Source organism: Dermacentor silvarum, chromosome 1, assembly GCF_013339745.2.
Source record: "Dermacentor silvarum isolate Dsil-2018 chromosome 1, BIME_Dsil_1.4, whole genome shotgun sequence".
NCBI lineage: Eukaryota > Metazoa > Arthropoda > Arachnida > Ixodida > Ixodidae > Dermacentor > Dermacentor silvarum.
The window spans coordinates 383138009-383208376 of record NC_051154.1 but is presented as its reverse complement, the minus strand read 5'-3'; the positions used below and the strand labels follow the sequence as shown (position 1 = coordinate 383208376).

The 70368-nt window shown below is 47.1% G+C and overlaps 1 protein-coding gene and 13 non-coding genes across 14 annotated transcripts; all 14 read left to right on the top strand.

Annotated features, from left to right (window-relative positions):
- Positions 1-9338: 9338 nt before the first annotated feature.
- On the top strand, positions 9339-9411 carry Trnaf-gaa (transfer RNA phenylalanine (anticodon GAA)). The gene has a single exon. It is a non-coding gene; the product is annotated as a tRNA-Phe (tRNA).
- Positions 9412-16122: 6711 nt separating this feature from the next.
- Positions 16123-16195, top strand: Trnaf-gaa (transfer RNA phenylalanine (anticodon GAA)). Its single transcript has one exon. It is a non-coding gene; the product is annotated as a tRNA-Phe (tRNA).
- Positions 16196-21588: 5393 nt separating this feature from the next.
- Trnaf-gaa (transfer RNA phenylalanine (anticodon GAA)) lies at positions 21589-21660 on the top strand. The gene has a single exon. It is a non-coding gene; the product is annotated as a tRNA-Phe (tRNA).
- Positions 21661-23467: 1807 nt separating this feature from the next.
- On the top strand, positions 23468-23540 carry Trnaf-gaa (transfer RNA phenylalanine (anticodon GAA)). Its single transcript has one exon. It is a non-coding gene; the product is annotated as a tRNA-Phe (tRNA).
- A 5122-nt stretch (positions 23541-28662) lies between these two features.
- Trnaf-gaa (transfer RNA phenylalanine (anticodon GAA)) lies at positions 28663-28735 on the top strand. The gene has a single exon. It is a non-coding gene; the product is annotated as a tRNA-Phe (tRNA).
- A 3634-nt stretch (positions 28736-32369) lies between these two features.
- Positions 32370-32442, top strand: Trnaf-gaa (transfer RNA phenylalanine (anticodon GAA)). Its single transcript has one exon. It is a non-coding gene; the product is annotated as a tRNA-Phe (tRNA).
- A 2734-nt stretch (positions 32443-35176) lies between these two features.
- Trnaf-gaa (transfer RNA phenylalanine (anticodon GAA)) lies at positions 35177-35249 on the top strand. The gene has a single exon. It is a non-coding gene; the product is annotated as a tRNA-Phe (tRNA).
- A 6383-nt stretch (positions 35250-41632) lies between these two features.
- Trnaf-gaa (transfer RNA phenylalanine (anticodon GAA)) lies at positions 41633-41705 on the top strand. Its single transcript has one exon. It is a non-coding gene; the product is annotated as a tRNA-Phe (tRNA).
- A 1003-nt stretch (positions 41706-42708) lies between these two features.
- Positions 42709-43227, top strand: LOC119446010 (uncharacterized). The gene has a single exon (XM_037710319.1). It carries the CDS (start codon positions 42709-42711, stop codon positions 43225-43227), a length of 519 nt encoding a protein of 172 aa, XP_037566247.1.
- Positions 43228-47292: 4065 nt separating this feature from the next.
- Trnaf-gaa (transfer RNA phenylalanine (anticodon GAA)) lies at positions 47293-47365 on the top strand. Its single transcript has one exon. It is a non-coding gene; the product is annotated as a tRNA-Phe (tRNA).
- Positions 47366-47614: 249 nt separating this feature from the next.
- Trnaf-gaa (transfer RNA phenylalanine (anticodon GAA)) lies at positions 47615-47688 on the top strand. The gene has a single exon. It is a non-coding gene; the product is annotated as a tRNA-Phe (tRNA).
- A 15646-nt stretch (positions 47689-63334) lies between these two features.
- Trnay-gua (transfer RNA tyrosine (anticodon GUA)) lies at positions 63335-63429 on the top strand. Its single transcript has 2 exons — positions 63335-63371; positions 63394-63429. It is a non-coding gene; the product is annotated as a tRNA-Tyr (tRNA).
- Positions 63430-68621: 5192 nt separating this feature from the next.
- Trnay-gua (transfer RNA tyrosine (anticodon GUA)) lies at positions 68622-68716 on the top strand. Its single transcript has 2 exons — positions 68622-68658; positions 68681-68716. It is a non-coding gene; the product is annotated as a tRNA-Tyr (tRNA).
- Positions 68717-68902: 186 nt separating this feature from the next.
- On the top strand, positions 68903-68997 carry Trnay-gua (transfer RNA tyrosine (anticodon GUA)). Its single transcript has 2 exons — positions 68903-68939; positions 68962-68997. It is a non-coding gene; the product is annotated as a tRNA-Tyr (tRNA).
- Positions 68998-70368: the final 1371 nt, after the last annotated feature.

The window sequence follows — 70368 nt, the reverse complement described above, 5'->3', positions numbered from 1 at the left end:
AAGGACAACGGAGACTCCAGCCGTAGACGGTGACCTCTTGCATCTCTGGGAAGCCCGGTGAGGTCTCACAAAAAGGTGGAAAAGGCAGAAGCTTAATCGCAAACTTAGGATTCGCATAGCTCAGCTAGCACAGGAAGCTAACGAATACGCACGAAAGTTGAGCGACAGCAATTGGCGTCAGTTTAGCGACTCTCTTCGTGGCAGGTTGACTACAAAGAAAGCATAGGACATTCTTCGAAGTATGAATGACACGGGAGGAACAAAAACAGCCATGAACCGCACACTCAAGCTTCTGGAAAACGAGTTTGAAGGCAGGGAAGCCGATATGATAGAAAAAATTAAACCGATATATGTAGGAAAGGCCCCGACCGGGAAATCTACCAAGCCCGCTTACGAAGGACAGGACCAAGCAGGACTGGACGCCCACATAACCTTTGAGGAGGTTTACGCGGCGGCACATTCCTTCAGGGAAAACACCGCCCCAGGGGTATATCAGGTCACGAACACAATGGTTCGCAATCTAAGTGACGACACTCTAAGGAGCTTGACCAAATTCTTTAACAACACGTTTTGGACAGAGGACGGCGTCCTTCCCAAAGAATGGAAGGAAGCCAAAGTAATCATGATTCCGAAACCGGGCAAGCCCCGTAACATCAAAAAACTTCGACCCATATCCTTCACGTCATGTCCAGGGAAACTTTTTGAAAAGGTTGTGCAGGTCCGGCTCTCGAACCACCTAGAACTAAACAACATATTACCCTCCAACATGTTCGATTTCCGACGGCGCAGGACGTTTTTCGGCTACTAAAGCACGAGGTCCTGCACCCCAACAGAGGTTCGGGCGATGTATTTGCATTGGCATTGGACATCAAAAAGTCCTTCGACACCATCTCCCACCACACTATTTTGCAGGGGCTGCAAACGGTAAACTGCGGACCACGAATTTTTACCTACGTGCGCTCGTTCCTCAGTGACCGCACGGCTACAATCGGACTAGGCTCCATGAGGTCCGATACCTTCAGCTGCCCCGACAGAGGCTCCCCTCAGGCAGCTATACTCTCTCCACTGCTATTTAATGTGGGGATGAGAAAGCTAGCCCTGGAGCTAGATAAACACCCGAATCTCGGCTGTGCGATATATGCCGATGACATCACGCTTTGGGCTCACCATGGGTCTTACGGGGACAAGCAAGAGAGTCTTCAAAAGGCTATAGATGCAGTCGTAGAATACACGGCGGACATGGCGTGCGCACCCGAGAAATCAGAACTCATTCAGGTGCGTGCGAAATACGTAAGAAAGAAAGACTGGGTGCCAATCACTGTGACTCTCGACGAAGCCTGTTATACTTCGGTGGCACAGGCGAGGCTTTTATTTTTTTTTAATGCCTCACCATAATTTTTGTGACTCTCGACGGGGCGCTGATTCGAGAAGTGGAGACATTCAGAATATTTGGGATGTGGATACAGCTGAACGATGAAACAACACACACCCTTCAAAAACTAAAGGCGGTCACAGGAAACGTTGCCAGGATGATACGGAGAGTGGCAAGAAGCAGAGATGGCCTAACTGAAGGAGAGACCATAAGCCTGTTCCACGCTTTCGTAATCAGCCGGATCAAATACGCCCTTCCGTATCAGGCCTTGACGAACCAAGAGATAACACAGGCAAACACGATAATCAGAAAAGTCTTCAAAGCCGCCCTTGGTCTTCCCGAATGCGCTAGCAAAGAGAGATTCGATGGACTAAGCCTGCACAATACTTTTGACGAGTACGCAGTTGCGATGTTATGTGCTCAGAAAGAACGCCTTTGTTCTTCAACTCAGAGCAGGGAAGTATTGGCGAGGTTAGGCTTTAGACTGAGGCCGCAGTATTGCGCAGAGCAAACGGCACAGATAGACCGCAATGTTCGATCGCACATCGCGATAGCCCCAATTCCCAAGAACATGCACCCCAATTACCATCCCGGACGACGCAGAGCAAGGCCAAAGACTCTTCACAAACGTTTCGGCTTGGGACCGCGAATGTATTACACGGATGCTAGTCGAACCAGCTCCGACACGCTCACCGTAGTGTCTACGTATCAGAACAACGTTACAACGGCGTCCTTCAAAACCTCAGCAGCATGCGTGGCAGAGGCTGCAGCCATCACCTTGGCCATTCAGGACGCCGAGCGCCAAACCAATTCGGCTGTCATGTTATCCGACTCACAAGCAGCTTGCCGCCTGTTTTTAAATGGGACGGCACCCCCGTCAATAATAAAAAATTTGGGCAATCGACTAGAAGGGCACCACACTATCATATGGTGTCCGGCACACGAGGGACTGGCAAGGAACGCGAGGGCAGACCGTATATTGCTGGAGGATTAAACGTCCGAGCAACGGCAGGGCCCAGCGATGACCTTCCAACGAGTTCTCGTGACATCCTTTTACAACAGAGGCATCAGCGGAGACGTTTTGGACATCCTCACCTAAATTTTAACAGCCAACAAAACAGGGACTGGCATCATATTCAGACGAATACATACCCCAACCTGCACCACCTACACAGAATACACCACACGAGGTTCATTGACAAGTGCCCGTGGTGCACAGACATACCCACACTAAAACACATCACATGGAAGTGTCCCAAGAGGCCTCGGCACATAGACAGCCCGATAGTACTGTAACATCAACTCATGAGGAATAGGCAGTGGGAGGCATGGCTTGCGAACGAGGGCCGGGAGAGCCAATTGGATCTTCTGGACCAAGCCCAGCGAGCATCCCTGTGTAGCCCTGGAATAGGGGCCCCAACCAGCGTGCCTTCTTTTATTTATTTATTTTCAATAAAGTTTTACTCACTCACTCACTAAAGCACTTGCATTTGGAAATGCGGCTGTTTGCTTGAAGTTAGGGGTACAATGTGGACGCGATAGCAATGAAAGGTCAGTGGGGCGCCTCGCGTTTGGCGCGCATGGGATGACTACAAATGAAGCTGCGCTGGGTGATATGAGCAAGACAAGTTTTGAAGTGAGGAGAGCTCAGAGTAAACTTGATTATGAAGGACGACTGAGGAATATGTAAGAAATGGAATGGACTGGGACAGCGTTCAGATATTTGTACAGGATGAACAATGATTCACAGGGAAGAAAAAGAACTACGAAGCTTACCAGCTCGGTCGATAGCTCAGTTGGTAGAGCGCTGGACTGTAGAAGTGTTATTGGAGACAATTTTGCATAAGTCGCTGGTTCGGATCCGGCTCGACGTACTTTTAATTTTCAGTCATGGCTTGGTTTTTATCACCTGCACTGTTTATAACTTCCCGCTCTTTTTTTGGGTGGTACTGATAGGGACAGATTTTCTACGTAATGTCAGGCTTTATCTTCCTCATGCGCGCAATTAATCAATGCACGAAATGCGATCGGAAGGTGTCGCCATCAGCTCCGTCGATAGCTTCAAGAAGCCAATGTACACGAGTTTAAAAAAGGTTTTTCTAAGTCGCTTACCGCGATTGAGTAAAGACACGAAAGGCCTAGTAGAAGGGCAAATAAGAGAACATGAAATCCAGAAAGCAATTAATGATTTGAACAATGGTAAATCACCCGGACCTGAAGGTCTCAGCAAGTGTTTGTATAAAGCTTTAAGAAAGAACTGTCGGCCTTGTTAACAGACCTGTTTAATGATGCGCATGAGAACAAAGCTTTGCCGCCTTCTTTTGGTAAAGCACATAACATCTTGATACCTAAGAGTGACAAAGCGGAGACACTTAGGCTCATGGCATCTTAAAGGCCGATAACTTTAGCTAATGTTGATTATAAGATTTTCATGAAGGTTTTGGCAGCCAGACTTCAAAGCTTCATCAAAGAAATAGTCGCAGACTACTAAACTTGTGGAATCAGGGGGAGGTCACTTTTTTCGAATATTCACGCAATGTTGTGCCTGCTCGAGCGCTGTGACATCACTTACGACGGCGTCGCAGTGCTTCAGCTTGACCTCGAGAAAGCGTTTGACTGGGTCTCTCATGATATTTTGTTTGCCATTTTGGATCACGTTAATGTTTGTGGCATTATCACTGAGGGAGTGGCGTTGGCGTATCAGAACTGCACAAGACGCTTAATTGTGAATAAATAATTGGGGTCCACCATTAGCGTCATGCGTTCTGTGCTTCAAGGCTGCCCATTCAGTCCTCTTTTGTTGGCGATTTATATAAAACGATGTGTTTGCAAATCATTTAAAATGATCAAAACACGCAGTTATAGCTTGGCAGCCGCAGCAGCGAAGCTTCTAGCATATGCAGATGAGATCGCCGTGTGTTGTAGAAACAGGGAAAGTGTAACGGAAACAATACGCATTGTGAAACAGTTTTGTGATGTGAAGGGCAGTAAAGTGAACTGGGGTAAGTCCCTCGGTTTGTGGCACGGAAAGTGGTCTTCGGCCCCGGAGAACTTTGATAATGTGAGCTGGGTGAAAATCCCTACCAAGTACCTCGGTGTTCCCCTGGACAGTTACAATATAGCGGGGAATACTGGACGAACCAAACGAAAGAAACAAGAGAAAAAGGGGGAAAGGTGGAAAGGGCATCAACCTGTCCATTTGCGCAAGGGCAACTGTATGTAATATGTTTTTCATTATGAAGTTGTGGTACGTCATGCAGACATTGTTTTGTTCAAGCGTAAACGTGCAAAGGTTGCACAGAGTATTCGCTGTTTTTATCTGGGACTCTAACTGGGAAAGATGTAGCCGAATGAACCTGTTTGGGCAGGTGAAGGAAGGGGGGCTGGGCTTGGCGCATCTTTTTGTACGATAGCTTGTCAACGGATTTTTGTTTTTTCGGGAAGTGCGTGATCCATTTCAGCGGACGGTATGCCAGCTCAGGTTAAGAACTTATTGTTAGTAGCGAGATTATACCGGCAACGCTTCGCGGCTATCTTAGATAAGTTGCCGATAGCGCTTTCGTTCTGTGCGTTTTTTTTTTCATTGTCTGTGTGCGGTGAAAAGGAAAGCATTATATAAATATTTAGGCGACATTGTATTTCCAGTGCCATTGTACAGAGCGGTATACAGTGGAGGACCAGCACATTGTGTCCTTGAACGGGCGAAAAATATGGAGGAACCTACTGGGGTAAAAATATTCTTTTTTAAGCTACACCCAGGAACATTTTCAGTGAAGACATTCATGGAAGTACGTGGCTTACTTGTACCATGGGGCTCAAACTGCTTGATTTGCAAGCAACCTGAAACTTTAGATCATGTGTTCTTGCATTGCTCGGAAGGGGTGCACTTCTGGGATGTCCTAAAACAGACATTCAAGAAGAAGTTTCCGTTGAGTTCGCATGGGATCAGTTACTTAGCGATAAAGAATGAGGACGACGTTCTATACGACTTAATAATGCTCAATGGCCTCCACTGTTTATGGCGGGCTTGGATGGCTGGGCACCATTGCGACCCAGACGCTATGCCTGCGTGTATTATTTTCGAGAAAGTATGTCTCGATCCATGGAAATAAAGAAAGTGCAAGATTGCGTACACGATTGGCTGTCGAGGATAGAACCTCTGACGGCACTGAAAGAATTTTAGTAAGACAACGCCAGTCCATATAGGGCTGATAGCTTTCATGTATTTCAAAATGTTTTGTAGTTGTGTTTTGTGAGTTTGTTTTATATTGTGCGCTCTGTAGAATGTCGAAATCTGGCAACAAATAGCTCTGTTGGGAGGGCGTTAGAATGAAGATCTCCATGTCCCTGGTTCGATCCCGGGTTTCGGCATATCCGCCGTACTTTTTTTATTGACAGTTGTAAATAAAAAAAGACAAAGGGAGTCATTTACTGCATTGTAAGCTTTTGGGCTATTTCCTCATTAACACCACTGTTAAAAGAAGAGTGATTTGCGGAAAGCAAGTGCCGGAGAAAATCTGTTTAAAAAAAGGGTTGCGCATACTGCGAATACGTTAAAGGGAACTCTCATGGTAATAAGACAATCGCATTGCGCAGCACGGCTTCGATATTCGTTCTACCGAAATGGCTGAGTTGCCACGCGGTAGGGACGTCCGCTGGATGTGTCCTGTTGGTTAAGAAGTTACGAGACCTGGTTGTTAAAAGTGTGTTTTCATGTCAGTCAGGAAGGATTGTTATGTGCGATTTTGTTTATTGTGAAGTTGAATTCCGAGTCATATGCATATATGCGCTGAATGGTGTAGAAGAACGTGCATTATGTTTTTCCAAAATTTTTCAGTATATTAGCATAGAAAAGTGCATGCTTTTGTTGGGGGATTTCAACTGTGTTTTGAGTGCTCGGGATAGATCGAATAATGCTGGTATCCGCGATAAAAGCAGTCATATATTGTCTAGGCTGATTAGTGAAAGTGAACTAGACGATGTATGTGAGTGTCTGGAGGGGGAGAGGGAAGTGATGTATACGCGATTTCAAGGCAGTAGCCATGCGCGGTTAGACCGCTTGTACATGTCACAGGACATGATTCCAAAGTGCCACAGTTATTCCGTTGCACCTGTGTCGTTCTCCGATCACTGCTTGGTGATGTGTACCATAGGAATGAAGAAGAAGAGTCAATTTTTCAACTGGGACCAATGGAAAATGAATGCCTTACTACTAAAAGACGCGCCATTTGTAGACGCAATTCATGATGCCGTCATGAAATTAAGCGATGAATGTGTTGAAATAATAGCAGAGAAATGGGAATGGTTCAAACAGAAGGTAAAAATGAAAGCAATAGAAAGATCGAGCTGCTTAAAGTGTGAGAGGGAAATGAAAGAACGACACTTACGAAAGATACTTAATCAGCTGACAGCGCTGGAATGCGAAGAGCCAGGGGCGTATAAGGAAGGTATGCGAACCATTAAAGAACAAATTGAACAGTTGGACAAAGCACGCTATCAAGGTGCGATTGTGCGCGCAAGAGCAAACGCATTAGTAGTGCGGGAGACGCCCACCAAAAGGGCGCTTGGACTTGAAAAGGCTCATGGTCGACGTAATCATGTCGATAAGATCTCGTGGAACGGCACGCTTGTCGACGATAATAAGAGCATAGGCCGAGCGTTTTTAGACTATTACCAGTCACTGTTTGCATATCAAGTACCAATGTAGATGAGTTCAATAAGGTTTTTCTCAGTCGCATGCCGCGATTGAGTGACGACACGAAGGACCTATTAGAAGGGAATATCAGAGAGCACGAAGTCGAAAAAGCAATAAATGATTTGAACAATGGCAAATCACCCGGACCTGACGGTCTCAGCGCATGTTTTTATAAAGCCTTCAAGAAAGAACTGTCGCATCTGCTAACAGACCTGTTTAACGCTGCGTATGTGAACAAAGCTTTGCCGCCTTCTTTTGGTAAAGCACATACCATCTTGATACCTAAGAGTGACAAAGCGGAGAAACTTAGGCTCGTTACATCTTATAGGCCGATATCGTTAACCAATGTTGACTATAAGATTTTCATGAAGGTTTTGGCAGCCAGACTTCAAAGCGTCATCAAAGAAATAGTTGCAGACCACCAAACGTGTGGGATCAAAGGGAGGTCAATTTTTTCGAATATTCACACGATGCGGTGCGTGCTCGAGTGTTGTGACATCACTTACGACGGCGTCGCAGTGCTCCAGCTTGACCTCGAGAAAGCGTTTGACTGTGTGTCTCATGATATTTTGTTTGCCAATCTGGATCACGTTAATGTAGGTGCCATCATCACTGAGGGAGTGGCGTTGGCGTATCAGAACTGCACAACACGCTTAATTGTGAATAAATCATTGGGGGCCCCCATTAACGTCATGCGTTCTGTGCGTCAAGGCTGCCCCCTCAGTCCTCTTTTGTTTGCAATTTACATAGAAACGATGTGTTTGGCAAGAATTGAGAACGAGCAAATACGAGGTTATAGCTTGGCAGCCACAGAAGTCAAGCTCCTGGCATATGCATATGATATAGCCGTGTGTTGTAGAAACAGAGAAAGTGTAACAGAAACGATACGCGTTGTGAAGCAGTATTGTGATGTGACGGGCAGTAAAGTGAACTCGGGTAAGTCCCTCGGTTTGTGGCACGGAGAGTGGTCTTCGGCCCCAGACAACTTTGCGAATGTGTGCTGGGTGAAAATCCCTACCAAGTATCTCGGTGTTCCCATGGACAGTTACAAACATAGCGAGGGATACTAGACGAACCAAATAAAAGAAACAAGGGAAAAAGCAGACAGGTGGAAAGGCATCAACCTGTCCATTTTCGCAAGGGCAACTGTATGTAATGTTTTTCATTACGAAGTTGTGGTACGTCATGCAGACGTTGTTTTGTTCAAGGGTAAACGTGCAAAGGTTGCACAGAGTGTTCGCCGTTTTTATCTGGGACTCCAACTGGGAAAGATGTAGCCGAACAAACCTGTTCAGGCGGCTGAAGGAAGGGGGGCTGGGCTTGGCGCATCTTTTTGTACGACAGCTTGTCAATAGATTTTTGTTTTTTCGAGATGTGCGCGATCCATTTCTGCGTACGGTATTACAGCTCAGGTTAAGAGCCGCTTTGCCGGCACTCATTGTTAGTACCAACAGTATGCCAGGAACGATTCGCGGATATCTAAAAGAAGTTGTTGATAGTGTGCGCTTTCTTTCTGTGCGTTTTTCTGTCGATTATTTATCTGGCGTGAAAAGAAAGACGTTATATAGAGATGTATGCGATATTGTATTCCCAGTGCCATTGTACAGAGCGGTATCCAGTGGAGGACCAGGACAGGATGTCCTTAAACGGGTGAAAAGAATGGAGGTGCCTACTGGGGTAAAAACATTCTTTTTTAGGCTACACTCAGGAACACTGTCAGTGAAAACGTTCATGGAAGAACGTGGCTTCCTTGTACCATGGGGCTCATATTGCTTGATCTGCAAGCAACCTGAAACCATAGATCATGTGTTCTTGCATTGCTGGGAAGGTCCAGCAATGCAAGACAGCTTCTTCATTGTCCTAAAACGGACAATGAAGAAGGACTTTCCATTGAGTCCGCATGGGATAAGGTACCTAGCGATAAACAATGAGGACGGAGTTCCATACGATTTAATAATGCTCCAGGGTCTCCACTGTTTATGGCGGGCGAGGATGGCTGGGTACCATTGCGACCCAGACGCTAGGCCTGCACGCATTTATTTTCGAGAGAGTATGTCTCGCTTTATTGCAATAAAGAAAACACAAGATTGTGTACCCGATTGGCTGTCGAGGCTAGAACCTTTGACAGCTTTAAAAGAATTTTAATTAGACAACGCCAGTCCATGTAGGACAGGTGGCTTTTCTGTTTTTCAATATGTTTTGTAGTTATTTCTGTGCTATTGTTCTCTAGTGTGTGCTCTGTAAATTGTCAAAGACCGGCAATAAAAAAAAAACGAAATGGCTCAGTTGGGAGAGCGTTAGACTGAAGATCTAAAGGTCCTTGGTTCGATCCCGGGTTTCGGCATATCCGTCGTGGTTTCATTCTTTATCGACAGTTGTAAATAATAGAAGAGAAACGGAGTCATATACTGCAATGTAAGCTTTTCGGCTATTTCATCATTAACGCCACTGATAAACTTAAAAGAAGAGTGATATGCGGGAAGGGAGTGGCGGAGCGAATCTGTTTAAGAAAAGGGTTGCGCATTCTGCGAATACGTCAAAGGGAACTCTCCTGGGAATGAAACAATCGCATTGCCCAGCACTGCTTCGAAATTCGTTCTGCCGAAATAGCTCAGGAGTTCACTTCTGGCCGCGATAGCAAACAGACGTGTTTTTTCATGTGCTCTGATTGAGCGGCGATAGCGGTCAAGCTCGGCCGCGGTAATAGGTTATCTGCAATGGAAAGCGAATACCAGGTTGTTCTGCCCAGTTTGCCTACAGGTCGGTTTGTTTTAAATACCGTGTTTTTGCACGCGGACGTCACGGCTCGCCCCTACAGGGTAGAAGACTTTCGCGACGCTCTGGCTCAGTATTCGGTACTCCCTGAGGTAGTCGCCTTGGGGGCGTACCGTATGAGCCATGTGTGGGTGGTCACCTTCAAGGACGCTGAAGCGGTCAGGAAGTTGGTCAGCATCGGTGAACTGCAAGTTAAAAGCAAGCGCTGTATCGTCATCGACCCGGCCAACAGGGACGTCCGAATGAAGGTGCACTGGTTGCTCCACAGTGTGCCTGACGAGGACGTGCGCCTTGCCTTCACGCCTTTCGGTAAATTCGCCGACATTGTCAGGGAGCGTTGGCAGGCCGAGGGATTGACTGACAAAGGGTCTATAACGAGGCTTGTGACTCTGAAGCTGAACGCTGGAGTCAAAATTGACGACTTGCCACACCAGCTAAGTGTGTCCTGTGATCTCGCCCTCGTTGTTGCACCGGGCAGGGCTCCGCTCTGCCTTCGCTGGCGGGGAACGGGCCATATCCGTCGCGAGTGCCGCATGCCGCGATGTGGTGTTTGTCGGCGCTTCGGTCACGTCCTCAGGACGGCCCGTGTGAGCGAACGTATTGAAGATTGGCGCGTGAAGGAAAAAAGTGAGTGTAAGAGGGATAATTATTAAACTTTTTATTCAAGAAAATTGCACTTTTGCAATTCAAGTTAAACAAGACCATGAGAACAAATATAAAAACATGAGCAAATCTAATAGCGAGTCATGTGACCACTTACAGCAACGACTACAGCTATTCTGGACGGTAACGAGTCGTAAAGTGATCGAACATATTCCCGATCGGCTTTCAGCCTTTCCCACTCGTTGCTGACTTGCGCCCACAACTGGTCCGAAGTCGCGGAATAAAGGGGCTTCCTTGCCAAAGAAGCTTTCAGACGGCCCCACACGTTTTCTATCACATTCAGGTCCGCTCCTTTCGGAGGCCATTCCAGTAGCTGCATGTGCTGCTCCGCCTGGAACTCCTTGACAGCCCGCGCCGTGTGTATCGGTGACCGGTCCTGTTGGAACAGGTAATCACCGTCTGGGAATAAACTGCTCGCATATGGCAACAGCACATTGTTCAAAATGTTGCAGTATTGTTCCGACGATAAGTGTCCACGTATACGTTTCAGGGGCCCTAAACCATATCTTGAAACAGCACCCCACACGTTCACACTCGATCTCCCACTGGCAGAAACACCTTGCACGTTGTCCGGGTCGTTCCTGCGTGGCATTGTGACGTTAACTAAAACAATTGCTTTTCAAAGCAGGAAGTTTGCCTCACCGTGTGCCTGGTAGTCTCCAAACACGCAATCTTTGGTCTTGTCGCGTCGAAAACGTCGACTCATCCGAAAAGATGACGCGACCCCACTCTTCTGATGTCCATGCTTCGTGCAGCTCAGCGAACTGCCGTCGTGCGTCCTTGTTTGCCGCCGTTAGTAGTGGCTTCTGCGCTGCGACGCGACTGCGAAGGCCCGCAGTACGCAGGCGACGTCGAACAGTGGTGTCCGAAACGTCCAAATCCAAGTCCTCGCGTATTGCTGGGGCTGGCAAGAAAGGGTTACGAACAGCAGCTGCAACTATGAGGGCGTCTTCATCGTCTGTGGTAGCTTTAGGGCGGGGCGCGCGGGGTGCATCCTGAATGCGACCTTCATACTTGTAGGCTTGAATTATCCTGTTCACAGTCTTCAGGGGCCTATTAACTAAAGCGCCAATATACCGCTGGGAATAACCTTTCAGGGAAAGATCGACAATTGAGCGCCGTTCATCATCGGGAACCCTAGCCATAATACGATCTGGCGACAGAATGAACGGCTGCGAAAGATGTTTGGTTGTTTTATATACGGCGTTGCATGCACAACAACTTTGAAGGGAACGAATAGACACGCCCCCATAGATATACAAGTTTTTTTGTCTTGTTCTGTTCAAGCACAGATGTTTAAATAAATCTTAAAATGCAGGATGCATGGGCTTAGAAAACAAAAATGCGGCTAGCAGACGACGAACAAGTGCATTCATGACGTCATGCGCGCGGTGGAACAATTATTTCGCGGAAGGCGTGATGCGCATGCGCAATGTTTCCAGTGATGACCGTAACCAGCGTGACCGGGCCTGGGGGCAGCGAGGACACCGCCGACCTGCTCATGGACGAGGCTGATTTGGAAGTGGCGACACCTCAGGCAAACTCCCATGAAGCACAGCCGTCTACATTGGCCTCCATTCCGGAGGGCTAGCGTAACAAGCAGCAAGTCGCCGTAACTTCCAAGGAGCAGCACGAGCCCGCCAAAGGCGTTGACTGTGCACCGACTGGACGGGATACGCCACCAGATGTGCAGCTTCCGGTGAGCGTGACTGAATCCGTGGAGGAGTGCATGGATGTTTCGCGCGACGGAGCTAGCTCGATGGCCGGGAAGCGGGCGCATGAGAGTTCGGTGGACAGTGAGCAACAGCGGGACGACAGCGGAGGCGGCGAGCCACCGACGAAAACGCCAGGTGTGAGGTGCTCCCCTTATAGACCGCGACCTAACATTCCGGTCGAACCACGGCGGGCGGTGAATCCGCCTCCGTAAGAGATGTTCCCTATGGCGAGTAAATGGGGGTCGGTCGAAAATTGTCAAAAAGTGCAATGCGCATCACTTTGCTTGCGCTTCTCTCCAGACGCGACAGCTTTACGGCCGCTGGCCGGGTTTCGTTTTCGCGGTGTCATCCTGCGAGAAAAATAAAGCAATAAGTTTCATCTCTGGTTTGCTCTTCGCAACGGACACCATTCGGAAGGGCAACCTAATTTGCAGTCATGGCCTTGTTAACTGAAGCGACCTTGCGCGTAGCAACCCTGAATGTACGAGGGCTAAGCGCTAGAAGGCGACAGTGCCAATTAAGTCGCTTACTGCTCGAAAACGATTTCGGTTTGGTCGCAGTTCAGGAGACTAAAATAGAGAACCAGGAAGTAGTCGACCGAATGGTGTCCGTTTTTCATCCTCATTTCAATGTACATTTTTGTCATGCTGTTGGCAGTTCTGGCGGTTGTGCTGTTTTCGTACGTAACGACTTTTGTAGTTGCGTACCAACGGTTGAGTCGTGCCGATCTGGCCGCCTTTTAGTGGTGGATTTTAGTGTTTCGGGTTTGAGTTACCGCGTTGTGTGCGCTTATGCACCGAATGTTGAAAGAGATCGCACATTTTTTAGAGGTTTCAAACGTACCTAAACTGTGAAAAAGTGCTATTACTCCTAGGCGACTTCAACTGTGTTTGTGCAGCTGAAGATCGATCCCAAAAGAGCCGTATCCGTGGTAAGAGCGCCGAGTTGTTATCGGGGATATTGCATGATCATGGTTTAGATGACGTGGGCAACGTTCTTTTCAATGGTACTCGCCCGATTTATACTCACTTTCAGCGGGATAGCCATGCAAGGCTGGATAGAATCTACGTCTCAGCTGAACTAGTTGCGTTGTGGGCCGCGTACGATGTGAAACCGATTTATTTTAGTGACCACTGTTTGATTATTGCCGGGTTTGGCAGAGGGCAGGCGAAAACACGTTTAAATTGGAACCTCTGGAAATTTAATGGGAAGCTCCTGGAGGACGAAAAGTTCGTTATAGTAGTGACGGATGAACTAGACAAGCTACGTGCTGCGCAGTCAACAAATCTGGCTGCCGAATGGGAGGAATTTGAGCAAAGAGTTAAAATAGCTGCCATCGAAAGAGGTAGCGCCCTCAAGTATAAGCAGAACCAAAGTGAACGAGAGCTTCGTGAGCAGCTTGAATATTTTACTTGCATGGAAAACATCCAGCCTGGTGTTTATAAGAAGGAAATGAGAGACGTGAAGAGCCAACTGGAGCAAATTGATGCCGAGAAGTATAAAGCCGCGATAATACGGACAAGAGCGGAAAAATTATGGGTAAGCGAAAGACCAACGAAGCGGGCGTTGTCCGATGAAAAGAGATATGCGTGCCAGAAAGAAATCAGTGAAAATGCTAGTGGCAACGATATGACGTCGGATAGGAAGGTGATCATGCGCATGATAGCTGATCATTTTACTGAGCGGTTTGGACAACAAAGGAACATTATGGAAGGGTTCCGGGAGAGATTTTTACTGTTTATGCCGAAGCTGGACGACGACGTTAAAGCACGTTTGGAAGAGCAGATTACTCTACGGGAAGTCGAGGATGCAATCGACGACTTGACGCTGGGCAAAGCGCCCGGGCCCGATGGCCTTGAGGCCGCCTTCTACAAAACTTTTAAATGTAGGGTCGCTCCCTTGTTGCTTAATGTTTTCGCTGAAGCTTATGAATGCAAGCGAGTTCCGCTGTCTTTCAGAAGACCACACGTTGTGCTGATACCCAAAAGTGATGACCCGGAGAAACGTCTCTCTGTGGGTTCTTATCGTCCGATCAGCTTTACTAACGTTGACTATAAAATGCTTATGAAGGTATTAGCCAAAAGACTCCAAGGGGTTATTACAAAGCTGGTAGGGCCACATCAGACTTGTGGTATTAAAGGCCGCAGCATAGCGACAAACACACGTAGCACGAAGTGTGCTTGAATGTTGTGACGTTTTAGGCGAACGCGTGGCAATGATGCAGCTCGACCCGGCAAAAGCTTTTGACCGTGTCTCGCACGAGGTTTTATTCGGCATTATAGAACACTCAAATGTTGGCCATGTAATACTAGAAGGCGTAAGAATGGCGCACACGGACTGCACCACGCGTATTATAGTCAACGGGGAACTTACGGAGAGCGTGAACGTTCGCTCTTTAGTGAGGCAAGGATGCCCTTTGTCACCTTTGCTGTTCGCACTTTATCTCGAACCGCTCTGTTTGTCCATTGATCACAGTGAAGCTATTACAGGCTTCAGGCTGCAGACATCACACGTCAAGATTTCGGCTTACGCAGATGATGTTGCCGTATTCTGCTCGGACAGTGAGAGCATGAAACAAGCCACTAATATCGTTTGTAACTTTTGTGACTGCACCGGTGCCCAAATAAACTGGCATAAGAGGTGCGGGTTTTGGCATGGCGACTGGAATGCCACGCCAGAGCATTTCTCTCGGTTACGTTGGTCGACAATTCCAACGCGTTACCTATAGGCGTGCCACTTGAATTTTTTCGTGAGCCAGAGGCGTACTGGTCTGGCCAGGCGCAATGCGCGAAAGAAAAGTCTACCGCGTGGCAAGGCAGGCAATTGTCTATTTTTTCACGGGCAACATTTTTCTAATTTCGAAAATATGGTATGTGATGAATGTGTTATGTGCATTCCGAATTATCATACAAAAACTTCACCGTGGTTTTGTTGTTTTTGTTTGGGCGTCCACTTGGGAGCGGACTAGCCGAACGAATTTGTTTCGCCCTGTTAAGAAAGGAGGGATTGGTCTTGTTCATTTGTTTTTGAGACAGGTTGTGTCACCATTTGTGTATTTACGGGATCAAAATCACCAGTTCCTCCGCACTGTCACGCAAATAAGGCTGCGGCGACTACTCCCGGAACTTATAGTGTCGTCGCGTGAAATGATTAATGGTTCTGTAACCGGGTACCTACGCGAGGTGGTTCTCTCGTTCAGGTTGCTGAACGCACGATTTTCTTTAGATTATTTATGTAATGTTAGGAAGAAAAAAACTATATAAGAACCTAGTGGAAAACATGCTCCCAGAGCTTTTGTACCGTATCCCACATCGCGGAGGCCCAGGACAGGACGTGCTCAAACGAGCAAAGAAAATGCCTATACAACCATCAGTTGAAACCTTCTTCTTTCAGTTGCACCGAACACACTCGCTGTTAAAACCTGGCTTAAAGATAAAGGCATCTTTGTACCCTGGGCTACTGACTGCTCCTTATGCAAGAAACTAGAAACGATTGAGCACGCATTTCTAGATTGTTGAGACCCAATCTTTCACTGGGATGTGCCTCAGCGCACATTAAAGAAACTGTTGCCCCTTGACCCATATGGCATTCGTTTCTCGCCGGTAGTCGTATCCGAGGATATTCCGTACGATTTAATCATGGTCATGGGACTCCATGCCTTGTGGAAAACGAGAATGGAATATCGGCATGCTGATAAAAATGTACGCCCTGTTCGCGAACATTTTATTGAAAGTGTTGTGCGTGTGCGAGATGTGTATCGCGCTCTAGCCGATCCACCAGACTGGATCTCTGTATTTGATCTGTTGGCAGGTATGAAAAGATTTTAATCCCGCGGTAGCCATAGCCTGGCTGCCACGTTTTATTCTCTGTAACGTGTTATTTCGGCAACAAAGAAAAAAAAAGCCGAAATAGCTCTGTTGGGAGAGCGTTAGACTGAAGATCTAAAGGTCCCTGGTTCGATCCCGGGTTTCGGCATATGCGTCGTGGTTTCTTTTTTGCGACATCTGTAAATAACAAAAACAAAGGGAGTTATTACTGAATTGCAAGCTTTTCGGATATTTCCACATTAACGCCATTGTTAAACTACTAATAAGAGTGATTTGCGGAAAGGGAGTGGCGGAGCGAATCTGTTAAAAAAAGGGTTGCGCAATTTGCGAATATGTCAAAGGGAACTTTCATGGGAATGAACAATCGCATTGCGCAGCACTGCTTCGAAATTCGTTCTGCCGAAATAGCTCAGATTCCACTTCCGGACACCGTAGCGAACGGTCACGGAATGTCTCGCTCCCAAGGGGCGGTTTCAGCGGCCCAGCAGGGCCGCGGTATCAGGCTTACGGAAACGTCTTCACAGGATTACCAACTTGTTTTGCCTCAGCTGCCATCAGGTACGACCGTGTGTAACACCGTGTTTTTGCATGGTGATTTGAAGGCCCGGCCTTATCGTGTTGAACATTTTCGCGATGCGCTTGACCGCTATAAGCTTATGACGGAGGTGGTAGCCCTCGGGGCCTATCAGATGAACCATGTTTGGGCCATAACATTCAAGGACGATGTCGGGAAAAGAAAGCTTTTGTCGGCGAAGGCGTTTAGCGTGAAGGAGCATCGCTGTGTCGCGATTGATCCCTGCAACCAGGACATCAGAATGAAGCTTTACTGGCTGCTTCACACGACCCCCGACGAAGACGTCAGAGCAGCCCTGGCTCCATTCGGCACTGTGACCGAAATATCCAGGGAGAGGTGGCGAGTGCCCGGTTGCGGAGACAAAGGCTCTCACACGCGACTTGTATCCCTACGCTTAAAGGCTGGTATGACCATGGAAGACATCCCGCATCAGCTACGAGTATCAGAAGACCATGCACTCGTGATCGTGCCAGGCAGACCTCCGCTCTGCCTCCGGTGCCGCGGCACCGGCCATATACGGCGCGAGTGCCGTGTGCCACGTTGTGGGCTCTGTCGTCGTTTTGGCCACGACGAGACCCAATGCGTGCGAAGCTACGCTAACGTGACTGGGCCGGGCCGGAGTGACGCCATCGACGAGCACCTGATGGACCAGGCAGACGCGGAAGAGACTGCTGGAGGGGGTGGTGACCCACAAGGCAAGCAAGAGAAGCCAGTGGTCTCGGCTAGCGACAAGTGCCAACCTACCAAGGGCAGCAGTGAGGGTAGGGACAGCGAAGCGCAAGGTGAACCGGCTGCGGAAAATGCGATGGTGTATGAAAGCGCAGACAATGCGGTGGATACCGAGGGCGTTCTACGACAGGGCAACCCTGGCGCGGCCGGACTCAATGAGTCTTGCGAGAAAAACGACCAAGCCATCGCAGGTTCAAAGAGGCCTCGGGAAGTCACCGACGTGGATGGCACGCTTGAGCAAGACGACGGTGGTAGCAACGAAGGGCCGCCCTCGAAGGCCACCGTTTTCCGCCGGTCTACGCTTAAGCCTAGACCAAACGTTCCGACAGACAGGAGGCAGACGCCGGCAGTTCCCCCAGACAAGCAGACGACGCCGACAGTACCCCCAGACGGACGGCAAACGCCGGCGGTTCCCTCGGACTGGCGGCAGACGCCGGCAGTTCCCTCGGACGGGCGGCAGACGCCGGCCGTTCCCCCAGATAAGCAGACAACGCCGACAGTTCCTACGCAGTAGCGGGGTGCTGTTCTCGTAGAACGCTAAGTTGTGACTCGGGTTTTTGGAACGATCGAGGTCAATGATGTGTGCCGAAGAGCGAGACGTCGTGGCTTCGTCGCATGCGACGGAGCTTATAAGAGCGCAGAGAATATCTGTAAGTTACACTACCTTTGATTCCATAAAGTTTTTGTGTTATCGCTTGCTCTTTTCTTTCCATGGCAAATAATCTTGGGCTAGCATTACGTATTGGCACGCTTAACGTACGCGGGTTAACGGCCAGAAGGCGACCAGCCCAATTAAGTCGCCTGATGCTAGAAAATGACACAGACGTTCTTGCGGTTCAAGAAACTAAAATTGAAAGTGAAGAGCAAACGGACAAAATGGTCGATATTTTTAAATTGCGTTATAGCATTTGTGTTTGCCATGCGGTAGGCAAGGCCGGTGGCTGTCTTTTATTTTTGCGTAATTCAATAGGCATTGTTGAACAAAGTGTAATGACGGCCAAAGATGGGCGATTGGTACTCTGCGACTTCTCTTTAAATGATGTTGGTTGGCGAATGATCTGTGTGTACGCTCCGAACAACGTTTGTGATAGGAAAATATTTTTTGACTATGTTGAGACATTTCTGGAATGTGAAAGAAATGTCGTCGTCCTCGGAGACTTTAATTGTGTATGCATGTCCGAAGATAGGGTGCCGAATACTGTAGTACGCGATAAAAGTGCACATCAACTCAACGCAATCATGGCAGGCTATGATTTAGTAGACGTGGGAAACGTTTTAAGCGGAAACAGTGTTCTTTTTACTCACTTTCAAGGTGAGAGTCACGCTCGACTAGACCGTCTATACGTATCAGCAAGCCTCGCGCGCACGGTCACTAGCTACACAGTAAAGCATGTGAGCTTCAGTGACCACAGCCTGGTAACCTGTACAGTGGGCGAGAAGCTTAAAGGGTCTAACTTTAACTGGGAACTGTGGAAAATGAATGACACAATCTTAAGTGATGAATGTTTCGTAAAAACTGTAAAGGAAAAAATTGATGGGATGCAAATGGATGTCACATCAAACTATGCTGAGCTATGGGAGCAGTTCAAAATTGATGTGAAAATGAGTGCAATCGAGAGGGCTTGCGTGATACGTCATAAAGCAAAACAAAGAGAGAAAGAACTACAAAACATGCTGGATTACTTTCTAAATGCGGAGTGCACAGTGCCGGGATTTTTTTCTAAGCAGATACGAGAAATTAAATGCGAACTTGAAACGTTGGACGCCGAAACTTATCAAGGGGCTGCGATAAGAGCACGAGCCGATCGACTGTGGCTCGGAGAAACGCCAACTAAGCGGGCGCTCAGTGACGAAAAGAGTTACGCTTCTAAGAACATAATTAAAGAAATCTGGTTTAACGACGCAATGTCTAAAGACCAAGAAGTCATTGAGAAAGCTTTCGTTAAACACTACCGAGCTTTGCTGGGTAGGCAGGTGCCCGTTACGGTAGAGTTTGTTAACACTTTTCTAACGCTTCTGCCGAAACTAGAAGATGAAATTAAAGAGGGACTCGAGAGCCCTATCACGGCTAAAGAAATTAAAGAAGCCATTGAAGACTTGGGTAAAGGAAAAGCGCCTGGAGCTGACGGCCTAGGAGCTTCATTCTATAAAACTTTCAAGGTGGAACTAGCTGAGTTACTTTACCGTGTTGTTGCGGAAGCTCATGAAACTAAGCACTTGCCGCCATCATTCAGGAAAAGTCACGTCGTACTTATACCGAAATCTAATGAAGCAGTAAAGCTGCAATTCGTTATTGGATACAGGCCTATAAGCCTCACGAACGTGGATTACAAGATCTACATGAAAGTGCTTGGAAAAAGACTGCAGACAGTTATCAAGTTAATAGTAGGTCCTCACCAAACATGTGGTATCAGAAAAAGGACAATAATGTCGAATATTCAAGTCGCTAGGAGTATATTGGAGTGTTGCGACGCAAACCTGGAACGTGTAGCAATGGTTCAATTAGACCTAGAAAAAGCTTTCGACAGGGTCGCTCACAGCATACTCCTTGCAGTGTTAGAACACATCAATGTAGGAAAAGTGATTCAGGACGGAGTAGCCATGGCCTATGAGAAGTGTTCAGCTCACCTGGTAATCAACAAAAGAATTAGTGAAAATATACCAGTGTTACCCAGTGTGCGCCAGGGGTGCCCTTTGTCCCCTTTACTTTTTGCCATTTTTCTTGAACCTTTCTGTCTGAAAGTACGGGAAAACAAAAATATTCGCGGCTACCGTCTCTTAACGCAAGAGGTAAAAATATTAGCTTACGCAGATGACATCGCGCTTTTTTGCATTGATCAAGAGAGCATTCGGGAAGCACTCAAGGATGCAAGAAGGTTTTGCGCTCTCACCGGGAGTGCCATAAGTTGGCAAAAAAGCTTAGGCTTTTGGCACGGTGAATGGGATAGCCGGCCTGCAATGGTCGAAACGATACCGTTCACTGATACGCCAGCCAGTTATCTTGGTGTTCCTTTAGAATACTATCGCGATACTACCACGCAATGGACCGAGCAAACCGAGCGGCTTAAAGCACAAACAACGAAGTGGGGTGGCAAGAATCTGTCAATATTCGCGAGAGCCACGGTGTGCAATGTGTTTCTTGTAGCCAAAGTGTATTACATGTTACAAGTTTTATGTATGTCGCGAGTGTGTGTACAGAAGTTGCACAGGGTGTTTGCTTCGTTCGTGTGGGGGTCCGGATGGGAGCGCATGAGTCGTTTGAATCTGTTTTATTCAGTGCAGAAAGGAGGTTTGGGGTTATCGCATTTGTTTTTGAAACAGATAGTGTCGCGATTCATATTCTTGCGAGATGAAAGCAATTGTTTTTTGTGGTGCGTTATCCAGACGCGATTAGGTGACGCACTGCCAGAGTATGTAGTGACGTCATGTGCTAGAAGGAAAGTAGTTGTCCGAGGTTTTTTGTTCGAAGTGATAAGTGCTTTCCGTTTTTTAAAAGCACACTTTTCTATGGAGTACCTTAGTACTGTCGCAAGAAAGCGATTATATAAGGATTTAATAAATATAATGTGTCCCGTGCCAATATACCGTGCAATATATGCACTGGGGCGAGAGCAGAACGTGTTGAAGCGTGTTAAAGGAATGCCAGTAAGACCAACGACAAAAACCTTTTTCTTTATGCTACACACTGGCACGCTTCCTTTCAAGCCATGGCTGCAGGAGAAAGGGATCTTTGTACCCTGGAGTGTTAATTGCCACATCTGCAAGAAACCGGAAACAATTGAGCACATTTTTCTGGAGTGCTGGGATTCAGTCTTCCTTTGGGATATTCTACAAAGGACCATTAAGAAAGAATTCCCATTAACACCCTTGGAATCCGGTTTTTACCTTTTGATGAGACAGAAGGCGTGCCATGTGACATGGTGATGGTACTCTGCATGCACAGCGTGTGGAAAACACGAATGGCGGTGCGAAATGAAGATGTACGCGCGAAACGGGCAAGAGAATACTTTATAGAAAACATCTTGTTTATTCGCGAAGTCTACAAAGTACTCAGGGAACCACCTGAGTGGTTACCAACCTTTGAACAGCTTGCAGCCATTAAGCTGTTTTAAACATTTACTGACAAGGTACACTTGCACCTAGAACTGTACTGTCTTTTTCTGTTTTGAATTCGAGGCGGTGAATTCCTGTTGGTTGTATATATGTTGTTATGTAACAGGTAATAAAGAAAAAAAAAAGCCGAAATAGCTCAGTTGGGAGAGCGTTAGACTGAAGATCTAAAGGTCCCTGGTTCGATCCCGGGTTCGGCATATGCGTCGTGGTTTCTTTTTTTGCGACATCTGTAAATAACAAAAACAAAGGGAGTTATTACTGATTGTAAGCTTTTCGGATATTTCCACATTAACGCCATTGTTAAACTACTAATAGGAGTGATTTGCGGAAAGGGAGTGGCGGAGCGAATCTGTTTAAAAAAAGGGTTGCGCAATTTGCGAATATGTCAAAGGGAACTTTCATGGGAATGAAACAATCGCATTACGCAGCACTGCTTCGAAATTCGTTCTGCCGAAATAGCTCAGTTGGGAGAGCGTTGGACTGAAGATCTAAAGGTCCCTCCCGGGTTTCGGCATATCCGTTATTTTTTGTTTTATTGACAGCTGTAAATAAGATGACAAAGGGATTCATATACTGCATTGTAAGCTTTTCGGCTATTTCCTCATTAACGCCATTGTTAAACTTAAAAGAAGTGTGATTTGCGTAAAGGAAGTGGCGGAGCAAATCTGTTTAAAAACTGTCGCGCATACTGCGAATAGGTTAAAGGGCACGCTCATGGGAATAAAACAATCGCTTTGCGCTGCACGGCTTAGACTTCCGTTCTGCCGAAATAGCTCAGTTGGGAGAGCGTTAGACTGAAGATCTAAAGGTCCCGGGTTTCGGCATATCCGCTATTTTTTGTTTTATTGACAGCTGTAAATAAGATGACAAAGGGATTCATATACTGCATTGTAAGCTTTTGGGCTATTTCCTCATTACGCCACTGTTAAACTTAAAAGAAGTGTGATTTGCGTAAAGGAAGTGGCGGAGCAAATCTGTTTAAAAAACTGTCGCGCATACTGCGAATAGGTTAAAGGGCACGCTCATGGGAATAAAACAATCGCTTTGCGCTGCACGGCTTAGATTTCCGTTCTGCCGAAATAGCTCAGTTGGGAGAGCGTTAGACTGAAGATCTAAAGGTCCCGGGTTTCGGCATATCCGCTATTTTTTGTTTTATTGACAGCTGTAAATAAGATGACAAAGGGATTCATATACTGCATTGTAAGCTTTTCGGCTATTTCCTCATTAACGCCATTCTTAAACCTTAAAGAAGAGTGATTTGCGTAAAGGAAGTGGCGGAGCAAATCTGTTTAAAAAACTGTCGCGCATACTGCGAATAGGTTAAAGGGCACGCTCATGGGAATAAAACAATCGCTTTGCGCTGCACGGCTTAGATTTCCGTTCTGCCGAAATAGCTCAGTTGGGAGAGCGTTAGACTGAAGATCTAAAGGTCCCGGGTTTCGGCATATCGGTTATTTTTTGTTTTATTGACAGCTGTAAATAAGATGACAAAGGGATTCATATACTGCATTGCAAGCTTTTCAGCTATTTCCTCATTAACGCCATTCTTAAACCTTAAAGAAGAGTGATTTGCGTAAAGGAAGTGGCGGAGCAAATCTGTTTAAAAAACTGTCGCGCATACTGCGAATAGGTTAAAGGGCACGCTCATGGGAATAAAACAATCGCTTTGCGCTGCACGGCTTAGACTTCCGTTCTGCCGAAATAGCTCAGTTGGGAGAGCGTTAGACTGAAGATCTAAAGGTCTCGGGTTTCGGCATATCCGCTATTTTTTGTTTTATTGACAGCTGTAAATAAGATGACAAAGGGATTCATATACTGCATTGTAAGCTTTTCGGCTATTTCCTCATTAACGCCATGCTTAACCTTAAAGAAGAGTGATTTGCGTAAAGGAAGTGGCGGAGCAAATCTGTTTAAAAAACTGTCGCGCATACTGCGAATATGTCAAGGGAACTTTCATGGGAATGAAACGATCGCATTGCGCAGCACTGCTTCGAAATTCGTTCTGCCGAAATAGCTCAGTTGGGAGAGCGTTAGACTGAAGATCTAAAGGTCCCTGGTTCGATCCCGGGTTTCGGCATATGCGTCGTGGTTTCTTTTTTTGCGACATCTGTAAATAAGAAAAACAAAGGGAGTTGTTACTGAATTGTAAGCTTTTCGGATATTTCCACATTAACGCCATTGTTAAACTACTCTAAGAGTGATTTGCGGAAAGGGAGTGGCGGAGCGAATCTGTTTAAAAAAAGGTTTGCGCAATTTGCGAATATGTCAAAGGGAACTTTCATGGAATGAAACGATCGCATTGCGCAGCACTGCTTCGAAATTCGTTCTGCCGAAATAGCTCAGTTAGGCCGCGGTAACAGGAGTGTCGTTGCGGACAACGAGTACCAAATTGTTTTGCCGAGTTTGCCAACAGGGCGTTTTGTTGTGAACACAGTTTTTTTACATTGTGATATCAGGGCCCGCCCATACCGGTGGAAGATTTCCGCGATGCGCTCGCCCCGTTATCGCTCCTGCCGGAAGTGGTGGCTCTCGGGGCCTACCGTATGAGCCATGTTTGGGCCGTGACCTTCAAAGACAACGAAGCTGTGAAGAAGATCGTCAGTGTTGGTGAGCTACAGGTCAAGAAGGGCCGATGCCTCGTCATTGACCCCGCCAACCAGGATGTACGCTTAAAAGTGCATTGGCTGCTGCACACCGTTCCTGACGAGGACGTGCGTCTTGCCTTCGCGCCGTTTGGAAAGGTCACGGACGTCGCCCGCGACCGGTGGCGGGTGCATGGCGTGGCTGACAAGAACTCTACCACAAGACTGGTTACGCTGAAGTTGAAGCCGGGCGTAATGCTTGACGACCTGCCACACCAGGTGAGCGTCTCCGGAGAGCTGGCTCTTGTGGTTGGTGCCGGGCAGGGCCCTCTCTGCCTACGCTGCCGCGGGACGGGCCATATTCGTCGCGACTGCCGCATTCCGCGGTGTGGTGCCTGCCGACGCTTCGGTCACGAAGAGAGTCAGTGCGAGCGGACGTACGCTAGCGTGACCGGACCCGTGAGCAACGACGACAACTCCGCCCTACTCATGGACGAGGCGGATATGGAAGACACATCGACCACGGACTAAGGAAGCAGCTGGCGAGAAGGCAGAGTCGGAGGCACGACCTCAGAAACAGGGGCAACTGTCGATGAAGCCGTCGACACTGAACAGCAAGAGCAAGTGGAGGGCACTGTAGCCATGCCGAACCGTGAGGAAGAGAGCCCACCTGACCCGGGAACGGCCTCCACCCCCCCTGAACATGAAGACATGGACACCCATACCGGGCTGCCTAACTTGCAGGCGGGGAAACGTCCGCGCGACCAGACCAATAGCCTGGCTACGACTGCAGGACAGCAGCGGCGGAGACGAGCCACCGCCCAAAGCGCCAGGTATGAGGAGACCAACCTTGAGCTGCGGCCGAACATTACGGCCGATCCACGGCAGGCGGGTAAACCGCCTCCGTAGTTCTGTACTGTGTTTTGCTTGAGGCGGGTTGGGGGGTTCGTGAGTGCAATGGCCGTCACCCTGAGCGCTATTCTCTTGGATATGTGGTCAGGAACGAGGGCCCGAGTTGCATGTCAGTGTTGTTTTCGAGAGGTCGGTTTGTGTTCCCATTTGTGGCACTCAACGCGGTTATCGGCGCGTCATTATCAACACTCGTCCCTGCGTAACTGTGACGGGCACCATTCTACCGTGTAGCCATGGCAGCTAATGTCGAAGGAGCGCTACGTGTAGCCACGTTAAATGTACGAGGGCTCGGTGCAAGAAGGCGGCAATGTCAGCTAAGTCGCCTACTCTTAGATAATGACTTGCATCTTGTGGGAATCCAAGAAACCAAAATAGAGAGCCAAGAGCTAACCGACAGAATGGTGTCCAATTTTCGTGCGCACTTCGACGTGTGTGTTTCTCACGCTGTTGGTGGATCAGGTGGTTGCGCTATATTCATTCGAAGAAACTTTGGCATTTGTGTGAAGTCAATGTTTTCGTGTGAAACAGGTCGCCTTTAGTGGCTGATTTTTGTTATTGCGATATGGATTTCCGAGTCATTTGTATCTACGCACCGAATATTGAAACCGACCGGCGAATCTTCTTTGAGCGACTTGAAGCGTACGTAAACTGCCACAAGGTGGTAATACTGCTGGGGGATTTTAACTGTGTGTGCACTGCTGACGATCGCGCAAAAGTTTTCACGCGTTCGCGATAAGAGTGCTGTATTGCTAAATGCGCTGGTGCACGATTACGACTTGGAAGATATCGGTAGTGTCTTCGCCAGCGGTACCCACCCGCAGTTTACGCACTTCCAGCGTGATAGCCACGCTCGGCTAGATAGATTATATGTGTCCAGCCGAATTGGTGCCCTTGTGTAGTGAATATGATGTGCAACCCATTGCATATAGCGATCACTGCTTGGTAACTGCCACTTTCCGGGAAAAGACAGATCAAACACACCTTTAAGTGGGACCTCTGGAAATTGAACGCGCAGTTGCTGGATGACGATGCTTTCGTTGATGCCGTTGCGAAGGAACTACAAACCTGATTTCAGTCGAATTAGCAAGCTTCGCCATTAAATGGGAAGAATTTAAACAGAAAGTAAAAACAATGGCTATTGAAAGAAGCAGTGTCCTTCGGCATAACCTGAAACAGGCAGAAACGAACCTTCGCCAGCAACTGCAATTTTTCATCTGCATGAAAGTGTCCAGCCTGGTGTGTATGTTAACGAAATAAAGGAAGTGAAAGCCGAACTCGAAAGGATAGACTCTGAGAAATACAAAGCCGCCGTTGTGCGATCAAGGTCTGAGAAGCTGTGGGCGGGAGAAGCGCCAACAAAACGAGGCTCTCTCAGACGAGAAAAGGTACGCACGTCGGAAGGAAAATCCGCCAGCTAGCTAAAGGCAATGACATCACTTCCGACAAAAACGACATCAAACAAGGGATCGTCGATCACTTCAAAGCCTTCTTAGGTCACCACGTGAACCTAAAGATGGCTACCAGACGGAATTCCTTCATTGATGCCAAAGCTCGATGAAGAAGTTAAGGCACGGCTAGAACATCCCATTACCCTGAGTGAGATAGAGTGCGCAATAGACGAGTTGGCGCCCGGTAAAGCACCTGGGCCTGATGGCTTAGGGGCCACTATCTATAAAACTTTAAGTCTGCGCTGGCTCATGTCCTCCAACTAGTTATTAGCGAAGCGTATGACCGAAAAAGATTGCCCTTGTCCTTCACAACCTCGCATATTGTGCTAATCCCGAAGAGTGATGATGAAAAGAAACGCTTGTTGCCTGGCTCATATCGCCCGATAACTCTAGCCAACGTTGACTATAAAATATTCACGAAAGTTTTAGCAAAACGACTGCAAAGTGTCATCAAAGCAGTGGTAGGCCGCACCAGATTGGTGGCATTAAGGGGCCGCAGTATTACAACAAATGTACACGTGGCTCGAAGTGTGCTAGAGTGTTGCGATGCGATTGGCGATTACGTCGCGATGATGCAGATCGATTTGGCCAAAGCCTTCGACCTCGTCTCGCACAGGGCTCTACTATACATACTTGAACACACGAATGTTGGCAGTGTGATAACGGAAGGTGTCACGATGGCGTACAAGAACTGCTCAACGCGAATTATTGTTAATGGGGAGCTCACCGATAGCCTTTCGTGTGCTCTCGTCGGTGCGTCAAGGATGCCCGCTTTCGCCCCTTCTGTTTGCTGCTTATCTCGAGCCATTCTGCTTGCCATTAAAACAACGAACGCATAACAGGCTATCGACTACAGGCAGCACACGTTAAAATATTGGCGTATGCAGACGACATCGCGATTTTCTGCACTGATAAAGCGAGCATTATAGAGGCAACTGCTGTTGTCGAAAAGTTTTGCAATTCAACTGGAGCCCAGATAAACTGGGATAAAAGTTATGGCTTCTGGCATGGGAGTTGGGAAGACAAGCCCGAGACCTTTTCTCGATTGAATTGGTCAAAGGTTACCTACACAGTACCTGGGGGTGCCTCTCGGAAGTTACCGTGAGCCCGAGCAGTACTGGCTCGACCAAGTTTCGACGAGCAAAGGAAAAGGCTGACGGTTGGAGAGGCAAGCAATTGTCAATGGTTTCTAGAGCCACTGTTTGCAACCTTTTTTAGTTTCAAGATATGGTATGTTATGAATGTGTTGTGTGCTGCGCGGGTAAGCGTACAAAAAATTCACCGCATTTTCGCCACTTCATTTGGGCCTCTACCTGGGAGAGGACGAGTCGAACAAATTGTTTTTCCCGGTCAAGAAAGGTGGGCTGGGTCTGGTTCACTTGTTTTTGCGACAAATTGTGTCACGCTTTGTGTTTCTGCGGGATCAAAGTGATCCTTTCTTCGAACACTAAGTACAAGTACGGCTGGGTAGACTTCTTCCAGGATTTGTTGTTTCGTCGGCTCAGACATGCCGGGAACCGTGACTGGGTACCTGCGTGAAGTGGTGCTGGCATATAGGATGTTGAATGTGCGTTTTCGCTGCAGTATCTGTCCATCGTTACAAAAAAAAAATTCGTACAGAGATCTTGTGGACACGATGCTACCAGTGCCTTTGTACCGTCGCCACACCGTGGAGCCCCGACAGGACGTTCTAAAAAGAGTCAAGAAAAATGCCAGTAAGGCCATCACTAAGTCCTTTCTTTTTCAATTACATACAAACACACTTCCCGTTAAGACCTGGCTTCATAGCAAGGGTATTTTCATCCCCTGGACAACGGACTGCTTTTTATGTAAAAAAACCAGAAACAATAGAACATGTTTCCTAGATTGCTGGGACCCGATCTTTCACTGGACGTTCTGCAGAGAACGCTGAAGAAGCAGTTACCCCTGGACCCGTATGGAATACGCTTCTTGCCAATAGATACCTCAGAGGACAGTACCGTATGACCTCATTATGGTCCTGGGCCTCCACGCGAATGTGGAAAACTCGCATGCATGTGAACATGCAGACATCGTTGTGAAACCGGTCGAGAACAATTCATTGAGATGTTTTTACGTGATAACGCATACAAAGTCTGCCTGATCCACCACATGGATGTCCCTGTATGGATAACTGGTGTCCCACTGAAAAGATTTTAGTGCTGTGTTGGCCAAAGTGGGCTGGCACGTTTTATCAGTTTGTAAACATTGATTTTGTACGTCGAGACGCAAAAAGAAAAAAAGAAATAGCTCAGTTGGGAGAGCGTTAGACTGAAGATCTAAAGGTCCCGTGGTTCGATCCCGGGTTTTCGGCATATCCGCTATTTTATTGTTTTATTGACAGCTGTAATAAGATGACAAAGGGATTCATATACTGCATTGTAAGCTTTTCGGGCTATTTTCCTCATTAACGCCATGTTAAACCTTAAAGAAGAGTGATTTGCGTAAAGGAAGTGGCGGAGCAAATCTGTTTAAAAAACTTGTCGCGCATACTGCGAATAGGTTAAAGGGCACGCTCATGGGAATAAAACAATCGCTTTGCGCTGCACGGCTTAGATTTCCGTTCTGCCGAAATAGCTCAGTTGGGAGAGCGTTAGACTGAAGATCTAAAGGTCCCGGGTTTCGGCATATCCGCTATTTTTTGTTTTATTGACAGCTGTAAATAAGATGACAAAGGGATTCATATACTGCATTGTAAGCTTTTCGGCTATTTCCTCATTAACGCCATTGTTAAACCTTAAAGAAGAGTGATTTGCGTAAAGGAAGTGGCGGAGCAAATCTGTTTAAAAAACTGTCGCGCATACTGCGAATAGGTTAAAGGGCACGCTCATGGGAATAAAACAATCGCTTTGCGCTGCACGGCTTAGACTTTCCGTTCTGCCGAAATAGCTCAGTTGGGAGAGCGTTAGACTGAAGATCTAAAGGTCCCGGGTTTCGGCATATCCGCTATTTTTTGTTTTTTATTGACAGCTGTAAATAAGATGACAAAGGGATTCATATACTGCATTGTAAGCTTTTCGGCTATTTCCTCATTAACGCCATTGTTAAACCTTAAAGAAGAGTGATTTGCGTAAAGGAAGTGGCGGAGCAAATCTGTTTAAAAAACTGTCGCGCATACTGCGAATAGGTTAAAGGGCACGCTCATGGGAATAAAACAATCGCTTTGCGCTGCACGGCTTAGATTTCCGTTCTGCCGAAATAGCTCAGTTGGGAGAGCGTTAGACTGAAGATCTAAAGGTCCCGGGTTTCGGCATATCCGCTATTTTTTGTTTTATTGACAGCTGTAAATAAGATGACAAAGGGATTCATATACTGCATTGTAAGCTTTTCGGCTATTTCCTCATTAACGCCATTGTTAAACCTTAAAGAAGAGTGATTTGCGTAAAGGAAGTGGCGGAGCAAATCTGTTTAAAAAACTGTCGCGCATACTGCGAATAGGTTAAAGGGCACGCTCATGGGAATAAAACAATCGCTTTGCGCTGCACGGCTTAGATTTCCGTTCTGCCGAAATAGCTCAGTTGGGAGAGCGTTAGACTGAAGATCTAAAGGTCCCGGGTTTCGGCATATCCGCTATTTTTTGTTTTATTGACAGCTGTAAATAAGATGACAAAGGGATTCATATACTGCATTGTAAGCTTTTCGGCTATTTCCTCATTAACGCCATTGTTAAACCTTAAAGAAGAGTGATTTGCGTAAAGGAAGTGGCGGAGCAAATCTGTTTAAAAAACTGTCGCGCATACTGCGAATAGGTTAAAGGGCACGCTCATGGGAATAAAACAATCGCTTTGCGCTGCACGGCTTAGATTTCCGTTCTGCCGAAATAGCTCAGTTGGGAGAGCGTTAGACTGAAGATCTAAAGGTCCCGGGTTTCGGCATATCCGCTATTTTTTGTTTTATTGACAGCTGTAAATAAGATGACAAAGGGATTCATATACTGCATTGTAAGCTTTTCGGCTATTTCCTCATTAACGCCATTCTTAAACCTTAAAGAAGAGTGATTTGCGTAAAGGAAGTGGCGGAGCAAATCTGTTTAAAAAACTGTCGCGCATACTGCGAATAGGTTAAAGGGCACGCTCATGGGAATAAAACAATCGCTTTGCGCTGCACGGCTTAGATTTCCGTTCTGCCGAAATAGCTCAGTTGGGAGAGCGTTAGACTGAAGATCTAAAGGTCCCGGGTTTCGGCATATCCGCTATTTTTTGTTTTATTGACAGCTGTAAATAAGATGACAAAGGGATTCATATACTGCATTGTAAGCTTTTCGGCTATTTCCTCATTAACGCCATTGTTAAACCTTAAAGAAGAGTGATTTGCGTAAAGGAAGTGGCGGAGCAAATCTGTTTAAAAAACTGTCGCGCATACTGCGAATAGGTTAAAGGGCACGCTCATGGGAATAAAACAATCGCTTTGCGCTGCCGGGCTTAGATTTCCGTTCTGCCGAAATAGCTCAGTTGGGAGAGCGTTAGACTGAAGATCTAAAGGTCTCGGGTTTCGGCATATCCGCTATTTTTTGTTTTATTGACAGCTGTAAATAAGATGACAAAGGGATTCATATACTGCATTGTAAGCTTTTCGGCTATTTCCTCATTAACGCCATTGTTAAACCTTAAAGAAGAGTGATTTGCGTAAAGGAAGTGGCGGAGCAAATCTGTTTAAAAAACTGTCGCGCATACTGCGAATAGGTTAAAGGGCACGCTCATGGGAATAAAACAATCGCTTTGCGCTGCACGGCTTAGATTTCCGTTCTGCCGAAATAGCTCAGTTGGGAGAGCGTTAGACTGAAGATCTAAAGGTCCCGGGTTTCGGCATATCCGCTATTTTTTGTTTTATTGACAGCTGTAAATAAGATGACAAAGGGATTCATATACTGCATTGTAAGCTTTTCGGCTATTTCCTCATTAACGCCATTCTTAAACCTTAAAGAAGAGTGATTTGCGTAAAGGAAGTGGCGGAGCAAATCTGTTTAAAAAACTGTCGCGCATACTGCGAATAGGTTAAAGGGCACGCTCATGGGAATAAAACAATCGCTTTGCGCTGCACGGCTTAGATTTCCGTTCTGCCGAAATAGCTCAGTTGGGAGAGCGTTAGACTGAAGATCTAAAGGTCCCGGGTTTCGGCATATCCGCTATTTTTTGTTTTATTGACAGCTGTAAATAAGATGACAAAGGGATTCATATACTGCATTGTAAGCTTTTCGGCTATTTCCTCATTAACGCCATTGTTAAACCTTAAAGAAGAGTGATTTGCGTAAAGGAAGTGGCGGAGCAAATCTGTTTAAAAAACTGTCGCGCATACTGCGAATAGGTTAAAGGGCACGCTCATGGGAATAAAACAATCGCTTTGCGCTGCACGGCTTAGATTTCCGTTCTGCCGAAATAGCTCAGTTGGGAGAGCGTTAGACTGAAGATCTAAAGGTCCGGGTTTCGGCATATCCGCTATTTTGTTTTATTGACAGCTGTAAATAAGATGACAAAGGGATTTCTACTGCATTGTAAGCTTTTCGGCTATTTCTCATTACGCCATTGTTAAACCTTAAAGAAGAGTGATTTGCGTAAGAGGAAGTGGCGGACAATCTGTTTAAAAAATGTCGCGCATATGCGAATAGGTTAAAGGGACGCTCATGGGAATAAACAATCGCTTTGCGCTGCACGCTGTAGACTTCCGTTCTGCCAAATAGCTCAGTTGGGAGAGCGTTAGACTGAAGATCTAAGCCCGGGTATATCCGGTTTCGGCATACCAGCTGGTTTCTATTGCATTGAACAGCTGTAAATACAGATGCATTTCCTCATTAACGCCATTCTTAAACTTAAAGAAGATTGATTGCGTAAAGGAAGGGCGGAGCAAATCTGTTTAAAAAACTGTTCGCGCATACTGCGAATAGGTTAAAGGGCACGCTCATGGGAATAAAACAATCGCTTTGCGCAGCCGGGCTTAGATTTCCGTTCTGCCGAAATAGCTCAGTTGGGAGAGCGTTAGACTGAAGATCTAAAGGTCCGTGGTTCGATCCCGGGTTTCGGCAATCCGCTATTTTATTGTTTTATTGACAGCTGTAAATCAGATGACCAAAGGGATCATTACTGAATTGTAAGCTTTTGGCTATTTCCTCATTAACGCCATCTTAAACCTTAAAGAAGAGTGATTTGCGTAAAGGAAGTGGCGGCGCAAATCTGTTAACAACTGTCGCGCATACTGCGCATAGGTTTAAAGGGGGCACGCTCATGGGAATAAAACAATCGCTTTGCGCTGCAGGGCTTAGTTTTCCGTTCTGCCGAAATAGCTCAGTTGGGAGAGCGTTAGACTGAAGATCTAAAGGTCCCGGGTTTCGGCATATCCGCTATTTTTTGTTTTATTGACAGCTGTAAATAAGATGACAAAGGGATTCATATACTGCATTGTAAGCTTTTCGGCTATTTCCTCATTAACGCCATGTTAAACTTTAAAGAAGAGTGATTTGCGTAAAGGAAGTGGCGGAGCAAATCTGTTTAAAAAACTGTCGCGCATACTGCGAATAGGTTAAAGGGCACGCTCATGGGAATAAAACAATCGCTTTGCGCTGCACGGCTTAGATTTCCGTTCTGCCGAAATAGCTCAGTTGGGAGAGCGTTAGACTGAAGATCTAAAGGTCCCGGGTTTCGGCATATCCGCTATTTTTTGTTTTATTGACAGCTGTAAATAAGATGACAAAGGGATTCATATACTGCATTGTAAGCTTTTCGGCTATTTCCTCATTAACGCCATTGTTAAACCTTAAAGAAGAGTGATTTGCGTAAAGGAAGTGGCGGAGCAAATCTGTTTAAAAAACTGTCGCGCATACTGCGAATAGGTTAAAGGGCACGCTCATGGGAATAAAACAATCGCTTTGCGCTGCACGGCTTAGATTTCCGTTCTGCCGAAATAGCTCAGTTGGGAGAGCGTTAGACTGAAGATCTAAAGGTCCCGGGTTTCGGCATATCCGCTATTTTTTGTTTTATTGACAGCTGTAAATAAGATGACAAAGGGATTCATATACTGCATTGTAAGCTTTTCGGCTATTTCCTCATTAACGCCATTCTTAAACCTTAAAGAAGAGTGATTTGCGTAAAGGAAGTGGCGGAGCAAATCTGTTTAAAAAACTGTCGCGCATACTGCGAATAGGTTAAAGGGCACGCTCATGGGAATAAAACAATCGCTTTGCGCTGCACGGCTTAGATTTCCGTTCTGCCGAAATAGCTCAGTTGGGAGAGCGTTAGACTGAAGATCTAAAGGTCCCGGGTTTCGGCATATCCGCTATTTTTTGTTTTATTGACAGCTGTAAATAAGATGACAAAGGGATTCATATACTGCATTGTAAGCTTTTCGGCTATTTCCTCATTAACGCCATTGTTAAACCTTAAAGAAGAGTGATTTGCGTAAAGGAAGTGGCGGAGCAAATCTGTTTAAAAAACTGTCGCGCATACTGCGAATAGGTTAAAGGGCACGCTCATGGGAATAAAACAATCGCTTTGCGCTGCACGGCTTAGATTTCCGTTCTGCCGAAATAGCTCAGTTGGGAGAGCGTTAGACTGAAGATCTAAAGGTCCCGGGTTTCGGCATATCCGCTATTTTTTGTTTTATTGACAGCTGTAAATAAGATGACAAAGGGATTCATATACTGCATTGTAAGCTTTTCGGCTATTTCCTCATTAACGCCATTCTTAAACCTTAAAGAAGAGTGATTTGCGTAAAGGAAGTGGCGGAGCAAATCTGTTTAAAAAACTGTCGCGCATACTGCGAATAGGTTAAAGGGCACGCTCATGGGAATAAAACAATCGCTTTGCGCTGCACGGCTTAGATTTCCGTTCTGCCGAAATAGCTCAGTTGGGAGAGCGTTAGACTGAAGATCTAAAGGTCCCGGGTTTCGGCATATCCGCTATTTTTTGTTTTATTGACAGCTGTAAATAAGATGACAAAGGGATTCATATACTGCATTGTAAGCTTTTGGGCTATTTCCTCATTAACGCCACTGTTAAACTTAAAAGAAGTGTGATTTGCGTAAAGGAAGTGGCGGAGCAAATCTGTTTAAAAAACTGTCGCGCATACTGCGAATAGGTTAAAGGGCACGCTCATGGGAATAAAACAATCGCTTTGCGCTGCACGGCTTAGATTTCCGTTCTGCCGAAATAGCTCAGTTGGGAGAGCGTTAGACTGAAGATCTAAAGGTCCCGGGTTTCGGCATATCCGCTATTTTTTGTTTTATTGACAGCTGTAAATAAGATGACAAAGGGATTCATATACTGCATTGTAAGCTTTTCGGCTATTTCCTCATTAACGCCATTCTTAAACCTTAAAGAAGAGTGATTTGCGTAAAGGAAGTGGCGGAGCAAATCTGTTTAAAAAACTGTCGCGCATACTGCGAATAGGTTAAAGGGCACGCTCATGGGAATAAAACAATCGCTTTGCGCTGCACGGCTTAGACTTCCGTTCTGCCGAAATAGCTCAGTTGGGAGAGCGTTAGACTGAAGATCTAAAGGTCCCGGGTTTCGGCATATCCGCTATTTTTTGTTTTATTGACAGCTGTAAATAAGATGACAAAGGGATTCATATACTGCATTGTAAGCTTTTCGGCTATTTCCTCATTAACGCCTTTGTTAAACTACTAATAAGAGTGATTTGCGGAAAGGGAGTGGCGGAGCGAATCTGTTTAAAAAAGTTTTGCGCAATTTGCGAATATGTCAAAGGGAACTTTCAGGGAATGAAACGATCGCATTGCGCAGCACTGCTTCGAAATTCGTTCTGCCGAAATAGCTCAGTTGGGAGAGCGTTAGACTGAAGATCTAAAGGTCCCTGGTTCGATCCCGGGTTTCGGCATATGCGTCGTGGTTTCTTTTTTTGCGACATCTGTAAATAACAAAAAAAAGGGAGTTATTACTGAATTGTAAGCTTTTCGGATATTTCCACATTAACGCCATTGTTAAACTACTAATAAGAGTGATTTGCGGAAAGGGAGTGGCGGAGCGAATCTGTTTAAAAGAAGGGTTGCGCAATTTGCGAATATGTCAAAGGGAACTTTCACGGGAATGAAACAATCGCATTGCGCAGCACTGCTTCGAAATTCGTTCTGCCGAAATAGCTCAGTTGGGAGAGCGATTCGACTTCCGACACCGTCGGGTACGGACGTGGTTGACATGAGCTCCGTCAGCACGGAGCGACTTCAGCGGGCGGAACAGGGCCGCGTTACCAGGACAAATATGAACGAGGATTCGGAGTATCAGGGCTGCTGCCACAATTACCAACTGGGCGAGTTGTTTTGAACAATTTGTTTTTACACTCAGACATGCGTGCTAGACCGTATCGCGTGGAACATTTCCGGGACATGCTGGCAAGTTTGAAGTTGCTGCCCGACGTAGTTGCGCTAGAGGCGTATCAAATGAATCACGTATGGGCAGTAACATTCAAGAACGGTGAAAGCTGTGAGCAAATGCTATGTGCAAGAGATGTCAAGGTCAAAGAGCGGCGTTGCATGGTTATCGATCCTGGGAAACCAAGCGATGCGTCTAAAGGTGCATTGGATGTTTCACAACCTTCCGGATGAGGATGTGTGCGAAGCCTTGGCACCCTTCGGCACTGTCAAGGACATTACTCGAGAACGGTGGCGTGTTCAGAACTTGCGAGAGAAAGGTTTCGTCAACACGGCTTGTCACTTGTGTTGTGGAAGGGACTGACCAGTGGAAGACTGCTACATTTGTTGCGTGTCGCGGGGAACAGGTCTTGGTAGTAGCACCAGTCAGAGCACCGCTTTGCCTTCGGTGCAGGAACACCGGACACATCCTTCGGGGAATGCCGCGTTCCTTGTTGCGCACTCTGACGTTCGCTATGGGCATGACGAGTCGCAGTGCGTGAAAACATACGCGAGCGTGACAGGCTAAGCACAAAAGAGGAAATGGTTGATCTTCTAATGGATGAAGCCAAAGTTGCTGAAGTGTCTCCTGGTGATGCGGATCAGACGAAGGTACCGGTGACGCCCCCTGAGCAAGAGCCACGGGGACCAGAGGAGGAAAATCGCTCGAGACAAGTGAGCCTGGAGATGAAGTGAAACAGAGCGCAAAAAACGACCCAAACATGGTTGACAACGTAGACATAGAACCATAAAGTACCGATACGACTTGCAGCGACGAAGCGTATGCTGAGGAAATGGAAGTAGCTGGCGTAAGCGGTCCGTCGTGAATAGAACTCGCGACCAAACCGACCGCGTGGACGGCGATTTAGGAGACCCTACAAGTGAAAAACCACCTGCAAATCAGTGGTTACGCATCGGCCGACCTTTCGACCGAAACCAATTATCCCGCCGGAAAGACAACCGGCGGCTAAAAAGTCAAGTAGGACGTGAACACGTGCCTGCGAAGGCGCACGGGGGAGAACCACGCACCATGGCTACAAACTCGAGAAAGGTCGTGTGCTACGCATCCAAGGTACGCGTGAAGACGGTTTTTGGAAATTGTGGGAATCTGTGTATACTGACATGCATGCATGCATCTGTTGGACGTTATGCACGTTGGGTGTAGGCGCGGAATGCGCAATATGCGGTCAGTTTGTTTTTAATCGACAATGGCAGTGAATCTGGTGAGGACTGCGAGTGGCCAGGCTTAATGTACGTGGCCTTGCCGCAAGACGTCGGCAATATTAGGTCAGTCGCCTCCTTGCTGAAAATGAACTGGATCTTGTTGCAGTACAAGAAACAAGGTTGAAAGCGAAGAACAAACTGATCGCGGTAGCCACTTTTAGGATGTATGAACGCTTGTGTGTGCCATGCTGGGGACGTCCGGGGGCTGTTTACTTTTGATACGAAAGAGTTCGGTATCACTGAGAAGCGCTCACTGTAAGTGAAAACTGGTCGTCTTATCGCTTTTGATTTTTCTTTCAGTGGTTTTCAGTGGAGACTTATTTGTGTGTATGCGCCCAATGATATGCATGAAAGAAATGTGTTTTTCGCCGAAGTTGAACAGTATCTAAGTTGGGACAGCGATAGGTATATAAATATTTTGGGGGGACTTCAATTGCGTCTGTTATGCTCAAGATCGCGCTAAGCGAACCGCAGTGCGGGGCAAGAGTGCTCTGTATTTGAACACCCTAGTTCAGGAATACAACTTAGAAGATGTTGGCCGTCTCTTAACCGGTACAACACAACTGCAATATACGCATTGTCAGCGCGGCAGTCAGGCGAGATTGGATAGAGCGTATGTTTCGCTTGACCTTGTACCAACATGTAACGGCTATGTTGCACAGCCGGTCTTTCAGCGATCATAGTATGGGTTTTTTACCATTGGCGCCCGACCAAACAGTCACGTTTCAACTGGCAGCTTTGGAAATTTAATCAGACCTTCTGAAGATGATGCTTTGTTAGGAGAGTAAAAGAAGAAATAGCAAAAGTTAAACGACCAGCCAAGGGACTATGCATGGGAAGAGCTAAAATTAAAGTTAAAATGATCGCGATTGAAAGGGGATGTGTTAGGAGCACAATGAAAAAATTAAGGAAAAGGAGCTCCAACGACAGCTCGAGTTCTTGCTTAACATGGTGAGTGCCGAACCTGAAAGCTTACAGGTGATATTAGCACCGTTAAAAACGAATTGGTAGCTATTGACATTAGAAAATATAAGGCTGCTGTGATTCGGGCGCGAGAAGAGGCTATGGGTTGATGAGAGGCCAACAAACGCGCCCTGGCCAATGAAAAGAGGTATGCTATGAAGAATGAAATTCAACAAATCAGGTATGATGATAAGATCACATCGGATCAAAAAATGATAGAAAACGTCTTTGCAGAGAACTATCGAAACTTTTGGTGAAAGGGAACTGGTGGATTTAGGGTTTGAAACAGATTTCTTGAATTGCATGCCACAACTTGATGATGACGTAAGAGAGAGATTAGAAGAACAGATCAGCAAACGTGACATCGAGCATGCGATAGCAGAGCTGGCTGACGGAAAGGCGCCGGGACCGGATGGGCTGGGATCTGCTTTTAAGTGCGAATGCACTTCTTAAGCGACCCGAAAACTCCGCCGGCATCCGCGCTCTCCTCCTCTCCCTAGCAACGGCGTGAGGAGCGGAGAGGAGCGTCTGTAGCAACGGCGCAGCGACGTCACGCCCCACGTGACTGCGCGCGCTCCGCCCTCCGCTCCTTGGCTGCGCGCGCCCCGCGCCGGCTCCGCACCGCTCTCCGCGCCGTGACGTCACGGCGCGTTGTGCAGCTGGCGCCTCCGCGCCGTGGCTGCGCGCGCCGCGCCGGCTCCTCGCACCCTCTCCGCGCCGTGACGTCACGGCGCCATGCAGCTGGTGTGCCTCTCCCCCCGTTAGGTTTGCACACCCTCGCGCCGCCGCCTCTCCCTCGCGCTGACAGCTCCCTCCTCGCCCGGTAACAACCCCTCGTGTGCGTACTCTCCCACCACTCACCCCCTCTCCAACCGCCTGGTGTGTTTCGCTCCGCCGTCACGTGTTTTGTGTGTGTGGCGCCGGCGCGTCAGTCGTGCTCTCTCGCTGCCGTCTCCTTCGCTCGGCTCTGCAGTTTAGTCGCGCGCGCCCCCTCATAGCATCACCCCGTGCTTCGCACTTCCTCATACTCCCCTTCGGAGAAATGCGGGTTTTTTATAAGCTTTCGCACTGAAGTGTCATATATATTATTACAACTGTTCGCTGAGGCATCCGAGAAAAAGCACGTACCTTCGTCATTTCGTAGTGGCCATATGGTCCTAATCCCAAAAACAGACGATCACGAGAAGTTTCTATCAGTAAGCTCATATAGACCAATTAGTCTTACAAATACATACTACAAGGTATTCATGAAAATCCTGGTGAAGAGGCTACAAACTGTGATCAAAGACATTGTCGGGCCACACCAAACATGTGGCATCAAAGGGCGCACCATTTCCACCAACACTCATGTGGCACGCAGTGTACTCGAATGCTGTGACGCCTTTTCAGGTCGAGTTGCCATGCTGCAGCTCGACCTAGCGAAGGCATTTGATCGAGTGTCACATGAAGTGCTGTTTCTTATTCTTAATTACGTAAACGTTGGCAATGTTATTATGGAAGGAGTAAAAATGGCATATTGGGGCTGTACTATACAGATTACCATTAATAAAAACCTGAGTGAAAGGACTTCAGTCAAATCCAGAGTCCGGCAAGGATGTCCGCTCAGCCCCCTGCTTTTTGCGGTCTACCTTGATCCATTCTGTTTAGCCGTGATCCGCAGCGAGAATATTAGAGGATTTAGACTGCAAAGGACCGAAGTAAAAATGTTGGCGTACGCGGATGGCATTGCTGTTTCTGCGATGATCGAGAAAGTATCCGAGAAGTCGTTCGCGTGGCAAAAGAGTACTGCAAGCAAACAGGATGCGAAATAAATTGGGAAAAAACCTGTGGCATATGGCATGGTCATTGGGACGTAACGCCAGATTGTTTTGCATCGGCACGCTGGACGACTACACTAGCAAAATATCTGGGAGTGCCACTCCAGCATTACAAAGATAGCAAGGATTACTGGTTGGACGAAACTGATAAGATGAAGGAAAAAGCAGGTGGCTGGATGGGACGAGGCTTGTCAATGTTCAGCCGCGCTAGTGCTTGTAACTTGTTTTTAGTAGCCAAAGTGTGGTATGTAATGCAAATTCTGTTCATGGCTAGAGTGAATGTGCAAGAGATACATAGGGTATTCGCTGTGTTTATGGGGTTCCAGTTGGGAAAGGGTCAGCCCGCAGTAATTTGTTTCGGTCAGTTCGCAGTGGTGGACTGGGTCTCGCTCACTTGTATATCCAGCAGCTTGTGCCGCGCTGTTTCTTTTACGAGACCAAAGTGATGGTTTCTTGCGACAGTAATTCAGGTACGGCTGGCAAAAACTCTGCCACAGTTCATTATAGCGTCCTTGTGAAGACAGAGGACAAGTGTGACTGGATATATGCGTGAAGTGGTTATGTTTTTTCGTATCTTGCATGCGAGGTTTTCCTTGGAATATTTATGTACCATCACAACGAAAAAAGCTCTATAAGAATTAGTGGATTTAGATGCCAATACCTATATACCGAACTGTAAACGTGGCAGGACCAGGAAAAGACGTTTTGAAGAGAGTAAGAAGGATGCCCGTAAGATCTACAGTTAAAAGTTTCTTTTTAAATTGCATACAAATACATTGCCAGTAAGACATGGCTAGAACAGAAGGGAATTTACGTGCCACGGACAGCTACTGCTTGCTCTGCAAAAAAACCGGACCCGCCGTGGTTGCTCAGTGGCTATGGTGTTGTGCTGCTGAGCACGAGGCGCGGGATTGAATCCCGGCCACGGCGGCCGCATTTCAATGGGGGCGAAATGCGAAAACACCCGTGTACTTAGATTTAGTGCACGTTGAAGAACCCCATGTGGTCCAAATTTCCGGAGTCCCCCACTACGGCGTGCCTCATAATCAGAACTGGTTTTGGGCACGTAAAACTCCATAATTTTGCAAAAAACCGGAGACCATTGATCATGCTTTCATTGACTGTTGGGATGCAATATTTCATTGGGACATCCTACAGCGAAGGCTCAAAAAAGATCTTCCATCACACCGATAGGTATACGTTTCTTGGCCAGTGATAATGAAGGTGAAATACCGTACGATACGTTCATGCTCCTGAGCCTCCACAGCTTGTGGAAGACAAGAATGTCGGTCCGCCGTGCTGATAAATGTTCGCACGACACGTGAAAATTTCATTCTCAGTATTGCAGAAGTTAGAGAACATTATCAAGCGCAAACCGAGCCTCCTGAATGGGTGGCTATTCTTGATGACCTTGTAAATTTGAAAAGGTTTTAATATGACCACGTCAGTCAAGTGTGACTGATGTATTTTATACGTGTACTCATGTTTCGTTTGATTTCGTGTATTTCTGTCAAAGCAGGCAATAAGAAAAAAGAAAGCTCAGTTGGGAGAGCGTTAGACTGAAGATCTAAAGGTCCCTGGTTCAATCCCGGGTTTCGGCATATGCGTCGTGGTTTCTTTTTTGCGACAGCTGTAAATAACAAAAACAAAGGGAGTTATTACTGAAATGCAAGCTTTCGGCTATTTACACATTAACGCCACTGTTAAGTACTAATAAGAGTGATTTGCGGAAAGGGAGTGGCGGACGACTCTGTAAAACAAAAGGGTTGCGCATTCTGCGAATGCGTCAAAGGGAACTCTCATGGGATTGAAACAATCGCATTGCGCAGCACTGCTTCGAAATTCGTTCTGCCGAAATAGCTCAGTTGGGAGAGCGTTAGACTGAAGATCTAAAGGTCCCTGGTTCGATCCCGGGTTTCGGCATATGCGTCGTGGTTTCTTTTTTTGCGACAGCTGTAAATAACAAAAACAAAGGGAGTTATTACTGAAATGCAAGCTTTTCGGCTATTTACACATTAACGCCACTGTTAAAGTACTAATAAGAGTGATTTGCGGAAAGGGAGTGGCGGACGACTCTGTAAAACAAAAGGGTTGCGCATTCTGCGAATGCGTCAAAGGGAACTCTCATGGGATTGAAACAATCGCATTGCGCAGCACTGCTTCGAAATTCGTTCTGCCGAAATAGCTCGGTGGATTCTGCTCCTGCGGGCCTGCCATCCTGCGTCCGCTGAGACCGAGCTCAGCGGACGCAGGATGGCAGGCCCTTGAGGGGTGGCTACAGCGGCACGTTTCGGCCGTGGTAACAGCTCTTTTGACGTTGAAAACGATTATGAAGTTGTACTGCCAACCTGCCGACAGGACGAGTTGTTTGAATACGGTTTTTTAGATGCGGACGTCCGTTGCCGGCCATATCAAGTGAAGACTTTCGCGACACACTGGCCCGCCTGACGCTGCTCCCCGAGGTTGTTGCTTTGGGGGCGTATCGTAGGAGCCATGAGTGGGCGGTGACGTTCAAGAAATTGGATGCAGTGAAAACGATCCTGGCTCTCGGAGACATCAAGGTAAAAAACGGCCGCTGCCTCGTAATCGACCCGGCAAACCAAGACGTGCGGATGAAGGCACATTGGCTGCTTCACAATGTACTTGACGAAAATTTGCGACGTGCGTTTGCAGCGTACGGGCAAGTGAGTGAAATCGGCAGAGAGCGTTGGCGGGTACACGGCGTGACCGACAAAGGCTCGACGACCCGTCTGGTGACCCTCAGGTTGAAGGTGGGCCTTAAATTGATGACCTGCCTCATCAAGTGAACGTAAGCGGCGAGGAAGCCCTTGTTGTAGTGCCGGGAAGAGCGCCCATTTGTCTACGCTGCCGAGGAAAGGGGTACCTTCGTCGTGACTGCCGTGTGCCGCGTTCCGGGGGCTGCCGGATGTTCGGTCATGAGGAGCACGACTGCACGCTCTCCTATGCCAGCGTCACCGGGCCCGTGGGTGGTGATGACTCGTCCGAGCTGCTCATGGACGAGCGTGACGCTGAAGACGCAGCAAGTTCGGGCGACGGAGCGCTAGCGACGACAGACCTGGCCAAAGCAAGTGGGCCGAACGCGACAACGGGCAACAGCCCGCTGACCAGCCGTTGGAGCCACAACCCAGGGATTGCAACAGCCTCAGAGAGGCCAGAATCGTCTGAACCTCCCGCCAAGGAACCGGACGCTACCACCGGACAGGACAATATGGACCAGAGCGAGAGCGCAGCCGGCGGCCTGGCCGGCAAGCGCCCTTGGGACGAAGGTAGAGACGAGACAAGTACTCCCGATAGCGGCAGTGGTGGGGAACCACCGACGAAGGCAGCAGGGAATAGGCGTCCATCTTTCAAACCACGGCCGACAATTCCGGCCGGCCCTCGGGCAGAGGCCAAGCCGCCTCTGCAGTCTACACCACCTGGGTAGGTGAGGCTGTTGTGATTTCCCGGAAGGACATTAATGCGTAAGAGGCAAATGTTAGTGGTGTATGTGAGCCGCGATGAAAAACACGAGACTGGCTGAGACCCCCACATTCACCGATTAAGTCGTGCGGTTTTCGTTTTTTCTGGCGAGTATTTACGTGAGGTAGAAGCCGTATGGTAGCCTTGCCCATACGATAACATGCCCTATAAATTAGAAACAACCTTACGCGTAGCAACGCTTAACATTCGAGGGCTGGGGTGTAGGAGGTGGGAGTACAATTGCGCCGCTTGTTCCTCGAGAATGACGTTGATATTGCCGCCGTGCAGGAAACGAAAGTTGAGTCCCAGAGCAGACAGACCGCATGGTTTCGCCTTTCCGCGACCGCTACAATGTATGTGTCAGCCATTCTCATGGTACATACGGTGGTTGTTTACTTCTTTTGAAGAATTCAATTGGTATTCCTGTAGACTGTTTATATAATACCTTAGGACGATTGTATGCGACTTTTCTTTTTCTGGCGCGAGTTGGCGGGTTGTTTGTGTTTATGCACCAAATAGAGAGCAAGAGCGCAGAACGTTTTTCGAAAACCTTGAAGTGCACCTTTCGTGTGATAGGACAATTATTTTTCTTGGAGATTTCAACTGTGTTTGCACTCCCGAAGATAGGGCAAGCAAAGTGCCGGTGCGCGATTGTAGTTCCTTGTTTTTGAATGTTCACGAGCGAGAGTTGGATGACGTAGGATGTGTGTTGTCTGAGAGTACTCAGTACACACATTACCAGCATAACAGTCAGGCGAAGCTTGACAGAGCCTACGTATCTACAGCATTACTTCCTTGTGCCGAGACTATAGTGTTATGCATGTTTTCTTTCAGCGACCATAGCCTAGTTATGTTTACCATCAATAAAAAAAAGCAGAGATTCAATTGGGACCTATGGAGTTGAACGACAAGCTACTTGATGACACGTTTGTAGAGAACGGTAACATTGAATAGACAATTATTCAAGTGTAGCACGGGAAGTTTAATTTATACATGGGGAGTGTTTTAAAGAAAAGGTAAAATTGACGGGAATTGAAAGGGCATCTTGTATAAAACATAGCCAAAGAAAGAAGAAAAAGCAGTTGCAGTGTCAGTTCGATTTCTTACTCTGTCAAGAATGCGTGCCACCGGGCATGCGTAGTAAGGAAATTAAAGACGTTAAACGAAAGTTGGAGACTATAGACGTAGAGAGATATAAGGGAGCTTGTGGTGCGCGCACGCGCCGAGAAGCTTTGGTGTGGCGAGATGCCCACGAAACGTGCACTGGCAGACGAAAGGAGCTACTCAACTAAAACGAAATCAAGGCGATAGAATATCAAAACGTCGTCACAAACGATAAATCGATGATTGAACATGCGTTTGTGGATCATTATCGCGAATTGGTTAGGAAGCATGAAAGAGGGCAGTGGCACATTCAGAGATGAATTCTTAACACTTATGCCGCAACTCGATGACGCTTTAAAAGCAAGTTTAGAGGCAACTATCATTGCCAAAGAAATTGAAACATCGATTGAAAAAATGACACCTGGTCCAGATGGCCTAAGCGCAGCATTCTATAAGAAACATAAAAGCGCTGTGGCAAAAGCCTTATGTGCTGTTTTACATGAGGCGTAACGAAAAGAAAGAATTACCAGCATCCTTCAGAAGGTCGCACATTGTGGTTGATTCCGAAAACTGACGATCCCACTAGACAACTGTTTATTGCATCATATCGACCGATAACCTTAGCGAGTGTTGATTACAAACTTTTCATGGGTGTGTTGGCCAGGCGACTTCAAACTGTTATTAAAGAAATAGTAGGACCCCATCAAACCTGCGGCATCAAAGGAAGATTTATAACGGCGAATATTCACATTCCAAGGAATATTTTGGAATGCTGTGAGGATTTTGAGAGTAGGGTAGCGATGCTACAAATAGATCTCGAGAAGGCATTTGACCGCGTGACTCACGAGATACTTCTGTGCATTCTCGACTACCTAAAAGTGGGATCTGTGGTTTTTGAGGGGGTGCGAATGGCGTACACAGGATGCACTACGAGGATTGTAGTCAATAAGCAACTTAGCGAAAGCATTCCGGTCTTATCAAGTGTCAAACAAGGATGTCCCGCGTCAGCATTACTCTTCGCTATCTATTTAGAACCACTTTGTCAAAAAATGCTTCACAATGAACGAGTCCGTGGTTTCCGCTTGACCGCGGAAGTCAAAGTGCTTGGTTACGCAGATGATATCGCGGTTATTTGTAATGATCAAGAAGTGTCACAGTGGCAATAAGTGATGTCAAGTCATTCTGCGAGTGTACCGGTAGTAGAATTAATTGGAATAAATGTCTAGGTATCTGGCATGGGAAACTGGCATGAAACAAAAAAACGCCCTCATTGTACGAAAACGTCACTTGGACGGTAACACTTGACAAGTACTAAGGCGTACCGCTCCAACACTACCGGGACTAGAGCACTGCACGGGCTCGGGCTTACCCGAAAGCCCGGGCCGGGTAGAACAGTTTTTTCACGGGCTCGGGCACGTCGTGTGCTTTTTGACCCGGGCCCGGGCCGGGCTCGGGTTTTTTGACGCGGGCCCGGGCGGGCACGGGCTTTCTGGTGGTGTGCATGTAACGTGCAGCGAGTTATTCTCGGGCGTCTCAACTCTGAAAACATTATTTTGCTCTCGGGTCGGGTTCGGGCCGGTTTTGAGTCGGGCTCGGGTCGGGCTCGGGCCTAAGGTAAAGGGTTGGCGGGCCGGCCGGGCGGGTAACGTAGATTATTTCCGGGCCCGGGCCGGGCCCGGGTCTCGCCATAAATGTTTGATCGGGCTCGGGCCGGGCCCGGGCTCAAAAATCGGCCCGTGCAGTGCTCTAACCGGGACACAACAGAATATTGGAACGATGAAACAGAGCACCTACGCGTTAAGTCGCAAAAATGGGGAGGTCGAGATTTTTCAATGTTTACGCGCGCAACGGTGTGCACACATTTCTTGTTTCGCGAGTGTGGTATGTTCTTCAAGTGTTATCTATACACGTAATGCTGTTCAGAAGCTACACAGAGTGATGGCAGTATTTGTGTGGGCTTCTAAATGAGAAAGAACGAGTCGCACAAATTTGTTCCGCTCTGTGCGCAGTGCTTGGCCTGGTCCATCTGTTCTTGCGGCAGATCGTGGGTAGGTTTATTTTTTACGCCATCAGCTTCTTGAGAACAGTGTTACATGTGCGGGTTGTCAAATTATTTGCCAGAATTTATTGTTTCAACGGTCCATGTCGAACAAAGACGACCAAGGGGTTATATGCGCGAGATCGTTGGGGCTTCGAAATCCTAAAAGTACGCTTTTCGATGGAATATCTCTCTGGAGTTACACGAAAGAAATTATACAGGGATCTACAGAAGCCATGTTACCATTGCCGTTTACCGATCACTGTACCCAAGAGGTCCCGGAGACGATGTTTTAGGCAGAGTCAAAAAGATGCCTGTGTGACCATCAGTCAAAACTTTCTTTTCAAGCTACACAGTGGCACACTCCCTACCAAACCTTGGCTGCTAGAAAAAGGCATATTTGTTGTCTAGTCTGTATACTGCATCATCTGCAAAAAGCCGGAGATAGTTGAACACATATTTCTGGATTGTAGTGATGCAGTCTTTCTCTGCGACATCCTTCAGAGGACCTTGAAGAAAGACTTGCCCGTAACACCGTACGGCATCCGTTTCTGCCTGTCAAAAACGTAGGGGGTGTGCCCTACGATATGTTCATGGCACTCGTACTCCACAGCGTGTGGAGGACGCGGATGGCCGTGCGCAACGAGGACCTGCATCCTCGATCGGCACGAGAGAATTTCATCGAAAGTGTAGAATACTTGAGAGAAGTGTACAAAGTTCAAAATGAAAAGCCGGAGTGGTACCCCCTTTTGGGGGAACTGTCGTTGATGAAGCGATGGCGTTTTAACCCCTCACGTGCTGAAAGTTATGTGACAGCGCTTTTATATGGGACAATGCACTGTACATGATTGTTTTATATGCAAAGTAGGTAATAAAGAAAAAAAAAAAGCCGAAATAGCTCAGTTGGGAGAGCGTTAGACTGAAGATCTAAAGGTCCCTGGTTTGATCCCGGGTTTTGGCATATGCGTCGCGGTTTCTTTTTTTTGTGACAGCTGTAAATAACAAAACCAAGGGAGTTATTACTGAAATGCAAGCTTTTCGGCTATTTCCACATTAACGCCATTGTTAAAGTACTATAAGAGTGATTTGCGGAAAGGGAGTGGCGGAGCTAATCTGGTTAAAAAAAGGGTTTGCGCGATCTGCGAATATGTCAAAGGGAACTATCATGGGAATGAAACAATCGCATTGCGCAGCACTGATAATTCGTTCTGCCGAAATGGCTCAGTTGGGAGAGGCGTTAGACTGAAGATCTAAAGGTCCCTGGTTCGATCCCGGGTTTCGGCATATGCGTCGTGGTTTCTTTTTTGTGACAGCTGTAAATAACAAAAACAAATGAAGTTATTACTGAATTGCAAGCTTTTCGGTTATTTCCACATTAACGCCACTGTTAAAGCACTAATAGAGTGATTTGCGGAAAGGGAGTGACAGAGCGATTCTGTTTAAAAAAAGGGTTGCGCATACAGCGAATACGTCAAGGGAACTCTCATGGGATTGAAACAATCGCATTGCGCAGCACTGCCAGGGCTAGGTCAGCTGTTATACCCCCCGGGTAAACGATGTTTGCGTCACTAGCGCCAATTTGTCCCCTGGTGTTTGGTAGGCCAAGCTGTGAAACCAATAAACAATAAAAAAATTGCTGATGCTGCTATGGCAATGCTTTTGTTGATGAGAGAGGAGGAAACGCCGAGCTGCTTGTCGTCTGCTATGCGCTCGACGAGCGCGCGACCGCTTTGTGAGCCGCAAGCGGAAAAGAGCACCGCTTGCATCTTTTTTAGATTGTGTTGCTGCTGCATATACTGTTTTCTACAGCTTTCGGTCGCTAATTTTCTCGGACGTTGAGCACGTCCACGAAACATTTGTTCGGAAATATTTCTCAGTTTAAAATGCACGCGAGCTAGCAAGCTCGAAGCGTGACAATTTTGTTTGAGCAAGAAATTGAGTAGTCGGAAATGTGGTGTATTCACTGATTTATTAGCAACGTATTGCAAACGATACAACTCAATACATACCACAATAGCACAGCGCTGTGTAATTCGTACAGTAAATACAAATGTTGGCATCTGTATTGGTTACACAAACATAAGAGAAGTCTTCACACAATTCATCGTATTTAGATTATCGCTGCAGGGGTCACCACGTTCATTGGCTGTACACAGTACAATTCACCACAACGAAGGTTCATAGTAACACGTTCGTGAATAATAAACTGATCATGCAGAGCAGGTGACGAGGACGTTGAGCCCAACATTGCCAGCTCCTTTTTCTTTTTCCATCTTCTGGAAATAAGGGGGAAATGAGCAGCATTTTAGGTCACATGTTTTAAACAAGTCTCAGCACTTTTTTCGCAAAATGGCGCTTCCAACTTATGCGGGTCAGCTTCGATTGTGTATCTTTGCATGACTTCACTAAAAATATTTCTCTAAGAGACATTAAGCTTGCTCAAAGTTGCATTGCTATTGTACAATTACGTAACATGTTTAGCATTGGTGTAGTCTCATTAGCTGGCTAGGAACATTGTAGTATTGCAGTTTCTTTTTTTTAATTTACTTTCGCTTTAACCATTGCCTACACAGCCCACAAGAGGTAATTAAGTCAAAATAATTTAAAAGCTGCTCTGCGCCGGCACGCGCACACCTGCTCCTGTAAATTTCTACTATACAACGAAAATTATGGAGATCGTTGCAGCGTGTACCCAAGACTAAGCTTCGTCGTATTGATTGTGCGATTTTACGTACCACGATGCGTGCGTGAGACACGCCGTAATAACCGACTGCGAAATATTTCGACCATCGGCGCGTGCGTTAACTTCGGCCCTATCGAAACTCAATTTATTTCTGCGACCTCGTGTTTCAAAGTGTAACGCCATGTCCTATAAGCGACAACGGCGGGCGACAGATATGCCGCTTACAGCAAGGCCAAGTGGGCTGCGTCTTCTTACGAGCGTGAATTCTGTCGTTGTGAAAAGAAGATATTCGCATCTTTCGCTGCGTCAGGAAGCTGGAAAATATTCGCAGCGTTAGCTACACCAGCAGTTTGGAACACCCTTTACCACGCATGATCATCGAATATTAAGTAAAAACGAAAAGAACGCAATTCCCTGGAGCACGCGCAACAAATTCGCGGCGTAACGTTTACACGAAGCCGTAGCAGACGACATGAAAAAGAAAGAAGAAGCGCTCCGGGCTGTTCACTTTTGCGCCGTATCTTGCATACTAGTTCTACACAAAGCAAGAATGCACGCCGCCTGCCTTAATGCCCAAAATCAACAAGTCGGCCTTTGCATACCTACAACCTGGACGACGCTCTTTTGGCTGGCAGGGTGGTCTTGAGCCGAACCAGCCGTGGCTTCTGTGGCTTCTGCCCGGGAGGGGTCCTGGAAGATAGGGTAGAAATCGGTCTCGGTTAAGGAGGTAGCGAAGGAAGGCAGTTGTACATTAAGCTGGTTGCATGAAATCCAATGTAAAGGACACACCTTGAACTCATGCTTAAATATGGAACGTGAATTATGTATCAAGGCGATAAGGCGCGTGAAAACGAACTACAAATGCGCACACATTCGCAACCGCTAATAAATTGTTTTCTTACCCTCGTCGATCGGGGACCCCACTTCCACTGCAGCAGTGGGAACAGCCGTCCACAGGAGTCGTGTTTTGGCAGGGTCGGCGTAGGCATTTTCAGCGAAGTGGTCCAAGCAGAGGCGGTAGCCGTTGTACATTTGCTCCCGTGCTAGTCCCTCAAGATCTGCTCTTTGGGCGTAATTCCGCCATACGTCACACCTAGAAAATGAAACAGGTACCACCATGAATATCAATAAACAACACATAAAAGCGACACTAATATATAGAGTGCTAAAAAGCGAGAAAATATGTCACGAGTTCAAAAGTGAAGCGAAGCTCGCCCTTAGCGCAGGTAACATGAACTTCTCGTGACACGGAATGTAAGCAGTCGCTCGTACGTAATTATTTTGGGGGCTTCTTTCTTAAACCATTCAAATGTGGTAATGTCACCCAAGGAACTGCTCGTCGGAATGCTCTGAGCCGAGCCAGTTCGTCGAATAAGCGCGTTCGGCGATCATATATATACTTTGCAAGATTTCTTCGCGAAGAAAAAAAATGCAGGTCCACCGCTAAAAAAAACCAATATCGAAAGCGAAATTTCCGTTTGAGCGTCAGCTGGCATCAACCGGCTCACCAGAAACTGTCCACAAGTAGCTTTACATGCTTACAACGTTACTGAAAATGCGCAGTGCCAGGAAAAAGAATGACTGTAAAGTAAGGGCAGAAATGTTTCGGTTCGCTCTGTGGCCGTTTTGATAAGCACAGCACATGATTCTTCGTACCGAAAAAAAGTGTGCTTACCTTTCGTCCGCTGGGAAGCGGAAAAATTTGGCTGCGCTGTTCCTTCCCGAGTTGCGGCACCAAAGAGCAGCACAACACGCCTTGTGTCCTGTGCCTAGTTTCGCCGACATTTTCAGATGTTCGCACTCACAAACACCAAAATTGTCGCTTTCCTGCAATTCTAAAAAGTTTCACACGTGGACAGCGAAAAGGGCTGGAGCAGACGAACGGAATGGCAGCAGACGAGATAAGAGCGAGAGCGCCGCCCTTCGGCGCAACGAAGGCCGAGTCTGGATAAATATATAGGGTGTTAAAAAAAACGAAAATGGCCAAGGACATATTTTTTTCAACACATAATTGCATAACTTAACTTTATTCATGCGTAGGTTGGAAAGGTAGGGCCACACATGCAAAAGTTGCTGAATTTTCGCTTCCTACCAAAACAATGGCGGACGCTTTATTTCAGATACCGAAACTAGTCGAACGGTCCGGCCCCTGGCACTGCTTCGAAATTAGTTCTGCTGAAATAGCTCATTCCACTTCCGGCCACTGAAGTGAACGGTCGTGTTTTCATGGGCTCCAACGGAGCGGCTTTTGCGGCAATGACTCGCCGCGGAAACAGGTTTTTGCAACGGAAGAACAGGAAAAGGACTACAGATGGTTCTGCCAAACTTGCCAACAGGAAAATTGTCGAAAACACCGTGTTTCTGCACGCCGACATTCGGGCCCGCCCCTACCGTGTGGAAGATTTCCGCGATGCGTTGGCCAGTCTGATGTTGCTCCCCGATGTTGTTGCCTTGGGGCGTATCGGATGAGCCACGTGTGGGATGTTGCTTTCAAGAACGTGAAGGCTGTCAAAAAAGTAAGCGACGTGGGCGAGCTGAAGGTCAAAGACTGCAGGTGCGTCGTGATTGACCCCGCCAACCAAGACGCGCGAATGAAAGTCCACTGGCTCCTTCATAACGTACCGGACGAAGACGTCAGGCGTGGTTTTGCACCGTACGGACAAGTAACGGACGTCAGCAGGGAACGTTGCCGGGTGCATGGCGTGACTGATAAAGGTTCGACAACGCGGCTTGTAACCCTCAGGCTGAAAGCGGAAGTCAAGAGAGACGAATTGCCTCATGAAGTGAGTGTAGCCGGTGAGCAGGCGCTAGTCGTTGTGGCCGGGAGACCGCCACAGTGCCTTCGCTGCCTTGGCAAGGGCCATATTCGGCGAGAATGTCGAGTTCCTCGGTTCAATGTCTGCCGCAAGTTCGGTCTTGACGAGAAGGAGTGCACGCCGACATATGCCAACGTCACCAGTATTGATGCCTGCGAAGATCCAGCTGAGCATCTAATGGACGAGGCGGACGCAGAGGATGCAACTAAAGCCGCAGCTGACCCACTTGTGGCAGCTCCAGGGTCTTCTGTGGTCAGTAAACAGGACGCAGAAGCGAAAGTCGTCTCCGCCTCCCAGGTAGCGGTGCAAGAAGAAACAAGCGACAAGGAAACCACTTCGGGGGACATACACCACACGCCCAACGAAGATGCGACACCTGGGTTCGAGCCAGAGGAAAGCATAGCAGATGCTGATAGCGCCACTAGCACCCAGGCAGAAAAGCGACCGCGAGACCAGACCAACGACGATGAAAAATCCATAGACGGTAAAGTCGGTGGTGAAGAGCCACCTTCCAAATTATCGGGGACCCGCAGACCCTCTTTCAAGCCGCGGCCGTCCATACTCGACGATCCGCGCTCGGCGGCGAAGCCGCCCTAGAAGTGCAGTGATTCACGTGCGCGGTCATGGTGACATTGTGGCAACGGAGAATGGAAATGCGCGGTTGAATTCCATGGACGGTAGAGAGTGTCAGCATGCGAGTGGATCCTCTAACGACAATTGTAAGTGATGGGTCGCTCTTGTTATGTGTACTTGACTCGCTAGTAGTTTTCGTGCCATGCGGTTCATCGGCTCCTTTTAACAAAAAGTAAAATAATGGCTAACAAACTGCAGAACCCTATACGTGTTGCAACACTTAACGTGAGAGGATTAGCATCCAGAAGGCGGCAATGTCAGCTGAGTCGCCTGCTTCTTGAAAGCGATGTTGATATTGCCGCTATACAGGAGACCAAAGTTGAGACAGAAGAGCAGACGGATCGCATGGTTTCAGTTTTCCGCCCTCGTTACAATGTCTGCGTATCCCACGCCGTGGGTAGGTCCGGTGGATGCCTACTTCTTTTGAGGAAGTCTGTAGGCATACAAGAACAAAGCGTGCATGTTTATGACACGGGGAGGCTCATCGTCTGCGATTATTTATTTTGTAACGCAAGCTGGCGAGTGATTTGTGTTTATGCTCCCAATATTAGAAAGACCGGAAAATATTTTTGAAAGTGTTGCTACGTATCTTTCCTGTGACAAAATAATTATTTTCCTTGGGGATTTTAATTGCGTATGTGCTCCTGAAGATAGGGCGAGACAGCAGCCTTTACGTGATTACAGTGCTATGGTTTTAAACTATGCAGTTAATGAACACGAATTAGAAGATATCGGTAACATCTTGTCCAATTTCACGACGTATACGCATTACCAACGTAGCAGTCACGCCAGGCTGGACAGAGCTTACGTAACAGCCGAGCTAGTTCCACTGTGCCGTGACTACGCTGTGAAACAAGTCTCATTCAGTCATCACAGCTTGGTCACGTCTACAATAGGAACAAAGGTGAAGGAAAAATTTTACTGGGAATTGTGGAAGTTCAACGACAAACTTCTAGATGATAAACTGTTCGTTGAAGCGGCAAAAAGGAATTTAGATGAAGTCCTTGAAAATACATCTGATAGCATCATTCATCTTTGGGAGCGTTTTAAGGAAAAGATAAAAATCATTGGGGCAATAGAAAAAGCATCTGAGAAGCGGTATGATGAAAAGAAGAAAGAAAAAGAACTGCAAAGACAGTTAGACTTTTTATTGTGTCAAGAGTGTGTACAGCGTGGTTTCCGCAGCAAAGATATTAAAGATGTGAAAGGAAAGTTAGAGCGCTTAGACGCCGAGAAGTATCGAGGTGCTATAATAAGGGCACGCGCTGAAAGACTCTGGTGCGGCGAAATGCCTACCAAGCGCGCGCTGGCCGACGAGAAAAGATATGCTATGCAAAATGAAATTAAATCGATACGGTGTCAAAATGTTGTGACCAGCGACAAGACAGAAATTGAACGAGCACTCGTTGAGCATTTCCGCAAGCTGATAGGATGCACTAAACGAGTTGTAAAAGGATTTGAAAATTGCTTTTTACCTGTCATGGCTAAAGTAGACGATGACAGAAAACCATCATTAGAAACACCGATCTCTGCAGGAGAAATAGAACACGCAATAGATGAGACGAGTCTTGGGAAGTCACCTGGACCTGATGGATTAAGTGCGACATTCTACAAAGCTTTCAAGAGTCAAGTTGCAATAATTTTGTACGACGTTTTTGCCGAAGCATGCAAGGAAAGACATTTGCCTGTATCTTTTTGTCGGTCGTATGTTATATTAATTCCAAAGACGAACGACCCAACGAAACAGTTGTCAGTCACATCATACAGACCAATTACCTTAGCAAACGTCGATTATAAAATTTTCATGAAAATATTGGCAAAGCGACTACAAAGTGTTATTAAAGTTTTGGTTGTACCACATCACACTTGTGACGTAAGAGGTCGAACTTTAACGACAAACATTCATGTTGCTAGAAGTGTCCTAGAGTGTTGCGATGTTTTTGACAGGAAAGTAGCAATGCTGCAAATAGATTTAGAAAAAGCGTTTGATCGTGTCACACATGATGTTCTTTTTCGTATTCTTGAATATGTGAACGTTGGCTCTGTTATTTTTGAAGGCATAAAAATGGCTTATACGGGTTCTTCTACCAGGGTAGTTATCAACAAACACCTCACTGAAAGCATTATTGTAAGTTCTGGCATCAAACAAGGATGCCCGGCAAGTAGCCTATTATTTTCCATTTATTTAGAAAGTTTTTGCCAGAAGATACTCAACAATGAAAATGTGCATGGCTTTCGATTGATGCATGCGGAAGTTAAAGTGCTTGCGTACGCCGATGATATTGCTCTGTTTTGCGAAGACAAGCGAAGCGTTGCGGAAGCACTTCAGGACGTAACTTCCTTTTGTGAGTATACCGGTAGTAGTGTTAACTGGAGCAAAAGTTTAGGTTTTTGGCACGGAAGTTGGGAAACCACACCATCTGTGTACGAAAAGGTGCAGTGGACGGTAACCGCTGGCCAGTATTTCGGCGTGCCGCTCCACCATTACCGAGAAAATGAGGAATACTGGAAGGGTGAAACGGAAAGACTACATGCTAAGACAACAAAATGGGGTGGGCACAATTTTTCTATATTTACACGTGCAACTGTCTGTAACCTCTTCCTTGTTGCGAAAGTGTGGTATGTGCTTCAAGCTTTGTCAATGTCACGTCCTTCTGTTCAAAAGCAGCACCGAGTGCTTGCTGTTTTTGTTTGGGGCTCGGGATGGGAAAGAACAAGTCGCACGAACTTGTTCCGCTCAGTGCGAAGTGGAGGGCTCCGGCTTGCGCATTTGTTCTTGCGGCAGATCGTGGCAAGATTCATGTATCTACGAGATCAGAGCGATTCTTTTCTTCGAGAAATGTTGCAAATTTGGCTACAAAGTCACATGCCCGGTTTTATCGTTTCATTGTAAGCAGGGGGACAAGTTCGACTTTGGGGCTACATGCGTGAAGTTGTTGGAGCATTTAATATATTGATAGTACGCTTTTCATTGGACTATCTACATGATGTCACAAGAAAACGGTTGTACAAAGATCTTGTCGACACAATGTTGCCTGTACCATTGTACCGCTCTGTGTATGGCCTCGGACCAGGAAATGATGTCTTAAAGAGAGCGAAACGCATGCCGGTACGACCATCTGTAAAAACGTTCTTCTTCAAACTGCATAGTGGCACACTCTCTACGAAACCTTGGTTACACGAAAAGGGTATATATGTCGCAGGGTCAGTAAATTGTTACATCTGCAGAAAACCAGAGACAATTGAGCACATGTTCCTGGACTGCAGTGATGCAGTTTTTCTCTGGAGATCCTTCAAAGGACCCTGCAGAAAGACCTGCCAGTTACACCCTATGGCATCCGCTTTTTGCCTGTCGTAAACGTAGGGGGTGTGCCGTACGATATGTTCATGGCATTGGTTCTCCATAGTGTGTACAAGACGCGGATGGACGTGCTGAACGAGGATGTAAATACGAGACCGGCGCGGGAATACTTCATTGAAAGCATTCAATATCTCAGAGACCTCTATCAAGTGAAAACCGAGAAACCTGATTGGTATTCCTTCCTAGACAAACTTGTTGCCATAAAATGTTTTTAGCCCCATTGTGCTGGCAGACAGTCTGTCAGCATTTTTAGCATCTGTGTAGCGATTGTTCTTGCTTTTGTATTTGTCCAAACCAGGCAATAAAGAAGAAAAATAGCTCCGTCGATAGCTCAGTTGGTAGAGCGGTGGACTGTAGGAGTGCTATTGGAGAAACAACTATCCATAGGTCGCTGGTTGAAATACGGCTCGATAGACTTTTAACAGGGCAGCTGTTTAAGCCAGCCGTAACTTGCGGTGCGCGTCAAGCAACTGCCATGCCGTAACCATGGACCCGGAGAAGGAGGCGGAGACACGCGGTCTCCTCCTCGCCAGCTCTCTGCCTTCCCGAACCCTGCCTCTCTTCTCTCTGCGGCGCGCTCAGCCAGGAGAAAAAGAAAAGCGAAAGCTTGCACTAGGCCGTGCAAAGCTCATGACACAGCAAATCTGGCCGATTGATACAGAGCGGCTAGCCTCCAACGTGATTGGCGTCGCTAAGCAACAGCATTGGCACTGTGCCAACTTTTACTGCCTGCGTTTGTGGCATGCCAGGAGCGCTATCGCTCGTAGGCGCGACGCGTCCAGCGCTTGTCAGGCGAAATGTTGCGAAAGGGAAGGTACCTGCAAAAATGATCGCCCCAGAGTACTTTCTACATGCGTAGTTAAGTTAAACCATGTGAAGACCTAGCAGCAACCAAGTTAATACCTAGCAGTAGAAGCCAGCATGCTTCGCTGTGCGCAAGCTTTGCGCGACCGAGTGCAAACTTGCGTGATTTTTTTTATTTCTAGTCATGGCTTACTTTTTATTACCAGCACTGTTGTATACTTTCCCCTCATTTTTTTTGGGGGGGGGGGTATTGATAAGGACACATTTTCTACGGAACGTCAGGCTTGATCTGCCTCATGCGTGCCATAAATGAATGCACGAAATGCGATCGGAAGGTGTATCCCACCAGCTCCGTCGATAGCTCAGTTTGCCAAGTGTGTAGGCTACTGGTGGACCATGACCTTGACGTTTTAGCAGTGCAAGAGACAAAAGTGGATGGTGACGAGGAGACCCGGAGCTAGGTGCAGCGGTTTACGTCGCGGTATTACGCAATAGTGAGCCACGCCATTGGGGCGTCAGCTGGTTGTGTACTGTTCATTAAGAAGTTACCGGGTCTCACAGTGCAAGGCTTCTTTTCTTGTCCATCTGGCAGATTAGTTTTGTGCAATTTTCTTTTCAGTGGACTGGAATGGTGTGTTGTGTGTATTTATGCTCCAAATGCGTTAGAAGAACGGGCGCAATTTTTTGTCAAGTTAAAGGAGTATATGGCTGTTGATGAGCATATGGTATTATTGGGTGATCTTAATTGTGTTCTGAGTGCCCGAGATAGGTCAAATAGAGGTCAAAAGCTATAAAAGTAGGGATACCTTGGCCGAGATAATTATTGAATGCGAATTAGAAGACGTGGCCGACTGCATGATAGGGACGCGAGATGTGCGTTTCACGCACTTTCAAGGGAACAGCCATGCGCGATTAGATCGCATTTACGTGTCGCTTGCAGCAATACCGATGTGCAACAGTTACAAGGTCTGTCCCATTTCCTTCACTGACCATTGCTTGGTTAAATGTGATATAGGAAGAAAGACAAAAGGTTGCAGCTTCTCTTGGGAGCTGTGGAAAATGAATTCGAAACTGACCACTGATGAAAGTTTCGTAGCAGCAGTGTTGGAATGCATCGAAAAAACTCTTCTGAACGGAGACGGTAAACTTGCAGAACGATGGGAAGAGTTTAAACAGCGGATTAAAATGAAAGCCGTTGATCGTTCCGTCACACTAAATTATGAAGGGAAAGAGAAAGAAAAATAACTAAGAACAACTTTGGAGAAGTTGACAGAACTGGAGTGCCAAGAGCCGGGAGCATTCAAAAGTGATATACGGAATATCAAACAGCAACTTGAACTGCATGACGAGGAACGTTATCGTGGCGCGATTGTTCGCGCTAGAGCCGAATCCTTTGCTGTAGGGGAGACACCCGCAAAAAGGGCGATTGGACTGGAAAAGGCGCACGCATGACGCAATCAGATTGACGTGATCGAAGCGGGCGGTCACGAAGTTACAGGTACCGATAGCATAGCACGTGTGTTCTTTCAGCACTATGAGAATCTGTTCGCGCTTAGGCAGGCAGACCTGGAACGTTTTAAAACGAATTTTTTAGCACGCATGCCTCAACTGAGTGAAGAAACGAAAGCTACATTAGAAGCGCCGATAACTGTTTTCTAAGTGGAACACGCGATTGACAATTTGAATCCCGGCAAGTCGCCTGGCCCTGATGGGCTTTACGCTGCGTGGTACAAGCGGTTTAAAAAAGAATTGTCAGAAGTACTCGTAGCAGTTTTTAACGAAGCGTACGATGGTAAAGTTTACCACAGTCGTTCAGTGAATCCCACACGTTGCTGATTCCGAAGACAGAGGACGAGGACAAGCTGAAGCAAGTAACATCATACAGACCAATAGCACTCACAAATGTGGACTACAAGATTTTAATGAAAGTTCTAGCAGCTAGGCTTCAGTCAGTAATTAAACACATAGTTGGTCCGCACCAAACGTGTGGAATTAAGGGTCGCACTATAGCTACAAATGTTCATAAGATGCGGTCCGTTCTTGAGTGTTGTGATTCCCTTGAAGCTAGTGTGGCCGTAGTCCAGTTGGATCGGGAGAAGGCATTTGATTGTGTAGCGCATGTTATTTTGTTTGCCATATTGGAACACATTAATGTCGGGTCCATCATCATGGACGGTGTAGCTCTGGCGTATCGGAATTGCTCTACCAGACTAAATATTAACAAGGCATTGGGGGCCCCCATCAAAATCCAGCGTTCCGTTCGCCAGGGCTGCCCCATCAGTCCACTTTTGTTCTGCATTTACATTGAAACGTTATGTCTGTCAGTACTTGAAAATAATGTTATTAACGGCTTTCGTTTACATTCGTCAGAGGTGAAATTGCTCGCGTATACCGATGATGTTGCAGTCTGTTGTATTGATTACGAAAGCATCGAAGCATCCATTAGAGCTGTCAAAATTTTCAGCGACGTTACAGGAAGTCGGGTAAACTGGGGAAAGTGTGTGGGATTTTGACACGGAGTGTGGCCATCGACCTCGGACATTTTTGCCAACGTCGTGTGGCAGAAAATGCCTGTGAAGTACCTGGGTGTTCCACTTGAGTCCTACAAGAATAATAATGACTACTGGCAGCAACAAGCAGATCTCTAACGTGAAAACGCGAATGCTTGGAGGGCTAATTATCTCTCCATGTTTGCGAGGGCTACCGTGTGTAACACGTTTTTTTGTGGAGAAACTGTGGTATGTGATGCAAGTTATGTATTGTACTAGGGTAAGTGTTCCGAAATTGCACAGGGTTTTTGCGATCTTTGTGTGGGGATCTACCTGGGAAAGGTGCAGTCGCACAAATTTGTTTAGGAGAGTAAAATGTGGGGGCCTTGGACTGCCACATCTCTTTCTCAAACAGTTAGTGAACAGGTTTTTCTTTTTTCGCGAGGTAAGGGACCCATTCCTGTAAACTATGTGCAGGGCAAGATTAGGGCGACTGTTACCCGACTATGTTATAAGCACCCATGTCTTGAGTGGTTTGGTACAAGGTTACCTTAAGGAAGTAGTAGCAAGTGTGCGATTTCTATGCGTTCGTTTTTCTAATGATTATTTGTATTCTGTTACAAAGAGAAAAATGTATAAAGACATATGTGACATAGTGTTGCCGATTACCTTGTACAGAGCCATATACAGTGCAGGCCAAGGTCAGAACGTCCTGAAAACAGTTAAAAGAATGCAAGTAGCGCCAAGCGTGAAATCTTTCTTTTTCAAACTGCATACCGGGACGCTTCCAGTAAGAACTTTCCTTGAGGAACGTGGATTTTATATGCCCTGGGGTTCTCACTGTTTTATTTGCAAACAACCGGAAACCATAGATCACGTTTTTCTTCACTGCTGGGAGGAAGCATGACTCTTGGGAAGCATGGTTCTTTGGGGGGGGGGGGATGTGTTGCAGCAGACAATGAAAAAAGAATTACCGCTAGATACGCACGGCATCAGGTACCTTGCAGTAGACAACGAAGGAGTCCCTTTTGATCTGATTATGTTGACTGGCCTGCACAGTATATGGCGCTCACGAATGACTGGCTTCTACTGTGAACCAGATAGAAGACCGGAAAGGCTGTACTTTCGAAAGAGCATTGCTCGTTTAATATAAGTAGAAAAAACTAAAGAATGTGTTTCCCCCTGGATTGCCAGCGTGGAACCCTTGGCTACACTAAAAGAATTATAAATGACATCGCCAGTCACCACGTGACTGACGGCATTATGTGCATTACGATAACAACCTTTCTTGTAACCTTGTTTTGAAGTCTCATTTGTGATGTGTGCTACGTTTTGTGTTGTTGAAAAACGGGCAATAAAGAAAAAAAAATCGATAGCTCAGTTAGTTGAGCGGTGGACTGTAGGAGCGCTATTGGAGAAACGGTTATCCATAGGTCGCTGGTTCGAGTCCGGCTCGACAGACTTTTTATTTCCGGTCATGGCTTACTTTTGATCACCAGCGCTGGTGACAACTTCCTGCTCCTCTTTTTTTTGGGGGGGGGAGGGCGGGTTATTGATAACGACACATTTTTTACGTAATATCAGGCTTGATCTGCCTCATGCGTGTGATAAATGAATGCACTAAATGGGATCGCAAGGTGTCGCCCATCAGCTCCGTCGATAGCTCAGTTGCAAAGGAAGTAAAAACCGAACTCGAAAGGATAGACTCTGAGAAGTACAAAGCGGCCGTTGTGCGATCAAGGTCTGAGAAGCTGTGGGCGGGAGAAGCGCCAACAAAACGAGCCCTCTCAGACGACAAAAGGTAAGCGTGTCGGAAGGAAATCCGCCAGCTAGCTAAAGGCAATGATATCACGTCCGACCAAAACGACATCAAGCAAGGGATCGCCGATCACTTCAAAGCCTTCTTGAGTCATCCACGCGAACCTAAAGATGGCTACCAGACGGAATTCCTTTCATTGATGCCAAGGCTAGATGAAGAAGTTAAGACACGGCTAGAACATCCCATTACCCTGAGTGAGATAGAGTGCGCAATAGACGAGTTGGCGCCCGGTAAAGCACCTGGGCCTGATGGCTTAGGGGCCACTATCTATAAAACTTTTAAGTCTGCGCTGGCTCATGTCCTCCAACTAGTTATTAGTGAAGTGTACGACCGAAAAAGATTGCCCTTGTCTGTCACAACATCGCATATCGTACTAATCCCGAAGAGTGATGATGAAAAGAAACGCTTGTTGCCTGGCTCATATCGCCCGATAACTCTAGCCAACGTTCACTGTAAAATATTCACGAAAGTTTTAGCAAAACGACTGCAAAGTGTCATCAAAACATTGGTAGGGCCGCACCAGACTTGTGGCGTTAAAGGCCGCAGTATTACAACAAATGTACACGTGGCTCGAAGTGTGCTAGAGTGTTGCGATGCGATTGGCGATTACGTCGCGATGATGCAGATCGATTTGGCAAAAGCGTTTGACTTCGTCTCGCACAAGGCTCGGCTATGCATACTTGAACATACAAATGTTGGCAGTGTGATAACGCAAGGTGTCACGATGGCTTGCAAAGACTGCTCAACGCGAATTATTGTTAATGGGGAGCTCACCGGTACCTTTCGTGCGCTCTCGTCGGTGCGTCAAGGATGCCCGCTTTCGCCCCTTCTTTTTGCTGCTTATCTCGAGCCACTCTGTTTGGCCATTAATAACAACGAACCCATAGCAGGCTATCGACTACAGGCGGCACATGTTAAAATATTGGCGTATGCAGACGACATCGCGATTTTCTGCTCAGATAAAGCGAGCATTAAAGAGGCAACTGCTGTAGTCGAAAAGTTTTGCGATTCAACTGGAGCCCAGATAAACTGGGATAAAAGTCATGGCTTCTGGCATGGGAGTTGGGAAGACACAGCGGAGACCTTTTCTCGATTGAATTGGTCATGGTTACCTACACAGTACCTGGGGGTGCCTCTCGGAAGCTACCGTGAGCCCGAACCGTACTGGATCGACCAAGTTTCGAGAGCAAAGGAAAAGGCTGACGGTTGGAGAGGCAAGCAATTGTCAATGTTTTCTAGAGCCACCGTTTGCAACCTTTTTTTTAGTTTCCAAGATATGGTATGTTATGAATGTGTTGTGTGCTGCGCGGGTAAGTGTACAAAAAATTCACCGCATTTTCGCCACTTTCATTTGGGCCTCTACCTGGGAGAGGACGAGTCGAACAAATATGTTTTTCCTGATCAAGAAAGGTGGGCTTGGTCTGGTTCACTTGTTTTTGAGACAAATTGTGTCACGCTTTGTGTTTATGCGGGATCAAAATGATCTCTTTCTTCGAACACTAATTCAAGTACGGCTGAGTAGACTTCTTCCGGGATTTGTTGTTTCGTCGGCTCAGAACATGCCGGGAACCGTGACTGGGTACCTGCGTGAAGTGGTGCTGGCGTATAGGATGTTGAATGTGCGTTTTTCGCAGCAGTATCTGTCCACCGTTACAAAAAAAATTGTACAGAGATCTTGTGGACACGATGCTGCCTGTACCTTTGTACCGTTCGCCACACCGTGGAGGCCCCGGACAGGACGTTCTAGAAAGAGGCAAGAAAATGCCAGTACGGCCATCAACTAACTCTTTCTTTTTCAAATTACATACAAACACACTTCCCGTTAAGACCACGCTTCATAGCAAGGGTATTTTCATCCCCTGGACAACCGACTGCTTTTTATGTAAAAAACCAGAAATAATAGAACATATATGTTTCCTAGATTGCTGGGACCCGATCTTTCACTGGGACGTTCTGCAGAGAACGCTGAAGAAACAGTTACCTCTGGACCCGTATGGAATACGCTTCTTGCCAATAGATACCTCAGAGGAAATACCGTATGACCTCATTATGGTCCTGGGCCTCCACGCGATGTGGAAAACTCGCGTGCAATTTGAACATGCAGACATCATTGTGATACCGGTGCGAGAACACTTCATTGAGAGTGTTGTTTACGTGAGAGACGCGTACAAAGTACTGTCTCATCCACCACAATGGATGTCTGTACTGGATGAACTCGTGTCACTGAAAAGATTTTAGTGCTGTGCTAGCCAAAGTGTGGCTGGCACGTTTTATCCTTTGTAACCCTGGAGTTTGTACGTCGAAGACGACAAGAAAGAAAAAAAAAAGTCGATAGCTCAGTTGGTAGAGCGGTGGACTGTAGGAGTGCTATTGGAGAAACAGTTATCCATAGGTCGCTGGTTCGAATCCGGCTCGACGGACTTTTTATTTCCAGTCATGGCTTACTTTTTCTCACCAGCACTGTTGATAACTTCCTACTCCTTTTTTTGGGGGGGGGGCGGCTATTGAAAACGACACATTTTTTACGTAACATCAGGCTTGATCTCCCTCATGCCTGCGATAAATGAATGCACTAAATGCGATCGCAAGGTGTACCCCATCACCTCCGTCGATAGCTCAGGATTCTACTTCCGGCTACCGTTCGGTGCGGACGCGGAATGTCTTGCTCCGGTGGAGCGGTGTTTGCGGCTCAGCCTAGCCGCGGAAACAGGATTATTGCCGATGAAGACAAGGAATACCAAGTTGTTTTGCCGCAATTGCCGACAGGACCCTGCGTTTTAAATACTGTTTTCCTTCACGGGGATGTGACCGCTAGGCCTTTACGCGCCGAAGATTTCAGGGACACGCTGGCTCGTCTGGGACTGCTGCCCGAGGTTGTCAGCTTGGGGGCGTTCCAGATGAACCACGTATGGGCGGTTACCTTCAGGAGTTTGGAGGCGACGAAGTAAATGTTGGCGTTCGGCGAAATTATGGTGAAAGAAAGAAGGTGCCTAGTGCTGGACCCTGCAAGTCAGGAGGTACGCGTGAAGGTGTTCTGGCTTCTTCACCACGTCCCGGACGAAGACGTCCGTGCGGCTCTCGCCCCTTATGGAAAAGTCACTGACGTGGCGAGACAACGCTGGCGGGTGCAAGACATCACGGACAAAGGGTCGACAACGCGCACCGTAACCTTGAAGCTCAAGGCGAGCGTGACCATCGACGATCTGCCCCATCAGTTTCGAGTGGCCGGAATGATGGCACTTCTCGTGGCCCCTAGAAGGGCTCCGTTGTGCCTGAGGTGCAGCCGCACAGGACATATAAGGCGGGAGTGCCGCGTACCCCGTTGTGCCCTTTGCCGGCGCTTTGGGCACGATGAGAGCTAGTGTGTGCGGACGTATGCGAACATCGCAGGCCCTGCGAATATCGACGACGTCATTGAAGAGCACATCATGGATGCCGCCGATGCTGAGGAAGCGGCTGGCGGTCTCAGCGGTACGCAAAACTCAAAGGTGAAAGACGTCGTTACGCCTGACGAATCTCCCAAAATCGTCAAAGACGTAAAGGAAGATAAAGTACAAGGAGCAGAGCCAGCCGCGGAAACGGCGGCCAAGGACGCATCGACTAAGGTCACCACAAAGGACTGCAGTAATAAAAAAGTGAGGACACCAACAGACAAGGCAACCCCCATGGACACCAGCGGTGCGGCAGCGAAGAGGTCCCTTGAGGAAAGCAATGACGGCGAACCAGGGGCTCAAAGCCAGGTGGCTCAAAGCGAGCCACCCTTGAACACCACCAATGTCCGTCGACCGACTTTGAAGCCGGCACCGAACCTGCCACCCGAGAGGAAACCGTCGGCGTCGGCGCCGACATAGTGTGATAATGTGTGTACTAGTGTTACTCTTCTTTTTTGCCGGAGTGGGTGGGGGGAGGGAGGGGGATGGCGGGGCTTGCTTGGGGCGGTGTGGCAATGGGCGATTGCAACAAGGCGCAATTTTCACGATGGAAATCCATAGAAATGGCACCCAACGACGGCAGCCCAGAGGATGGTTTTCGCTGCGCAGTGAAACGTGAGTGTGCAGGTAGTTGTGTGCAAAGATTGTCGTCGGTCTTTTTTTTCTTCATGGCATAATGAATCCCACAGATATCATGATACGAGTGGGTAGTATTAATGTAAGGGGCCTTGGGTATAAACGAAAACAGTACCAGCTAAGCAGACTGTTTATGCAAACTGATCTTGATATTATCGCCGTGCAGGAAACTAAAGTCGAAAGTGAAGAAGGAACGGACCGTATGGTAGATGCGTTTCGGCCACGGTATTATGTGTGTGTATCACGTTCTGTTGGTAAAGCTGTGGGTGCGCCCTTTTTATTCGGAGTGCACTGAACGTAGTTATTGAAAATGTTGTGTGTGATGTTAATGGCCGTCAAATAGTGTGCGACTTTGTGAATGGAGTGGTGAAGTGGCGAGCGATATGTGTTTACGCACCTAAGAAAGAATGCGAGCGCAAGGTGTTCTTTGAAGACCTTAAAAGTCAATTTAATTGTCAAAGCAACATTTTATTGATGGGAGACTTCAACTGTGTTTGCTATGCTGAGGACCGAGTGCTAAGCCCTACGGTTCGCGACGCCAGCGCGCAATTTTTAGCCACGAGTATAAGCGAAGGCAATTTGGTAGATGTGGGATACGTGATGGAATATGGCGCGACTACTAAGTACACGCATTTTCAAGGAGCCAGCCACGCACGGTTGGATAGGATATACATGACAGCTGACTTGATTACAATGTGTAGTAGCATGAGGTCAAATCTGTGTGTTTCAGCGACCACTGTTTAGTTATGTTGGCGTTGGGACCTAGAAAACCAAAATTAACTGGGCGTTGTGGAAGTTAAATTCCAAACTGCTAGATGACGAACTTTTCGTTAAGAAAGTTAACCATAACATTCAGAACCTTTTAGAGAAGGACTGTAAAAGTATTGCGGAAGCATGGGAGTATTTCAAGCAGGAAACGATGTTAATGGCAATGGAAAGATCATGCACATTACGCCGGGAGGAAAAAAGAAAAGAAAAAGAGTTATAATGCCAACTTGACTTCTACCTAACTTTGGAAAGTTCTTGCCCAGGTATCTTTGCGAAGGGAATAAAAGAAGTAAAAGTTCAGTTAGAAAGTGTTGATCAAGAAAAGTATCGAGGTGCGGTTATACGTGCGCGCGCAGAAAGATTATGGTGCGGTGAAAATCCGACAAAAAGAGCGCTTTCGGACGAAAAGAGCTACGCCTCACGAAATGAGATAAGAGCCATCACATATCGAAATGAAATAGCCCGAGAGAACGAATACATCCAGCGGGCTTTTCATGAGCATTACAGCGAGTTGTTAGGCACTGAACGAGAGCTTGCGGAAGGATTCGAGAATGAGTTTTTGAAGCTTCTTCCAAAGTTGGATGACGATGTAAGGCTGAATCTCGAGCAGCCAATTACTGTCGCTGAAATAGAACACGCCATAAATGAGTTAGCGGTAGATAAATCGCAAGGCCCTGACGGATTAGGCGCAGCGTTTTATAAGGCTTTTAAAAAGCATATGGCAATAATTTTACATGAGGTAATTAATGAGGCATATGAGAAGCAAGTACTACCACCGTCCTTTCATGAGAGTCATGTAGTATTAATACCGAAGAGCGACGACCCTCAAACTTTACTTTCGGTGCGGGCATATCGCCCTATTAGCCTTACAAATACGGACTACAAGATATACACAAAAGTTCTCGGGAGGCGACTACAGTCGGTCATACAGAAGTTAGTAGGATCACATCAGACGTGTGGAATAAAAGGACGGTCTATTATGACTAACATTCACGTGGCACGAACGGTCCTCGAGTGTTGCGATGCCTTTTCAGAGAAGGTCGCAATACTACAGTTAGATTTGGAAAAGGCCTTCGATAGGGTGGCGCATGAAATCCTTTTTCTTCTACTTGAAAATGTGAATGTTGAATCTGTGTTGACAGAAGGTGTTAAAATGTGCTATGATCGAATAGTTTCTAAGATTATAATAATAAGACGTTAGCGGAAAGTATACAACTCAAATCTTCTGTGAGACTGGGATGTTGTTTGTCGCCGTTGCTTTCTGCATTATACTTGGAGCCTTTATGTTTAAAGGTGCTTTCGTGTAGCGATATCGTAGGTTATAGGGTAGGTTCAAGTGAAATAAAGCTACTAGCATACGCAGATGATGTAGCAGTGTTTTGTAGCGATAAAGACAGCGTCACTAAAGCGGTCGACGTGGGAAGAAATTTCTGTAAAATGTCAGGGAGTGTTATTAATTGGGGAAAATCAGTTGGACTATTGCACGGGGCTTGGGAAGACGGAATATTCCCACTTAAATAGAAAGTGTACACTGGACGTGTTTCGCCTATGAGGTACCTCGGTGTACCGCTACAGCATTTCAGGGACACGAAAGACTACTGGAAAGAGCAATGCGCAGAAGTGAAGGAAAAAACAAAAAAGTTTGGTGGAAGGGACCTTTCCATGTTCACGAGAGCAACAGTATGCAACCTCTATCTTGTCGCTAAGATTTGGTTCGTGCTACAGGCCCTCTGCGCATCTAGAACGAGCATACAAAAAATGCACCGGGAATTTGCCGTCTTTATCTGGGGATCTGTGTGGGAGCGTACGAGCCGTACCAATTTGTTCACCTCAGTTAAGCGAGGTGGCCTTGGTCTAGCTCACTTGTTCTTGAGGCAAGTGGTTTCGCGATTTCTGTTTTTGCGCGATCAAAAAAAAATGTTTTTCTGTTAACTGTGTTTCAAGAACGTCTGAGTGAGGTTTTACCAAATTATATTGTGTCAACTCAACTAGCGAGGACAAATATTATCAAGGGCTTTCTGCGTGAAGTTGTATGAGCTTACCAATTTTTGTGCGCGCGTTTTTCTTTAGAGTATTTGAGTAGTGTTAAGCGCAAAAAGCTATACAAAGATGTTGTTGAGATATGTCTGCCTCTACCAATTTATAGGACCAAATTTTGTATAGAAAGTGGAGCAAATGTGTTAAAAAGGGTAAAGCGGATGCCCGTGCGCTCGTCAGCCAAGTCCTTTTTCTTTCAACTTCACAGTGAAACGTTACCGGTTAAGCCATGGCTCGAAGAGAAAGGACTGTTTGTAGCATGGTCAGTAAACTGTTTAAGATGCAGAAAACCAGAAACAATAGAACACATTTTTCTGGACTGCTCCGATGCAGTGTTCTTGTGGGACGTTCTTAAACGTACATTAAAGAAGGAACTACCGGTGACGCCGTATGGAATCCGCTTTCTCCGTACATCTAATGATAATGGAGTGACTCATGATATGTTCATGTTATTGTGTCTTCATAGTCTATGCAAGACACGAATGGCGGTACGTCATGAGCATATTAAAATCCAGTCTGCAAAGGAAAACTTTATAGAGAGCATGGTCCTAATGCGAGAGGCGTACAAGGCAAGAAACGACGACAATGAATGGATTTCAGTATTAGATGAACTGGCAGCTATCAAGTGCTTTTAACTACCTAGCGTCAGCCTAAGTGTGGCAGGCGCTTTTAAATTTCTTTACATTGTTTTTCTTGATATCTGTAAATGTGTTGCAAACTGGCAATAAAGAAGAAAAAATCCGTCGATAGCTCAGTTGGTAGAGCGGTGGACTGTAGGAGTGCTATTGGAGAAACAGTTATGCATAGGTCGCTGGTTCGAATCCGGCTCGATGGACTTTTTATTCCTAGGCATGGCTTACCTTTTCTCACCAGCACTGTTGATAACTTCCTGCTCCTTTTTTTGGGGGGGGGGCGGCTATTGAAAACGACACATTTTTTACGTAACATAAGGCATGATCTCCCTCATGCCTGCGATAAATGAATGCGCTAAATGCGATCACAAGGTGTACCCCCATCACATCCGTCGATAGCTCAGTTGGTAGAGCGGTGGACTGTAGGAGTGGTATTGGAGAAACAGTTATCCATAGGTCGCTGGTTCGAATCCGGCTCGACGGACTTTTTATTCCTAGGCATGGCTTACCTTTTCTCACCAGCACTGTTGATAACTTCCTGCTCCTTTTTTTTGGGGGGGGGGGGCGGCTATTCAAAACGACACATTTTTTACGTAACATCAGGCTTCATCTCCCTCATGCCTGCGATAAATGAATGCACTAAATGCGATCGCAAGGTGTACCTCATCACCTCCGTCGATAGCTCAGTTGGATTCTGCTTCCGGCCACCGAGCGTGACGGACGTAAGATGACGGGCTCCGTAGGAGCGGCTTCAGCGGCCCAGAGCGGCCGCGGTAACAGGAATTTTGCTGCTGACGGGTATCAAGTTGTTTTGCCGAGTTTGCCAACAGGGCGTTTTGTTGTGAACACAGTTTTTTTACATTGTGACATCAGGGCCCGCCCATACCGGGTGGAAGATTTCCGCGATGCGCTCGCCCCGTTATCGCTCCTGCCGGAAGTGGTGGCTCTCGGGGCCTACCGTATGAGCCACGTTTGGGCCGTGACCTTCAAGGACGACGAAGCCGTGAAGAAAATAGTCAGCGTTGGTGAGCTGCAGGTCAAAAAGGGCCGATGCCTCGTCATTGACCCCGCCAACCAGGATGTGCGCTTGAAAGTGCATTGGCTGCTGCACACCGTTCCCGACGAGGACGTGCGTCTTGCCTTCGCGCCGTTTGGAAAGGTCACGGACGTCGCCCGCGACCGGTGGCGTGTTCATGGCGTGGCTGATAAGAGCTCCACTACAAGACTGGTTACGCTGAAGTTGAAACCGGGCGTAATGCTGGACGACCTGCCACATCAGGTGAGCGTCGCCGGAGAGCTGGCTCTCGTGGTTGTGCCGGGCAGGGCCCCTCTCTGCCTGCGCTGCCGCGGAACGGGCCATATTCGTCGCGACTGCCGCATTCCGCGGTGTGGTGCGTGCCGACGCTTCGGTCACGAAGAGAGTCAGTGTGAGCGGACGTACGCTAGCGTGACCGGACCCGTGAGCAACGACGACCACTCCGCCCTGCTCATGGACGAGGCGGACATGGAAGACACATCGTCCACGGCTAAGGAAGCGGCTGGCGAGGTGGCAGAGTCGGAGGTACGACTTCAAGAACAAAGGCAACACGTCGACGAGGCCGCCGCCTCTGAACAGCAAGAGAAAGCAGAGGGCACTGCAGCCATGCCGAACCGTGAGGAAGAGAGCCCACCTGATCCGGGAGCAGCCTCCACCGCCCCTGAACAGGAAGACATGGACACCCATACCGGGCTCGCTAACTTGCAGGCGGGGAAACGCCCGCGCGACCAGACCAATAGCCTGGCTACGACGCAGGACAGCAGCGGCGGAGACGAGCCACCGCCCAAAACGCCAGGTATGAGGAGACCTACCTTGAAG

Coding starts and splice junctions, on each gene's coding strand:
- LOC119446010 (XM_037710319.1), top strand. CDS start 42,709: ATGTTCGGTCATGAGGAGCACGACTGCACGCTCTCCTATGCCAGCGTC.